General features: G+C 39.6%; 1 long non-coding RNA gene across 2 annotated transcripts; it reads left to right on the plus strand.

The window, feature by feature from the left end:
- Window positions 1-32,592: 32,592 nt before the first annotated feature.
- On the plus strand, window positions 32,593-48,391 carry LOC140895527 (uncharacterized). 2 transcript variants are annotated; one of them, XR_012154233.1, is made up of 5 exons: window positions 32,593-32,990; window positions 37,298-37,353; window positions 45,091-45,239; window positions 47,564-47,671; window positions 47,849-48,391. It is a non-coding gene; the product is annotated as an uncharacterized lncRNA (long non-coding RNA). The 2 variants fall into 2 exon arrangements; XR_012154234.1 differs by lacking the exon at window positions 32,593-32,990 and adding an exon at window positions 35,309-36,697 and having other exon boundaries at window positions 44,990-45,239.
- The last annotated feature ends 23,698 nt before the right edge of the window (window positions 48,392-72,089 follow it).

Genomic DNA, 72,089 nt, shown 5'->3' on the forward strand with positions numbered 1-72,089 from the left:
CAGTTAAGAACTAAAGTTATTGATGTGGGTACAACCCTGATTTTAACAAACTAATATTGCATCACTTAAAAACTGCTGTATGCAGCTTCGACACTATTTTCAAACATTAGCACCTTTTTTACCTTTATCAACTATCCCACTTCAAATCATTGACAAGAATGTCAAAACTGCTTTGTCAGAACAACTGCTCTTCTTTTCTTGCACTCTTACAAGCACCCTTCAACTAGAAACCCTCTACAATGAGAATTTTTATCATTGTAAAAAACAAAAATAATTCCATTGATGTCTCATTTGTTGTATTCCTCATTCTGTGTTCTGACCAGGTGGGAAATGTGAGTGAGAACAGGGTAAAAGAACATGTAATGTGTGCTGCACCTCCAGGAGGCTAAGCACAAAGGGAAAGGAGCATAGGTAGCTTTACCTTCCTATTACCAGGCTGGTCGGGGCCAAATAGCCCCCAGTATAATTTGGGGAGCTCAGGGAGCTGCTTTATGGCAATTCTGGCTGAGCTGTCTATGGGCAGCTCCAGAACCTGGAACTACTTAGTATTTCAATAGCACTATGATCCCACCTCAAACATATCCCCTGCAACCTCAAGCCCCATCTCTGGCACATTCCCAATGCTTGGGGATTGTGTCAGGCCATTTATGGCTGACCTACACAGTGTCTGCACCAGGAGAATTCGCTCCTGATTGGCTAAAGAATTTTTACATCCTATGTTTGCTGTTGGGGAGGAAGAGTGCCATTGTTTGTTTCTTTTAATTGCCTTTTCATTGTACAAGAGAGTGAGTGTATTAGATGTCCCCTGGAGCCACTGGAGCTGGGGAACCAGCCTGCCACTTTTCCCTGAACATGCTCAGATATTACGGGACAAGGAAGTGAGGAGACTGCAGGCTACTGTACCCTCATCTCCTCAGAGATTACAATAGTCTGGGAAGATTGAGTGTGTGCGATGGGGCCTCTATGGTTCTAGCTGCTTATATGAATTTCCAAACTTTTGGGAGCTGGAGAACTGGGAGGTTCATATTAAAATGCGTTGTCCACCCCCACTTTCTGTAGGCCTGGCATCTTCTCAGAATTAACTCATTTTGTTTAAACGTTGGCAATTATGCCACAGAATTGGTCCATCCAGGTGAGCTATCAAGCATGTTTGTCATGTGGCCTAGGGAAACTTCGTTGTCAGGTTCAAATACTGCAAACCTGAAGCATTCAAAAATTGTGAGATTGGTTTAAAAATCACCAAATGAAATAATTGGGTTCTTATTATTTGTTTTTCAGTGTTTGAGTCTTTGGGATGCACTTAGATCATGTTTTCTAGCTTTTCCCCCCAAAACTCTGAGGACTAGAAACATGCTATTTAAAAAAAATGAAAGATGAGAGTCTCATGTAATCCCATGACTCCAGGAGCTGGGGCTTTAAGGAGAACATCAAGGATTACAAGATATAATAGCTGCACTCCTGATGCCATTTTTGGAAGGTCACCAGTGGACAATGAGAGGTTGATCACTGCTGCGATTTATGGGATAGCACTTAGGAGATAAAAAACAAGATCAGAGAGAATATGCTTGAGGAATGAGGTGTTGTCATCCTCTGAAAGGATGGTATCTCAGAGAGTGTCAAAGAGATTGGTGGGAATGTGCCTAGAATTGGGGAGGAGGGTGTGGCAAGTGAGGTGGTACAGGTGAGAGAGGTGTGTTGGTGAAGACAGTATCTGTTTGGACTCAGGGATCCCTTGCACTTGGAGGTGAAGAGGGAGGTATGTAAAGTAGATATTGAAAACACCACAAATGTATTCTAATTGTCAGATGTTTCTATAAAATCAGTTGTTACTGAATCACCATTGAAGTTACTGAGCATTTAAATAGGCAGAGAGTGAGAAAAGCTAAGTCTAATTATATGTTTCATGCTATTTACAGTGGTTTCCAGGGGATTTTCTTTATTAAAAGTGCAATGCATCAAAAAGAATAAATCATACAATTTTGTTATTTACACATCAGTTTCTTCTCCTACAGCTGACTGACTTATTCTTCATTTTACTTCCTCTTTCCCACCCACCCAGAACTTTGATACTTCTGATAATTATATTCAACTATCTATAGAGTATTTTATTCTCCTTAGCTGATAAACAACTATATCAGAAGAAAAACTTAACACCGACAGAAAAAAATGTCAACCCCCCCCCAATATATTGGGAGCTGCTTAACATAGTTGTTTAATAAGAGTAGAAAGAATACTTTGTAATTCTTTTCCACCCCTCTTTGAAATGTTCAGATTAGTAATAAAAAATATGACAGCATATATTTTCTTCATTTTTTTTTGCCTGCTGAAAGTATAATGTAAGCAGATGGAGTTCCGACACTGCTTAGAACAGAGTCTACATACACTGTATAATTCTATAATTCCCCACTTCTTGAGGCTTAGCTATATTTGTAATTTACACAGTAATACACAAAAAACCTTCTGCCTAAACATTCTCCCCAAGCTTCACTGTGCCTAAGGTTTCCTCTGCAGGACATCTCTGTTCCCGTTCTCTCTGCCAAAAAGGGACTCCAACCTCTTTTATATTCTGTTTGGAGCCAGTAGAATCCATCTGCAGTACCCGCTGCACCTTCATGCAGATTTCAAGCACACAACAGGGTGATTCATAAGAGGAGTCTACATCCCACTGCAGGACCTAGACTCATCCTGTTGTATGTACCTCTGGCTCAGCCCTATCTCTTCATGTTGTGCTCTTTAAAAATGGTCAACAGCTTGTTTATCTTAAAAATATAAAATCTTCTTTCTGATTTGTTTTTATCCTCTTCACATTCTTGGGTGCATTTAGAATCAATTTGCCCCTTCCTCACTCCAGATTATTTAGCACTTGATTTTCACATTTACAGTGCTCTGTGTCAATACAAAATAACCAGATAACTAATATTTACTCCATTATGCCACGACAAGAGTTGGAACCTAGCCCTATCTATATTACTCATATGAGCAAGTGTTGCTGGATGCGGCCCATTATTTATTAATTTTGATTTCAAGGCCATGCTTCAATTTGGAGGTTGAGGAAGAAGGAACAACTTGGGCCAAATTAATCCTTGCCTAACTGTTGCAGTCAATGGAATTAGACAACAGATAAATTGGAACCCACTATTTTCTGTGACAATTAAAATATTACATGTGAGAGGTGTAGGAAGAAAAAGGAATGAGAATGAGAGGATTTCTCCCAATAATGGTTAGGTATGATCTTCCTGATCAATACAGGCACAGTGTGGACATGTGCTCAGCAAGCTTTACCAGTGTCTTTAGCTTTGACTTGCAACAACCCTGCCATTCCAGCATGGGCCTCTTTCCTGAGCAGACGCTGTCAGTCGTGCCAAATTGTATGATTGCTTTGTGATATGGATAAATGTGTACTAGGGACTACATTAAGGACACTAAACTCAATTTCCTTAAGACTTGAGCCAGCTTTTAATATCGCAGCTGTCCAGAGGTGAGAGGTTAATGAGGACATAAGGAATTCCTGGATGGGAAAGGGACACTTGGCCCAACAAGCCTGTCCCCCTTCAAGTTTATTACAACACACCTCCCTGGATTGTCAATATATCCTCCAACCCTGTCTGCCTATGTAAACATGTCTAGCTGTCTCTTAAATTCATTAAATACTTTGTTTCACTCAGTGGTTTTATTTGACATAATGCCTACTATGCTGTGAATCAGATAACTCTGCATGAATTCACTGTTTATTCTTAGATTCCTCATTTTTAATTTTTATAGCCTGATTTTTTAAAACTAATTGGTGTTAGTATTTTTGTCTACAGTGTCCTTGATGCTGTGGCTTCAGCCTTCATCCTAATTATGACATGTTAATATTGAAGAGATTAAGCTCAACCTTCACTTATATCAAATAGCTGTAAAATTTGGAAACATGGTGATTGTCTGAGATCTTGCCTCTCCCTGGGGCAAGAAAATTCTTCCCATGAAAATGTAATCAACATTTAAGAGTACTGGAGGAGTTCTGTCATATTACTTGTGCAGTGACAATATCCGTTCTTTTGATTTGCATGGGGCTCCTCTGAAATGGTCATATGACACTGTATTTATACTGCAGTGATATCGACTCAAAATGGTGATGTTTGGCAGAGGAAACAACATATTTTGAAGGTGAAATAAAACATTTAGAATCCAGATTGTCATATTGTAAAGGCCTCCTAAAATCTAGAAATGCCTTTGAAAGCTGATTGAAGGGGGTGGGGGGAGAATAAGTCTTTCTCCTCTGATTTATACCAGTGTAAATCAGGAGTAACTCCAATAGAGTTGTACTGATTACAACTGGTATTAGAAACAGGCCTATAGTTTATGAAAATGGACTATATCCCTTTAAATTTTCTGCTAGGAAACTGGAGAAGTAATTAGCATACAGATGCCTCCCTCAAACTTTTTTTTTAAAAACTTTTCTGCCTCACAACCCAAAGAGCAAAGTTAGGGGGTCGAACAGATACTATGGTGATGAGCACAGTGTAGAAACACCATGGGGGGTGGAGGGGCACACACAAAAAACCCCACAAGCCACAAATAAACATGGAACGTTAAGATTCTTTAAAACCAACAATAGAAGCAACAGGGAGAAGTGAGCCTGAACTTAAGAAGGCAAAAGAAATAGATTGAAACAGAGTGAGATGGAGGAAAGGTGTCAAGTTCCTAGTGGCCAAACTTGTGTGGAAATCCCAGGAAAACAATATGCTTATAATTGCTCCTGAAGCCTGGCTGTACCCACTTGTATAGGAGAAAAGCTCATTCCTGTAGTGAGTAAGAGAGATTTTAATTTTAGAAAAAGAGAGAGTCACTGTTAATGTGAATTGCTTACAGGAAGATATTCTGCATCCAAATAGGAAACAGGGAGGCCTTATTCAGTAATTAAGGCAAGGTTTACACCCAAAAGTTAAGTTGACTCAGCTATGAAAAATCCAAACCCTTGCCTGACATAGTTAAGCCAACCTAACCCCCAGGGTAGACAGCGCTAGGTTGATAGAAGAATTCTTCCATCAACTAGCTACTGCATCTAGGGAAAGTGAATCAACTATGGCAATGGGAGAATCCTTCCCATCACTGTAGTGAGTGGCTACACTGAAGGGATGCAATGGTGGAGGTGTGCTGCTGTAATGTTTCAAGTGTAGACTAGCTCTAAAGTGATGGAGTAGGATGTGAGAGAATTTGTCATACACCCAAGAAAAGAAAAAAATCAGTTAGCTAGTACCAGACAGGAGGGAAAACACAATTTGGTCAGAGTGGGGAAGTCATGTGTGTGCATTGAGCTGGTGCGACCCAGTTTGTAGTGTCTATCTACTAAAAGGCATAGGAAATTTCCACCTCAAATCAAGGATTTGCAGCTAGTAAGAGGAAAAACCAGCAAAAGACACCAAAAGAAGTGATTTAAATTTTGTTTTTTCAATCCACCTTTGCTAGAGAACTTGTGATCCAAAGATGAATTGGAAATGCCCCTTCTGGATTGGGCAGGATTGTTCTAACACTGGGTTCATGGGAGTGGGAGATGTAAAAGACATTATTTGTGGCATATGTTGAATTGTAAACACCTATAGTTTAAATCCTTGGATTTTAGTGAGACTTTGCATTCCTAGTCTAAAGGCAATATTTTTGTGAACTGGGAAAAATGAAATAAAGTTAAGTAGGTGTAGTGATTACCACAGTATCAGAACACTTGACTTTGTGAGATTTTTTGTGTTAATATTCTGGAATCATTGATGAAAGGTGCATAATAGCAAGGGATTTTTTTGGTCTAGGTCCAAAAAAATGCTTATGGGGCTAAATTCTTCTAGTGTTGCTCATGGAAGATGACCCATTGAAATCAGTTAGCTACATTTTTTAGATATGTAATTTGAAGCACTTGGGAGGCAACCTGGACCTGAAAATGGGGAAAAAAATTGTCAGTAAGGCCAACACTTAAGTGACGCTAAATGTAATTTAAAATTAATTTAAATACCAAGAAAAAAGCACTCACTTCACCCTTGATGAAACCAAGGGAAACTTCATTGCAATTACCCTGAAGGACAAATCAATCATTAAAGAATTCTTAGTTAAAGAAGATAGCCAACAGTCCAGATACTCATCTCAGTTAGGTTGGTGGAACGCTGGAGTGACTCCATTCAGATCAATGGAGTTACTTCAGATTTGACCAAGTGAAGCTGTGATCAGGATCTGGCCCACATTTCTATAATAAGCTGAAACAAATGTCTACATCCAAACATGGAGATTGAAATTCATATTTGAACCTTCCCAGCTTTCAGGTTACTGAAGCTGAGACCACTAGATAGATGAGGTGTCAAATTTTGAAAAGTGCCTGTGTGACTCAGGGCTAGATTTTTAAAGGTATTCAAGCCTCTTAAGATGCAGATAGGCACCTTGTGGAATTTTCAAATGCTGCAATGGGAGTTAGATGCCTAAACTGATTAGGCACATTTGAAAATCCCACTAGGTTGCCCATCTGCACCTTTAGGAACCTAAATACCTTTGAAAATCCAAGGCGTCTAAGTCCCATTTTCTAAAGAGAATTAGGCACTTAGGGCTAGATACACAGGGAGGACTTAGGCATTGCAGCATTTAGTGTTGCAATGCCTAACTTTCAGGTGCCCAGCTGCCTAAGTAGAACTCACAATCCTGAGGTGGGCACCCAGGCTCCCTATACAGTTCATGGGGACAGTTAGGTGCCTAAAAAAGGGATTCATAGAAACCAGCAGGCTGAGCTGGGGCTGCCGAGGCCAGCCAATAGGAACTGCTGAGGAGGGTTCATCTCCCCATCTTTTGTGTGGTGTGAGGCATGCTCTGATTACACCTACCAGCTGTGGCCCTGCTGGGGGGATAGGCAGGGCAGTTAGGTTCTGGGCAGCTAAATGCAGTTTGGACTTAGGTGGTTCTTTGCAGGCCCAGTACCAGAATTGTAGGGGACTCTAGGTGCTTATAGTGGTGCCTAAATGTTGGATTTAGGCATCTAAAGTGGTAGTTAGGCACCTAAATCCCCTCATGAATCTAGCTTTAGGAAGCTAAGTTTCACTGAAAGTTAATGGGACTTCGGCTCTTAAGTTATGGTGGCCCAGATTTTTAAAGGTAGCTAGGCACTTCTGTGCTCAGTAGTGCAACACCTGACTGATTTAGGAGCTTAAATTTCATTTTCAAAGTGATTTGGGCACTTAGGAGCCTACATCTCATCAACAGGCAATGGGATTTTGGTTCCTAAGTGCCTAAATCCCTAAAAAAAGAAATAGGCTCCTAAATCAGTTAGGCATTGCAACAGTAAGCACAGCAATGCCTAAACACCTTTAACAATCTGGGCCTTTTCTGAAAATTTTACATGTGAGCTAACAAGCTCTGTACTGATAGAGCTGAGCTGTAGAATCTGATTCCAAACTTGAATCTAGATCTGAGACTTTTAAGATTTCTGTTTGTATTAAGCTATTTTGGACAGATTGGTATGTATCATGGCAGAAAGTGATTGGTAGAGGTTCAAAACTACATGGTACTTGGATTAAAAGGGAAAATGATTAGCATGTTTCTCTGACCACTAGAGCAGTTACAGCAGCATATAGTAACTATCTCTGGGATAAAATATACTGGGGAGTTCACTTGGCCTACAATATGCCTACTTGGACATAAGAAAAATGAAGGATCTTTTAAGGTCAGGAAAAGCTATGCAGCTCAATGTGCTGGATCTTGCTTACTTATCTGAATCACACCTTCTCAGGCTTTCACTATAACCCTAAATTCTTGATACAGCTCTTGTTTCACATGTCTGACTTGGTCCATAACTTTTTCAAATGGGGGGATTGCAGAATTTTAGAATTTTTTAAGTTCTTTCAATCTTCTGTACGAGTTCAGTTAAAGGAAAGATTTCCCCTCTCTTTTTTTCCACCCCACCCCACCCCCTCAGGTTCGTTTCTCATACCTCCCTTGCCCCTCCCTCTTGCTCCTGTTGGTGTCTGTGTCTTGGTCTCTGCCCTTTTTACAACAGTGCCCCTCTTTTGCCCCTTATTTCAGCATTGCTCCCTCTTTGTTTCAGTCTCCCTTACTGCCAGCTGCTGAGGAAAATATTGACTTTCCTTGCTCAGGTCAAGTCTGCAGCATAGCAGCATGTTCCTGGCGATACTGGTGGTACATTTTGACAGTGATTTGGATCTTTAATGGTGTTAAACAGCTGTTGCTAGCACCCTTGCAATTTTGATGTCCTCAGCAAATTTTGATACCTTACCTTTGATATTCCAGTGTTACTCCTTTACATAGATTAGAAACAAGTCCCTATCCTGACCAAAGCAATATCCTGCATCTACTGGTTATCTCTGAGTCATTCAAGGATTGCTGTTTTGAGTTCATTAAACTTTGTTATCCTTTATGCAATGAGTCTGTACCTTGCTGGTAATCTCCAATGTAGGATCTTATCAAATGCTCTTTTGAAAGTCTAAGCATATTGTATATCATCTATAACATTTTCCTTGTCTACCTTGGCAGGGATCTCTTTGAAGAATTCCAACAAATTATTTGAGTAAGACTTCCTGCTCAGAAATCCACACTGGCTGATTCTACTCAAATTAGGCTTTTCAGTGTGTTTCCTCATTAAATCCTGTAAAACTGTTCCCAGCATTTTCTTCATGCCTGTGAATTATGCTATAATCATTTGTTTATATTCTACTCTCTTTAAAATGTATCTATTATATATATCGCCAGGCTTTTTAAGTATATTCCAACTTCCACACTGGATACATTAGAAATAGACAATGCAATAGAAGATGCAAGGACCCTTCTAAAGACAGATCCTTAGCTGGAGTAAATTGGTGTAGCTTTCTGATTTCAATGGAATTATGGAATCATAGAATATCAGGATTGGAAGGGACCTCAGGAGGTCATCTAGTCCAACCCTCTGCTCAAAGCAGGACCGATCCCTGACTAAATCATCCCAGTCAGGGCTTTGTCAAGCCTGACCTTAAAAACTTCTAGGGAAGGAGATTCCACCACCTCCCTAGGTAACGCATTCCAGTATTTCACCACCCTCCTAGTGAAAAAGTTTTTCCTAACATCCAACCTAAATCTCCCCCACTGCAACTTGAGACCATTACTCCTTGTTCTGTCATCTGCTACCACTGAGAAGAGTCTAGAGCCATCCTCTTTGGAACCCCCTTTCAGGTAGTTGAAAGCAGCTATCAAATCCCCCCTCATTCTTCTCTTCTGAAGACTAAACATCCCCATTCCCTCAGCGTCTCCTCATAAGTCATGTGTTCCAGTTCCCAATCATTTTTGTTGCCCTCCGCTGGACTCTTTCCAATTTTTCCATATCCTTCTTGTAGTGTGGGGCCCAAAACTGGACACAGTACTCCAGATGAGTCCTCACCAATGTCAAATAGAGGGGAAAGATCACATCCCTCGATCTGCTGGAAATGCCCCTACTTATACATCCCAAAATGCCATTGGCCTTCTTGGCAACAAGGGCACACTGTTGAGTCTTCATATCCAACTTCTCATCCACTGTCACCCCTAGGTCCTTTTCCGCAGAACTGCTGTCGAGCCATTCGGTCCCTAGTCTGTAGCGGTGCATTGGATTCTTCCGTCCTAAGTGCAGGACTCTGCACTTGTCCTTGTTGAACCTCATCAGATTTCTTTTGGCCCAATCCTCCAATTTGTCTAGGTCCCTCTGTATCCTATCCCTACCCTCCAGCATATCTACCACTCCTCCCAGTTTAGTGTCATCTGCAAACTTGCTAAGGGTGCAATCCACACCATCCTCCAGTTCATTTATGAAGATATTGAACAAAACCGGCCCCAGGACTGACCCCTGGGGCACTCCACTTGATACCGGCTGCCAACTAGACATGGAGCCATTGATCACTACCCGTTGAGCCCAACAATCTAGCCAGCTTTCTATCCACCTTATAGTCCATTCATCCAGCCCATACTTCTTTAACTTGCTGGCAGGAATACTGTGGGAGACCGTGTCAAAAGCTTTGCTAAGTCAAGGAGCAACATGTCCATTGCTTTCCCTTCATCCACAGAGCCAGTTATCTTGTCATAGAAGGCAATTAGATTAGTCAGGCATGACTTGCCCTGGGTGAATCCATGCTGACTGTTCCTGGTCACTTTCCTCTGCTCTAAGTGCTTCAGAATTGATTCCTTGAGGACTTGCTCCATGATTTTTCCAGGGACTGAGGTGAGGCTGACTGGCCTGTAGTTCCCAGGATCCTCCTTCTTCCCTTTTTTAAAGATGGGCACTACATTAGCCTTTTTCCAGTCATCTGGGACCTCCCCCGATCGCCATGAGTTTTCAAAGATAATGGCCAATGGCTCTGCAATCACATCCGCCAACTCCTTTAGCACTCTCAAATGCAACGCATCCGGCCCCATGGACTTGTGCTTGTCCAGCTTTTCTACATAGTCCCGAACCACTTCTTTCTCCACAGAGGGCTGGTCACCTTCTCCCCATGCTGTGCTGCCCAGTGCAATAGTCTGGGAGCTGACCTTGTTCGTGAAGACAGAGGCAAAAAAAGCATTGAGTACATTAGCTTTTTCCACATCCTCTGTCACGAGGTTGCCTCCCTCATTCAGTAAGGGGCCCACGCTTTCCTTGATTTTCTTCTTGTTGCTAACATACCTGAAGAAACCCTTCTTGTTACTCTTAACATCTCGTGCTAGCTGCAACTCCAGGTGTGATTTGGCCTTCCTGATTTCACTCCTGCAAGCCCGAGCAATATCTTTATACTCATCCCTAGTTATTTGTCCAATCTCCCACTTCTTGTAAGCTTCTTTTTTGTATTTAAGAGCAGCAAGGATTTCACTGTTAAGCCAAGCTGGTCACCTGCCATATTTACTATTCTTTCTACACATCGGGATCGTTTGTCCTTGTAACCTCAATAAGGATTCTTTAAAATACAGCCAGCTCTCCTGGATTCCTTTCCCCCTCATGTTATTCTCCCAGGGGATCTTGCCATCAGTTCCTGAGGGAGTCAAAGTCTGCTTTTCTGAAGTCCACGGTCCGTATTCTGCTGCTCTCCTTTCTTCCTTGTGTTAGGATCCTGACCTCGACCATTTCATGGTCACTGCCTCCCAGGTTCCCATCCACTTTTGCTTCCCCTCTGCCCCTAGTTGGTTCCTCCAGCACTTGCACCAGGAAATTGTCCCCTACATTTTCCAAAAACTTCCTGGATTGTCTGTGCACCGCTGTATTGCTCTCCCAGCAGATATCAGGGTGATTGAAGTCTCCCATGAGAACCAGGGCCTGCGATCTAGTAACTTCTGCGAGTTGCCGGAAGAAAGCCTCGTCCACCTCATCCCCCTGGTCTGGTGGTCTATAGTAGACTCCCACCACGACATCACCCTTGTTTTTCACACTTCTAAACTTAATCCAGAGACTCTCAGGTTTTTCTGCAGTTTCATACTTGAGCTCTGAGCAGTCATACTGCTCCCTTACATAAAGTGCAACTCCCCCACCTTTTCTGCCCTTCCTGTCCTTCCTGAACAGCTTATATCCATCCATGACAGTACTCCAGTCATGTGAGTTATCCCACCAAGTCTCTGTTATTCCAATCACAGTGGAGCTACATTAATTTACATATGTTGAGGATCTGACCCCTCTGGTGTTGTGTTTGCCATATTCTAGTCCCAAGTAATCAGACCTGTCATCAGAGACATTCTAAAACATTTGTGAAGATATTACTAATGTCTGTCCTCATTTCCTATCAGAAATTTCAAACTTGTATTTTTACTCACTGTTCTCAGAATGACCCTTGGTAGCTTTGAATCTGAAGTTATTTCCTTTCCAACCAGCACAATGGTTTGTAGGGAGATTGTTGTGCCATACGGACAGACCAGGCAACTGCCTAGTGTAACAAATGTTCAGTGGATGTTCACTTTATGCCTAAGTTTAAGGCTGGACAGAGAGGATGGAAGATATTTTCTGGTTTGATAAGGAAGTAATGACAATTATGATTTGAGCTGGCTGGAAAAGGGGTACCTGCCCCATTGTAAATGTTGACTTTTTCGCAAAACATCTCCCCCGCAGCAGCCCCCCCCCCAAAAAATATAGATTTGGAAATGCTGGAGTGCCTCATAGGAATTGAAGTTTGGGTGTCTCATGACCTCCCTCCCCATTCTCCTCTATGGGCTGGGCTCCCAAAATCTCCCATTATGTACCACAGTCTTCCTTTTTGCTGAGCCACCTTGATGCATCATGGGCAATATAGTCTAGCTTGAGAACCTGGCCTGTAAAGAAGAACTAGGGCATGAAGCATCTGAACTAAAATTTCCATGAGGCGCTATCGTGAAAATTCCAAATCAAACATTTCAGCAGAAAACTGAAAACTTTTAGTTTTTCATGTTTTCAATAAAAGGACAGAATTTTCCATGGGAAGCAGAAGTCAAAGACTCACTTTGTCCAAAAAACAAGTTTTGATGGAAAATGTTCAACCAAGCCCAGCAATGATACTTTTCCAAGATCCGCTCACTCATGATACCATGATGAGATACCATTCACAATAGATAGTGCATGTCTGGATACAGGATTCAGGGTTGAATGAGATCATCCCACTTTTTAATTTTGTTGACATTTAAAATGTCATAATTGGGCTCAGAGCTGGCACCCCTTTAAATGAGGTTTGTTTCACACATCTTACAGAGTTATTATTTCAGGTTGACGGAAGACTCACATAGAGTGAGTGCTGCTGTTTAACCTTCAAAATGTGATCTGAGAGTATCTTCACAACCATAATAGCTAGAGAAAAACAGTCTGCAACAGCAGATGTTAGCCTCCAGAAAAAAGTATCCGTTCAGTAAGCCACTGTGAGCCACCTCATTCAACTCTCACCTGTGTCTAGTGCACCCAATCTAGTGCAGATTTCCCTCATATAACTTCATATGTTTCAATCTTGATCTTCAACATCCCTGCTATCCCAGGGCAGGCCTTCTCCTGGCCAGAGATTCTAAAATATTTCCAGTTGTGAAAGGTTTTGTGATATGCATAAGTAAAGACTAGGTTGAAATGACCATATTTAGTTCTCGCCCATATGTTAAACAGAGGTTTGGATTTCGGGTGTTCAGCTGTGAAAGGCTAATCCACCAAAGCACTGAGTCACTTACAGTAACCACAGATGTGTCTGATGATGGTAATAATGCTTGGAGTCTGTAGCATCCAAACATCGCAAAGCACTTTATCAGCATTAATTAATTCAGACTGACAACATCCCTGTCAGGTGGGTATTATTATCTCAGCTTTACAAAAGAGGAAAAGTGAAGCTCAGTGAGGTTTAGTGAATTGCTCCAGGACACCTAGCACATCAGTGTCCAGGATGAGAACAGAACCCCAAGCTCATCACTCCCAGTTATAGCGGTTAGCTATCAGGCTCTACTTGTCTCCTTTTGTAGACTGATTTACCTATCCTTTGCCATATCAGGAACCATAATGAGAAATCATGCCTGTGAAAGATAAGGGCCTGGTTTTTCATTCTTTTTGCATGTGTAACTTCTGATGAAATCAATTGCATGGGAAAAAGCTGCAGGAGCAGAATAGCCATTAAACAATTCTGTTCTCCCCTAATTCACTTTCATCGGATCCTCACTATCATTTGTTAGTGGGCCATTTTTTTGTCTGCCATGAAAATTCCATTGATGAGTCTCTTAGACTCAATATTCAGAATTTCTTTGTGTTTTTATAATGACCTTTTTGACTTGAATCTGTTTACTTTGTAGGTGTCCCTTTCCTTTTCTTTACTAGAATATTTTCTAATTGATTTATCTCTTAATCATATGCAGATTCATATCACTCAATAGTAGTTGCTCCCCAATACCATCTTTAAAAAATAAAACTATTACACATAGCTTATTTCCAAGTACTAGGTCCTGTGTAATCCTATTGGCTCCTCAGTAAACTAAGAGCACTTCTCTGGAAACATGTCCTTTTAGCTTCTATGTAGTTATTGTCCCAACCAATAGCTGTGTAATTCAATTAATCCATTTTCAAATTCTGGCCTTACTTATCAGCAATTTTGTTGTTCTACTCTACCCTAATTTCTCTGCAAGTCTAAAGGAACATCAAAAATCACAAAATCACTTTTACTTTTCTTAAATCCTATCCAAGCAGTATTTGCCATCTTACCCAAAATACTTGGTGCCAGATTTTGTGGCCTTTAGTTGAACAAAACTCTCATTGAAGGTAGTTGGAGTTTGATCTCGCTATTCTTTGTTTTTGAAGATGACTGTCCCTCCTACTTTGTTCATCGTTTGAATAATCACTTTACACATAGGTATTTCAAATTGCCATTCCCTTTCTTGATTTTTCCCTCTATCTCCATCTAATGAATATTAGAGATGGGGCAGGAGCCAGCCCTCTGGTCCAAACACGTGAACTTTGGAGAAGTTTGATTAGTTTCTGAACTTCAGGACTCAGGGCAGGTCTACATTACTGGCTAAGTCAATCTAACTTATATCTAACTTATGTGTGAAAAAGCCCCCCTTACCCCAGTGCGACACAAGTTTCATGCTGTTCACACCGGCGCTATATCGACAGGAGATGCTCTCCCCCTGACATAGCTTACACTTCTCGACGAGGTGGAGTAATGATGCTGGTGGGAGAGTGCTCTCCGATCGGCATAGTGAATCCTCACGAGACATGCTACAGCAGCGCAGCTGTGCCGATGTACTGCTGTAGTGTAGAATTGCCCTAAGGCCCATACTTAACTAACAAATGCAAGCCATGTAGTTTCCCATATTAGTGTCTAATCTTTTTGCTTCATTTAATTCAATTATCATGTAACTATCCCTACTACATTTTGGAAAAAGCTGTTCACATCCTATGTGCCAACAGTGAGCTAGGCTGTGTCTCTGTGACCCAGCCCATTGTAAGGGGAGTCATGTAGCTGGGTCTTTTGGGGGAAAGAGTTGTTTATCAGGGACCCACAATACCCTCTTTCTTCTCCCTTCTAGTTCCCTGGGGGAAGTATACCAGAAGCAAAATACTGTTCCCCTGTGTTCGCTGAGGTGGAACTAATGGGGGATGGCTCACTCCCTGACCACATACTTTATAGCAGGAGTAGATGGGTGCTGCTTATACTTGGACCCAGTGCTGTGTAGACTATGTAGAAGTAAAGTGGGAGAGGTTCTTATTCCTTTGCACACGTGTATAGGCCAAGTCACGATCTATCTTTGTAGCTTGCATCAGTTATTTACTTTTTAAAAGTTTATCATTTTCAAAAGAAAATGCATTGTTGAAATAAAGGAGAAGGTAGGATACAAAGCCAGGGTTGGATAATAATGAATTGAACTGATCATCTGAGTTATTTTCAGTACTTCACAAACATTCATTAATTAAGCTTCACAACAACATCCCGGTGAGGTTGGTATCACAGGTGCATCTCCTCTGGCTGTTATGTGCCATTTCTATTTCTCAAAATCATTTTGTTCATATGTATTCTTGATGAGTGCACTGAAATGGTGCCTGGCTAGTAGAGATGATTCTGCATATATTTAAGGTGTGAATATTCTGTATAATGAGCACTCTCATGGAAAAAGTGTTGTGTTTTTTTATGCAGCCTAGTTCCTGCATAAAAAAGTATATATAGTGAAACAAAGGGGCTGCTATAGATATGTAGTTATATATAGTGAATACCTTATATTCTGTTACTGAATCAGACCTAAAATCTACTCTCCCTTTTATTACTAAAAAATGACAGTGCACTTTACGGGAGATGCATTTTCCTCATTTTGAAATATAATTGTTACAAAGAACTAACTTTATAATTGTAATTGCAGCTGTCGTACTTTTGAAGTGCAAATTAGTTTCTGATTTTTATTAACAACAAATTGTGAAAGTTTTTTTCTTTGAGTTTTCATCATTAAGGGAAATACACTTTACTTTTAGTATATATGTAGAGTTTTGACACTTAAAGAGTGCTTGCCTCCTTTTATTTCCACCATGCCACTCTAAACAAGATGTTGTTTATTACTAGAAACATTATATGTAAGTCCCAAGAATATGTTAAATATGATTGAAGTTTTGGCAGACTTTGAGCAACTGAAGTTTCCAGAAATTTTGCTATGTTTAAAAACCAAAACCATGCTTTAAGGAAAGATTTCTACTTCCAAATGTGTGGTTGCCCAAACCTTTTACATTTTCAAGTCAGATTCTCCTGCCAAATAACACACACTGTACCTTAACTACAATATAAAAGCATAGACTCTGTGTTTAAAAAAACGTTGCAGGAGCAACTACGATCATATTTCTTAAATTTATTCTATTCATATGCACAAATGTGCATTTTATAGTAAGCTTTCGATTGCACTGGTCACTTACACTAGTAGAAAATGACATGTACAGACACAAGGTTGGCACAGTGTAACAAACCAAACTGGTAAAGTACAGGAATCCTGAGCCAGACCAAAATATGAGGTCAAGGAAGTTGCTCTTATAATAATAGTGGTTATCTGTTTAATGTGTGATCTGGCAGTGACATGTTGTTGACCATAAGCAATTATGCATGTTTCTAAACTGGCTGTATAAAAGCCCAAAGTAACTGTAGGCAAGACAAGCTGTGAGGAATGGGCACTCAGTACATTTTTATTGTTCTTTGTACTTGAGTTCATCAATTAAAATGTACAATTTAATAGTGGCTACACATTCGACTGAATTTTTTAAAAATCCCTATTTCATTCATTATATCATTATCATACACATTACAAACTCTAGCCGAGACCACCCTGATGAAGCAAACTTCTGTCTGACCTGACAAATACGGAGTGCCATTCTGATCCACCTGTGTTAAGCGCCTGATTTTAGTAGCTGTCTTGAGTGTTTTTAAAAGGTATCTTTCACTGTATTAAAGATGTTAATTTCAATGGCCAGGAATGATGCCCATGTTCTATAAACTGTAGTATGTTTATCTTGAAGAGAGTGTGCAAAATTCTGGGCTGTCTGTATGTGTGCCTGCATGTATGCACATGCTTAGTGTTCAGGAAAGATCTGTCAATGCATCAGAGAACAGAATTTGACCTGGTTTAGGCAGAAGGGGAAATCCTTGCAATGCAGAGAGAAATGTAATCTGACTACAGAGTTGGGATCCAGGAACTCCTATATTCTAATCTCAGCCCTGACACCGATTTCTTCTATGACCTTAGTCAACTCACTGAGCTGGGAATCTTTCCATTGAGCTTCAATGGTCTTAGATCAGGCCCTTAAAATCTCTGCCTCAATTTTCTCATCTATCAAATGGAGATATAATAAAGTTTCTTCACAGTGCTGGACATTTTTAAAATGATGTCTGTAGAACCAGAAGTGCAGAAAAGCTAAGAGAAGGCTCCCCTTTTCTACTCACAGGAGGCAGTCACAGTTTGGCTATCTGAGCATACGAAGGCCCTGTGAACACTGCTGGCAGAATTCAGTGGCTTGGGCCATTTGTATTTGTACAGATGAGGTGTAGTCATTGCCCTTTCCACACACCAGACATCACTAGAGAGCTTTGCTGGGAAAAGTGCATGCTACCGCCTTTAAAAAAAGTAATACAAAGGCTTTTGGGGAATATGTTTTCCCCAGCCATGCTGCAGATAATCTGGGTGCTCCTGGCCTTTGCAGGTAAAATGTCTTGTGTAAACAGGTAATCATTTTCCGAGTTACCTTGCATTTTTTCTTGGCACATGGAACTATTGTGGTTGAGCAGGCAGGTGAAAACATCTTTGTGTTTTAAAGGAATTTCAGTGACCAAAATAGCCCCATAGAATTTACTCATTTTTGTACCCTTCCTAATAAAGTGTCTAAGGATAACCAACATAGAAGAATGATGGGTCTGATTCTGTGTTATTGAAGTGAATGGGAACTTTGCTATGGATTTCAATAGGGACAAGATCAGGACTTCACTATTTAGGGAATATAATGTTCTTTATATAATAGTGCTGCAGCTATAGTTGTGGTAATATAGGCTGTGGTAATATTAACTACAGCTGGTTGAAACATCTTTGATGGAACAATTTTCTGTTGGAAAATCCAAATCGAAACTTTTCTTGGAAATATGTCAATTTTGGTGAAAGTTTTGATGGGCAAAAAGTCTAAACATTTCATTTTGATCATGTCAAAATGTTTCATTTTGAAAATGTAAAAACACTTCATTTGGACTTTTTTATTGTAATATTTTGACATGATGAAAACAAAAGGTTTCTATGTTTCCAAATTGAGATTTTTTTGGATTTTCTTCCCACAAAATTATTTTGACTGTTTGTCCAATTCGGAATGAATACAGATTTCAAGATGTCAGAATTTCTTGCTGGAAGGAAATTCCATTTTCTGACCAACTCTAGTATTAACTTAAATTTATAATATTATTGTAAAAACTCTGTATTTAAGAAGTCCTTAAGCTTAGCCAAATGCATTATTAAAATTAGTACTGTGTCCCGAGATTGAACAAGATGGGCTTTGTTGCAAGGATAGGTTCTTTGTTGGGCTTCTCCTGTAGTAGGTAACTTCTGGGTACTCTTCTGGCTCTGTCAATCTGTTTCTTCACTTCAGCAGGTGGGTATTGTAGTTGTAAGAATGCTTGATAGAGATCTTGTAGGTGTTTGTCTCTGTCTGAGGGGATGGAGCAACTGCGGTTGTATCGTAGAGCTTGGCTGTAGACAATGGACTGTGTCGTTTGATCTGGAGGAAAGCTGGAGGCATGTAGGTAAGCACAGTGGTCAGTAGGTTTCTGGTATATGGTGGTGTTTTATGTGACCATCGCTTGCAACAAAGCCCGTTGCCAACTGTGTCCACATATCTATTCAGGGGACACCATCGTAGGGCCTAAACACATCAGCCACACTATCAGAGGCTCGTTCACCAGCACATCTACCAATGTGATATATACCATCATGTGCCAGCAGTGCCCCTCTGCCATGTACATTGGTCAAACTGGACAGTCTCTACGTAAAAGAATCAATGGACACAAATCAGACGTCAAGAATTATAACATTCAAAAACCAGTCGGAGAACACTTCAATCTCTTTGGTCACTCGATTACAGACCTAGACCTAAAAGTGGCAATTCTTCAACAAAAAAACGTCAAAAACAGATTCCAACGAGAGACTGCTGAATTGGAATTAATTTGCAAACTGGACACAATTAACTTAGGCTTGAATAAAGACTGGGAGTGGATGGGTCATTACACAAAGTAAAACTATTTCCCCATGTTTATTCCCCCCCCCTCCATTCCTCACATGTTCTTGTCAACTGCTGGAAACGGCCCACCTTGATTATCATTACAAAAGGTTTTTTTTCTCTCCTGCTGGTAATAGCTCACCTTACCTGATCACTCTTGTTACAGTGTGTATGGTAACACCCATTGTTTCATGTTCCGTGTGTATATAAATCTCCCCACTGTATTTTCCACTGCATGCATCCGATGAAGTGAGCTGTAGCTCACAAAAGCTTTGTTCAAATAAATGTGTTAGTCTCTAAGGTGCCACAAGTCCTCCTTTTCTTTTTGTGAATACAGACTAACACGGCTGCTACTCTGAAACCTTGGGTTATATTGCAACTCTGTGAGGAAAACCTTGCAGGACGGAGATGGAGGATCTGGGAAACTTGATGCGCTTCATCTCATAGAGCTTCCTTCTAAGGAAGTGAGGTTATGGGGGAGCCAGAGGGGATCTATATGTCCCAAACTGCAGAGCCTAGGTAACCACATGGAGCTCTGTTTCCAACACTGGGTCTTGGAGCATCTTGCCGGCCTTCTGTGGTGTTCTGTTGACCTTCCTCCTACTCTAGCACAAATTCTTCAGGAGCTGTGCTAAGCCTCCCATTGTGGTGGTGTTTTAGAAGCTTCTTAAGGGACATCAATGGAATTAAAATGCCACATTAGCAGATAGTCATGTGGCTATCTGCAAGGTCCTGAGGTAATCACTCAAAGTGGTTGCTCCCTGTTCCCATGTCCATCTGCCAAAACACATGGGGTCCTAAACCCCACAGAGCTTGCATGAGGGCTTTCTTGGTGAGGTATTGGGAAGGAAGGAGCATGTCATAGCAGATTAAAGAACTAGTACAAAACTTTGTTCAAATCATATACTGTTGTCATGATTGTTAGTTGGCCTTTTATACAGTAAAGGCAGGTCTTCCTACAGAACTACAGCAAAATGATCTTTTCCAGGACAGCGTTTGGAAACTTGTATTTCTTTGAAGTAATTCTGGGATTTGATGTTTTCTTACATGTTGATATTTCTTTTAAATGGCCTTTAGAGGTCTGATCCAAGCCTATCAGAGTTAGTGGAAAGACTCCCATTGTATTTATAGACTTTGCATTAGGCACTATGCTATATTGCATTGCCAAAATATAGCGTAAGTACCCTGATTCTTATGCAACTTGCAGCAGTTTCACATCAGTGGAACTCACCATGACCAGTGACGTTAGTGGAGTTACTCCTGATATACAATGGCTTAGATGGGATCAGAATCAGGCCTCTAGTCTTATCTTGAACGATAAAAATTGATATTGTTTTGAGAGAAATAAAGTACAGTAGTTGTTTTTTTAAATGATTTCTGTCATGTTACTTTTCAAAGTAGAGGGGAAAGTTGGGGAGGATGAGGAGGAATTGGTAAAAATGCATAGCGTGTTCGTTTTGGTAAGGAAACGTATATTATAACAATTTTCAGATCCTATTTATTCTCAGGGATGTTTATGTATTCATGCTGAATATGCGATAACAGACAGTATAAGGATATATAATATTAGAGAAGGAGAAAATGACTATTATAGTACTTCCTACTCTCAGTTTCTTCTACAGTAATGCCCTTACACCTTTTCTTTTTCAGGCTTTTTGTAGCATCCTAAACAGAAGGATATTGAAGGGAGCTGATTCTGCTTTGATCCTTATGCTTGTTGTCAAAGCGCTTGGGATTGAAGAGACTGTTGGCTACAATTGACTGTGACAATTAGGAGATGATCAGAGCCCTAGAGTGGAGCACTTAAAGGGTAATTTACATGTCAGTTTGTCAAATAAAAAAAAGATATTCAGCTAAGATTTTTTTCCCCCCTCAGAGCCTTGTAAACTGCAATTTGTGCTCTGGTAAGAAAAACCTGGCAGAGGAGTTAGGATAGCCATTTCCATTTGAAAAGAGGCAATCATAAGGCCACTGCTGAGCCTATTGTCCACTAAAAATGCTGATTTGCAGTCAGTGAGTGAAAGAGTGGAACCATCACTAAATAGAACCTTGTGCAAGGTAACTCCCCCTTGGTGGCTTTTTAATGTTGGGTAAAGGTTTTATATACCTTAAATCCCACATTTACTGTCATTATAACATTGTTATGAATGTCCTTTATCATAACAAAAAAATGAATGTATTGAGGGGGAGGTAGGTGGAATGCTAGCTAACAGCAAGTTGATAGACTAACACTGGGTGTCTGTTGTTATCAGATCTTTCTTATTCTCTTGCCTTTTGTATGCCATCACAATTTTCTTCTTGTAGCCCTTTGCACCTTGCCATTCAAGCCCTTCCATAACAGTTTTCTCATAGGTTTTCCATACTTGTTTACACTCTATTTTACCCATGCTCCCAGCAGATTATTAACATTTCCCACATTTAACCTAGTGGGATAAGTAAAGTGGGAGGGAGGTGACATGAGCAGGTTTAATCCAGAATTTTCTGTTCTCTAACTATTCCATGATTACTGATTGTGTATGTACCAGAGTGAGATCAGCACAGTTAAAATAGTTGATTAAATATACTTGTCAGTAATTAATTTGTTTTCTCATATTTGATAGGGGTCTGATATATCTAGTCACTTTGACTGCAGTGTCGTACGTTCTTTGTCATGTAAAATCGCAGTTACTCTAGTGGGTCTGGGCTATAGCATATGTTATATTATTAACAACAGTTTAGGGAAAGGATATAAGGGGATTTGCATAACCCTCAAATGTTCGTATGTGCAAATGTGTGTATAATAAGCTTTTCTCCCAGAGATAGCACCAACTCTGGTTTTATGGTGGATCTCCCCAAAGAAGATCTAGTAATATGAAAAATGCCCATTTTGTGTTAAGAGTTAAAATCTTTACTTTGTCATAATTTTGACTTCCCCTGCCATTTGCTGTCAAGAGCTAAAAGGCTTTGCCATTAACACCCAGAGGCTATACATTCAACAAATCCCAAGCATGGACACAATATGTTTGATTCTGACCTCCTGGACACTGAAGTAACTCCATTGACTTGACTAGACTCCTGATTTCTGCTGCAGTGAGATACGAATCAGGCCATGTATCTCCATAGGGTCATCCAAATGCCCTTTCATTAGTTGTATTCTCTACATCCTTAGGCACTGAATACGTTAAATACCAAACAATGGAGCTTTTATTTCCAAATTTGTACTTGCAACATCTTTTAAAGTGACTTTTGTATTTTGTAAAGAAATCTTCTGAAATTCATTCCAAGTTGAATGGAGCAATGTATGTCATCCCCCCCCCCCCCCGTTTGCATTTAGAAATGTATTATTTCTCTCTCTCTCTCCTTTTTTAAGCACAAGTTTTCTTGTTTGGGAGAATTGTTCAGTTTCATCAAGGAAAAATAACGTATAATGCAAGCTGGAGATGTTGGCTTGTGCTCTTACTGCTCCCCGCCCCCCCCCCCCCCCCGTGTTTTAAACTTCCTGAATGCCCAAGTTTTCATGTGTGCGTGTCTTTCTAACAAAGAGAGATACATAAAGAACAAATGAATAAAAGAAGATATGAAGGGCAAACAGTGTAATGACAGAGGGAGTCTGGGATGTCTTTGGCTTAGCATGTATCTGCAAAATCGAGGCAGTCATAAATCTGTATCAAAAATAAGGCACAGCAGGAGGTGTTCGTCTCCCAGGTAATGGCTAAATGACGAGCAGATGAGCCATCGTCATATTGATTTAAGCATTTTGTTCCAGCCAGTCACAATTAACTTTGATTTGTTTTTACTTTCCTCTTACAGGTTTGCATTTAAAGCACCCTCAGAGCACTAATTGTATAAAATTCTAGTAACTGCACATTCTCTTGCTGGAGAGGTAATGAATGAATGAATAGGCAGGAATTATTTGAGATTCTAAGCAGGGTTTTTCAGTACACTTCTAGCTCTGACTGAAATTGTTTCTGAAGATGAGCAGCAAGGAAGAAGAAAGTTATATCCAATTGGAAATGGTTGTTAAAAATTTCTTATTTTAGGGATGTGGGCCTTGGCTAAAGAATTCAATAGGAGTGTGTTGGGATGCGAGATTAAATAGGACTTTACTAAACACTTGTTAAAAAAAAAAAAGTTAATGTTGACAATGTGTACCAAATGAGTCTAACCCCCAGAAAATGCATTTTACAGTGTCCATAGAATAATTCTTCTACCTCAAAAGCATCTCAAAAGTGTGAGAAGCTCAAAACGCAGTTACGGGATGCATCTACCAAGATATATATTTTTCTTCATCTAGATCTGGTCTATATGTAGCTTTTGTACCAATTTAACTGTTTTAAAAATCAAAATAGTTATACCAGTATAATGGTGCCTTATAATGATGTAGTTCCAAAAATTTATGGGAATAAGCACCATTTTACTAGTATAACTGTCTCCGCTTTATGGAATTGTACCACTTTACCTATAGTGGTTTCAAACCAACTTAATTAGTAAACTGTGTGTTGACAAGTCCTTACTATCATCCCATACAATGTACACTGTCCCACTCAACCGGAACTATGATCCTTTGCTGCATTCTGAATTAATATCACGTTGGATATAAACAAATGACATAATATGCTATTTATTTTAATTAGAACTAAAGATTTCAAATCTGATTCAGTCCCAGGGTACACTAGCATGTCAGGTTTCAGAGTAGCAGCCGTGTTAGTCTGTGTCTGCAAAAAGAAAAGGAGAACTTGTGGCACCTTAGAGACTAACAAATTTATTTGAGCATAAGTTTTCGTGAGTTACAGCTCACTTCATCGGATGCATCGCCATGCATGTTCTACTAGTGCAATATGTTGATGGAGTAGCCAAATGTTTTTGTGAATAAGAGAGGAAAACATATTGTAACATTTTTCAAACCTAGATGCCTAAAGAAAGTCACCCAAATCCAAGAGGCATTTAAATGAGTGGCCTGATTTTTCGGAAGTTTTGAGTTCCTGCAACTCCCGCTGAAGCCAATAGAAGTTGTGGGTGCTCTGATCACTTATTTATGTATCTAACTTTAAGCAATCTCCCTCCACTTTTGTTTTCTTAAATGAACAACAAAGTTTAAATCAAATTAGTGTATAAGGTCTGCAGGAGTGGGGCATCCCTCCGACAGCTCATGCGGGGACCGAAGCAGGACGAAACTTTCCCTACGGTTATCAAGTCAATGTATTATGTGTGATGCTGGGAGTTGTACCTGAGTAGGATGTGAGCATAGCGAATGGTATAGTAATGGAGTGGAGGAGGTGGAAAGGCTTTTACCGTTATGAAAAACTTTAGGCACTCTGACTTTCCCTGTCCCATTCCCTATTGGCCCAATTCACTGTTGTCCTATGGCTCCTTTGCACCCATGCACCTCTCACAAAACGTCAGAAAAGCAGCTGCAGTAGTTTTCTGGAGGATTGTTCCAACTCTCCTCCTCTGACACTGTGCTCTTTGCTGCTGGGGCCATTCTGGGGAAGGCTGGGGGTGGGCTGGGAGTATACTGTGGGGTGAGGAGGAATGGTTGGGACATTTTTATGTCCAATGTTTCTGTTCTGTTGCAATAACCCATAGGGCTTCCTTAACCTGCACAAAGGTCCAAACAGGTCCCTGCAATTTGGAGGCAAATCCTAGTTTAACCTAAATTCTGAATCTTTTGAGATGTACTCATCCCTAGATAAAACTTCCTTTACAGTAATTTGTTATAGTAGGATAGGTGATGTATTTGTAACTGTTCTTAGGAATAGGCATCTAAATTTTACAGCATCTTATTGCGTATGTTAGGGCCATGTCCGGCACATGGATGTCTTGGCTCAGTACAATGTATGGAGCTGTCCAGCTTGGGGGTTCTCAAATGTCATTGCACATGACCCCCTTCTGACAACAAAAATTGCCACCACTCGGGGTTGGGGGGTCAAAGCCTGAGCCTCAGTGCCCTGAGCCGGGGGGCCAAAGCCGAAACCCAAGGGCTTCAGCCCCAGGCAGGGGGCCTATAACGTGAGCCCCACCATCTGGGGTCAAAGCCATTAGGCTTCAGCTTCAACCCCAGGTGGTGGGGCTCAGGCTTCGGCTTCAGCTCCGGGTGGTGGGGCTTAGGCTTCGGGCCCCAGGTCTAGCCTATGGAAGTTATTTAAAAAGAGAATTTGGACTTCAGACTCACACTGAAGCTGCCAATATTCTGTCACCCTCAGGATGTGATGGGAGTGATCTGGTTTATGAGTGTCTCCTATGTATCAAAAGAGAGGGTCAGATCTTTAGCTGGTCTAAATTGGCACAGATCCCTTAACAGTACTGGAGCTGAGGATCTGGTCTAAATTATTTTTGCTGGGCCTTATTCTGATCTCACTTATGCTGGAGTAACTCCATTGACTAAAGTGGAGTTACTTCTTGTTTACATCTGTAAGTGACAACAGAATCAGGCCAAATAGGTAAAATACATTTATAACTAGAATGTTTAAGCTTTTTTAAATTTTTATTTAAACAAGTCATTCTTTATGTGTGGAACATACTTAACAAATGAGAGATCCTCACATGCATATAAATTCACTATTTAGATTGGCCAGCTTTTAATAAATGGTGAACAGTGGTGATGGTGATGGCATGAATAATAAAGCAGAGTCAGCTGAAGCACCATGAAAGACAACACGCTCATTTCTAGCAAAACAGAGGTAGCAGGTCACAATTTTATCACTCTTGCCCAGATACATAATCCAACAAGCCAAGCATGCCAAATGGCATGACATCACCACCACTGGCTTATCCAGGGCCTGAACACTCACATGTCATACTCTAATGATAGGTCTATTTTCTGATCTGGTAGAGTTGCCGTTGGCACAGATCTGGTGGTGGGGAGACAGAGAGATGGTGTTATGCCACTGCAGCTCCCTGCCCTTTGGTTGACTGGGGGTTGGCACAAGTTAGAGCAGTCCAAAGGGCTGCTCTAAGTTGCCACCAGTTGCATATGGCCCCAAAGGATCATTCTAGCAGCTGAGGATCACTGGAGTCACATCACATACCAGGAAAGGATGACATAAATCTAATATAGTAGCTCTATGCCATCCGGAGATTCTTGCCATGCTGACTTCATTGGCACTATGCTGATTTACACCAGCTGAAGATCTAGCCTTTCGTAACTCTTTTGTTGTAAATAATCCCTCCATTAAATATCTAAACAAAAAGAAAAGTTCTTAATTGAAGAGCCTGGGAAACTGAGCATGTTTTATTTGTCATTAGCTGACAGACAAAAAACATGGAAAGATTATATACTAAGGTTGAAATTCATGCGGCTCAAAGCTACTGCAGAGTGCCATCCAATGTATCAGAGCCACCACTGTGTATAAGAACATACGTTGATAGTGTGCACCCCATGCACATGGAGAATTCGGATTGTATACTGGCTCCGCTTAGCTCAGTACAGAAGAGAGGAAGGATTGAAGGGTGAGCTGAAGAAAGGGAAGGCATATAGTGAAAGGATCTGCAGTTATGTGGCTCTAGTGTTCACAGACCACTGTATAGCGTGCGTGTAGGAGTCACAATCCAGGGGTTCTTGCAGAGGCTTGTGGGGTTGCCCCTACTCTGCATGTTGGTGGGGAGGATAGATTTTGTGTACCCTGTTCCCATACACAAAATCTGTTCCCCCAGACTTTATGCAGGGACTGCGTGTGTGAATTTTACTTTTAATGTGTACTAAATAAAAACTGAGTTCATAATGCATGCACATTTCCTAAAATGAATACAGCCTCTAACACGGCTATGAAGAAATACTAATTGGTCTTTATCAGGAAACTGATTTTGTTATATGTCGAATTAGATGATTAGAGTTTTCTTTTGGAATAAATAGAGCAAAAGGCGGAGTTTCATTAATTGGCTGAACCAAATTCTGTTCTCATTTGCATTATTGTAAATCTGGAGTAATTCCATCGAAGTGAAGGGTGTTACTCTAAATTTACAAAGGTGTATTTGACAGCAGAATTTCTCCCTCACACTTTTGGGTCCTGATCCTTATTTCCATGAGGCCTCTTTGTACCATTCTGACAGCATAAAGGGGCCTTAAAGTGGAGCACGGTGGTGCAAAGTGGCCTTAACATCTATGAGAATTAGGTTCTCTGTCTTCAACAGATGCATGCTCAAACTTGTTAAAAAGATTTTTTATATATATCTTACTTACTGTATACATACATCTCATAAAATCCAGCAGTGGAAGTCCAGTAGATTTATTTCATTTAGATAACTCAATGTAGGCTTTTGTTATGTTCCATAATGATAACAAGGTGTTAGAATCACAGAAAGTACAACTGCAGATTTCTACTTGGTATGGTGCCAGGAACTGCAGGGTCAAAAGAACTTGCAGATTTATGTACTTTTAGTTGGATTTTTACTATTAGATCTCTGGCACTCCAATAATTCAGAACCAGATTCAGATCTCATTTATTCTGGTGTAAATCTGACAATGGAGTTACACTGCTGTCAAACCAGGCTGTGTGAGAAGAGGCTCAAGTCCTGTGTATCCAATTGTGTTTGCAATTCTTTAGATAATGTTTAAGTTGACGAGAAAATTAGCTTTGACATTCTGTATTCATGCTGAAAGTATAAGGGAAAATCGGATTATTATTAATAATCAGTAGTGGAAGTCAAGTGTCTATAAAGTTAGATTTGAATATAGTTAAATTACTTTCATACAAGACCCTAAAATTCATATTAATTCATGTGGTTTTCTTTAATCTCTGATTTGTAAAAAGTGTGGATTTAAAAAAAAAAAAAATAGTTAACTTTTGGCTCCTCCCTTGAAATGCAAAGTATGTATCAGAATTTGGAAAATGTTCACGAAAGATTACTACTACCTGTAAAGTGAAGTTGCCTTTCAGACCAATACATTATATTTGGCCATTTGTGATTGTCAGCAACCGCTATTGTATTTTTTAAAAAATTGCTACCATCTCTCTAAATTTTCATCGGTATCTCCAGCATAATTTGATATGTATTATCACTGAACTGTAAATTACACATTTCTGGGAATTTAGGGCCAAATTCTTAGCTGGTATAAATCATCAAAGCTTTGTGGATGTCCATGGAACTATGCCAATTTACACCAGCTGAGCACTGGGCTCAGCCATTCACCCTGCCATTCCAACTGTACATATTTATTCTGAGAAAAATATTTTCACAATAAAAGGACATATTTATGATGATTGAAATTCTTTTTTCTTTGGTATTTTTTCTCTTTTGCCCTTTACCTAGTAAGGAAATAAGCTGCTATTTTCAAACCACAATGTGTCTTTTCACATCCTTTATAGAATCCCTCTCTCCCAAAACAATTAAAAATAAAACCAAGTGACATTCTGAGTGTGTCAGGATCATGAACAAGGTAGGGAGCATGTGGAAGAAAGAGAGAGATGTGTGCATTCTGTCTATGCCACCATTTTGTTGCAGCTCTAGAAAGCAGCAAATGGTGGATATTGTTTCATTGCAGAGTATGGTTTTGTACTGGATCCATCTGCAAAGAATAAACATGTCATCAGTCCTCATTTGCTATATCAAAAAAAACATTCCCCATGTCCACATTTGATTTTCAAGCGCATCTGTGCACTGGTTGAAACCCTCCCAACATGCTGCTACACAAATGCAAAACCCACACATTTCTGATTTTGAATCAAGCACTGTTATGCTCCTGCACTCCTGTATCAAAGTTTGCTTGAGAGTTGCAGTGCGTGCCCTTTTAACACATTTTTTCTTACTGAGAGATCCCTGTGTTCATCTTAAGAGCATGGTGCAGTCTTTCCATTTTGTTCTTATTTTTGCCTTTGGAGCCAGCTTTCATTTTCACTGTTTATGTATCCTTTATTTACAGCCCACATGTGCTTTTAAGCAACAAGACCAATATTTAAACAAAGGAAGTAGAAGCCTGAGTTTTAATTTAGGAATTTCTGGTAATCAATAAGTTGAACTACACGTAGCGCTGACTTTACTATCAGCGTAGAATTTAAAAGAAAGAGAAAAACCACCACCACATTGAGCCACAAACTTCCTAAAAAAAGGATGAATCTGATATAAAATATCATGGAATATTTTTTTTGAACATTGATTAAATTGTTAGATAAAAAAAAACAAGATCAGTGCAAAGCTGAAATTTTAGAGAGAATTTTGTTGTATCTAATTATTTTGTGCAAGCCCAAAGTCCAAGAGTTACCTTAACTGTGAAGCTCTGTAGTAGCCTTTGCCTGTCATTTTTAATCAGGTTGTTTTAGGTAATTTTTGTTATGCCCCTCATTACTGAATTGTTTATCAATAGGTGCACCAAGTGTCACTAGCTTTTCTCATCAAGCCAGGTCTGACAAAGAGCTGCAGTGCATGGGAAAGAGGCAGCTAGGTGAAACTAATGCCATAGATGTTTGATTCATTAGGAGCTTATTGTTAACGGGGATGTCTGATTGTAAAGGCTCAGTCAAGCAAAAGAGTGCAGAGTAATCAGTCGGATTTATAGTTTGCAGGGCTCAAAAAAAAAAAATCAACATAAACCTTTGGATATAGCAGAAACACAAAAATCCCCTTTGGGCAGCCCTAACCTGAGACCAGCCAAATAAGGTCATGCTACATGAAGGTTGCCTGTTAGGTGATGGAAGATATAGGAGGATTAAAGCCATATGGCACGGCCTATCATACCTTCTGACTTAAGATAACAAAGCCAAGCTTTGTGCTTAGCTGTTTTTGACTGACATCATCAATTTTATTTTATGTTGGTCACCTCCGGTAACAGGAAAAAATGGCCTAGGGTTGATAACACATGCCTGTTTTTTTAGTATTAAGATGCCTTACAGCTAGTTTTGTGTTGTAAAAAATTTCAAAGAATTAGTAGCTTGTTCTTCTATCAGCCATCCTCCAGCAACTGTCAGCCTCCCCCTCTTCCCTTGTTTTCAGTTTGTACCTTGCAAATGAGAGACAGCCGTATTCAGAACCAGATGTAAGGCTCCTAGAGAATGAGCGTAAGCTGTTGTACTTTAAGCCTAATGGGAAGTTTTATATGCAAGGGCCTTGAACTGATTAGTATAATTCCCTCTTTAATACAGCTGTCCCTCCAGATTAAGGTAAACCAAATGTTGCAATCAGAGATTAGTGTACCTTGCCAGTTATTAACATCCCCGGTTGCTCAGCAAGCACGTCAGACACTAATGCTGTGTATTTATTTGCTACTTCCCCACTGTAACTTGAACTTCTGCACCTGTCAATGCATTCCAGGGAAGAGAGGGGTATTATTGGAAAGCAAAAGTTTTATACCTGTTACACCTGGTTTGGTTTGTCACAGCCTAAGATTTTCTTCTTTTCTTGCCAGGATTGCCAGGTGGTTTAATCCGTTACTCTGCTGGTTTTATGAAAAAAGTCTTTGTATGCGAAATTGCATTTGTTACTCTCATCTGCTCTCTGTTATCGAAGCTGAGCTACTCACCTAAACTGGGCCTTTTCTTTTCTTTCCCTTCTGTAAGGGAGGTTTTTTTTAACGCCTTCTTCTTTTTGTGTATGTAGAGGATGCAGCACAAGGTTAGAAGAATCAGCACCCTCTCCTGCTGTGCTCTAATCAGTTAGTGGTGCCTCTCTCACAAGGTGGGTCACACAGTTGTCTTATTACATTTGGCAGGATATCCTGTCCACCAGCAACACAGATGTCAAGAAGGACAATGTCCTGGCTATCGCAGAAAGATTTTTGCTCTCCCCCCCCCCAACCCAGTCTGATTTTACAGATAATGTATACCGTAAACATACTTAAAAAGCTAAGAGGGGTGAGTGTCTCTTGTGCTGTGTGTAGGAAACCAGTAAAGTCAGGACATTCCAAATAACTACCTCTCTAAAGCATTTACCGGTAATTAATTTGGCAGATGTGTTAAAATAAGTGTAAATAACACAAAGTTTGGGAGAGAGAAAGACTTCACATATAGAAGAAAAGGCTACCATAGAGCTATCAGCTTGTTTTACTATGAAAACTATTTATCTGAGGATAGCAGGCAAAAAGCTAAAATGAATAGCAGAAGACAAGTACATATCTTTGCTAAGGAAAAAAAATACTTTTTAAGCATTCCATTGTTTATATATTGAATTCAGGATTGAATATCAACTATAGTTTCTGAGATGTTACTGTTTCCTAACCAAGATTATGCTAAAATTTTTATTACTGAATAGGTAATCTTTCTTAAATAGATAATTGACATAAGGTAAAAGGACCATTTTTAGCACACTCCCCTTACAGAACTTGGTTTTTAAAGTTCATTGCCTGTTGTACGCTGTCTGCACATTATAGCTTAATTGCAGATTTTTGAAAAGACAAAATATGTTCATATCTTAGGAATTATGTCTTGCAGCCTACTAAATATGCTAATGCAGTACTAAGCAGGGATAAAGTTCTTGCCATACCACCCAACAGTTGCGTGGGACACGCTGCCAAGTTATTGTTAATTGTAAAGCACAAGCAGGCTTTGCAATCCATCTTAATTGTCATACTTACTTCAGGTTTTGTGATAAGGCTAGATGTTCTGTTTAAAGTGACAGTGTTGACAAGGGGAAAGGGTGTGGGCCTGAGCTTGTGGTTCTAGAGGGGTTATATGTTCTGACCTGCCGTAGGTTGATATGGACAGTCTGCAAGGGGATTTCAGTTGTCATGGGGTCCCCAGGCAGTTGAATAGAGTGACTGTCTGTCCTGCTTTTTCCTGTTAGGATCCTGACACGTGGAGCATTGATGAACTCAGCATAACGTTGAATAGGAGCTTTTTGGCAGCTGAGACACAAGGGCTAAGCTGCAGGTCAGAGATAACACTAGTGCAGATCTCCTCATGCACACAGTTAGTAGCATGCTTTCTTCCCTCCTGAGTGCAGGAAATAGCTCATGTTAAATACGTTCACTTTTCAGTTTTCCTTTCTTCTAAAATGGAGCTTGACAGATTGGGCTTTTCAGCTCCCCCTTTTTTTCACCACCTCTGCTTTCTACCTCAGAAATACTCTTCAGGAAGCAGGAGTTAATCTTGGTGAGGAAACGATAAGGTGATACTTGATTTTTCAGGGGAAAGCAGAAGGATATGACTGCTTAGTAACTGCACAGAAACGTACAGGCCTCTCTTTTTAAGGCTTCCCTTTGCTTTTCCTTTCACATCCCTTAAAGTTGAGAACTGCAGCAGACTGAAGGCCTGGTTGGTGGGATGCAAGAATAGTTTAAATAGCATCTAGAATAGGAAGGAAGTGTTAGGAAGGTACAATGATAAAACAGCTTCCCTGTACTTTTCTATCAGCTAGTAGGATCAGGTGAATTGGGTCGTTAGTTTCCCTACTTTGATGCATCCTGGCTGGCACAGAAATGTGTCTTTTGAAGTTGTTTCATACTCAGCCAAGTTTTTCACATGATTCCAAATACTGGATAACAAAGAGAGAGAGCATGAACATTGTCTTTATTAAATGATGTCAAGCCAGCATCCTGTATATGGAGACAATGTAAAAGTTTTTGTCTGTTTTTGGCATTAGGATTAAAACTGCTCTAAAATGCTTACATTAAAAGGCCTTGAATAGGACAGAATTTGGGAGCTTATTCTTTAATAAGTGTATGTGTTGCTCATGAAGGATAACAATTGAGGCCCTCACCAGTGTGCTATAATCATGCCATGGAGAGATCACCTCTAGTGGTGAGGGGGGTTCACTTATTCTCAGTGCCCATTTAGTCCTTGGTCTTTTTGCTAAGACTGACAGCAAGAATGTTAGTTAGGAGCAATTATGATAGGATTTTCTATTGACCCCTGTCCAGTGGGAGCTGGACTGAGACCACCAAATTTATTTAACTGAGCATGGTGTTGGACTACTAAGAAAAGTGAAACTATTGGTAAGTTCTCCCTACTATATACCCAAATGTATTCTTTTCTTCCCTACAGGCTCAACTCTGCCTCCTGTACCTGCGTGCAGCAGTGCCTTTCTCTGTGAATAGTCCCATTAATTTCAATGGGGCTACTCACAGAAGAGAGCACAGATCAGCATGAGTAAGAGTGGAAGAACTGGGTCCTGACCCTGCAGGCTTTTCCACATGGGTGGATTCCTGCACCCATGTTTAGAGCTCTGTTGACTTCATTGGGTCACTGTGCTGAACAGCTTGCAGGCCTAATACTGTGTATGTATGTGCGTGTATTGTTCCCATTGATATCAATAGGAGTGATGTGGGAACAGGGAGAGGAGAATGAACATAATACTGTATGAGCTACAGTTCTGATCATCTTTTGATACTTGGATTTATTTTACTATTTGCCAATGAATGGCCTGGATAGTTTTTTTCTGCCCTCAGCCCAAAGAGGGTCTTTGCTCTCACTTTCTTTGATTTTTAAGAAAAAGAAAATGGGTGGGAAAAAAATGACTCAGGAACTATTAACTCTTACTTTTATGTCTAGTATATGTAAAGTGAATAGGTTGAAGTGTATGATCCATAGATGAAGTGCTTCTATTCTTTTCTTACAGTAACTTTTATTCCTGTGGTTGGTTTACTCTGAGGGGAGGAAGAGGCATAGAGTACAACAGTTTATGCTGTTTTATATACAAGGACTAATTTCCAACTGCTTTAGGGTGGCTTCAGTTTTTCCTTGGAAAGCAGCATTGGGAGCTCTATGTACTTTCCTGGTTAACATGTGAATCATTCTCAAGTTTATATTAAAAGAGCTATGATAGTGCTAATATTACCACAGAGCTGAGCTTGGCCCTTTCATTCCAGAGGTTAAGTCACTGGACAGGGAATTAGAGGATCTGGCTTTTGTTTCCAGCTCTGTTGCAACTTCCTATATGACCTTGGGCAAGTCTCTTAATTTCACTCTATCTCAATGCTTTCATCTGTATCATGGGGAAAACAATACTTGCCAACATCTCAAGGAGGGTTGGGAGGATATATTAAAGAATGTCTGTGAGGTGCTCAGATATTAAAGTGGTGCACACCAGAGAAAACCCCATAAAATAAATAAATTCATAGATCTCATGACACAGTACCTCTCCTTGACTGAGTTTGTAAATATGGGTCTCAAATGGTTAATGATAGAAGAAAGCCCAACTTACATGAATCAGTGTCTGGTGAGTGTAAGCCTGAATTGAGCAAGGAATTTTCTAGTGAAGTAATAAAGAAGGGGAAAAAATGCAATGAGTTTTGTAAACAGATGTTGATGAGTGCAAGCAGAAAGAGAAATCCTAAAACCTGACATTAGGTTAGGGCAAAACAACATTAAAGACTTAGATGCCACATGGTGGAATTATACTAGATTTTGAATCTGTGTGTAAGACAGACTTTGTTAGTTTTATAGATGTTGATGAAAGAAGTATATTTAATAAACCTGCTGAGAAAGAGGAACTTGTATTGAGATGAGCTTTTCAATTAAACAACTCACTCTAATTCACGGAACATAGCAGATGACTGTCAGTTCAAGAAAGCAGATGACCAAATTGCTTAGAAATGCTGGAATGTGCACAAGCGTACACACACACACACAAATATATATGTGTGTGAGAGAGAGCTCACTTCGCTTTCATTAGGGAGATGGAGCAATCTATTTTCTTAAGAGAACTGTGCTAAGAAATATCAATGTTTGGCATCCTTTTGCTGCACTAAATCTACTAATAAATACAGGAAAATCTAAGACCTTTATTGTAAGTAAAATGGGCTGTCCATATCTAGGAAACAGAATGTAAGCTCTTTGGGGCACATGCTGTAGTTAGTTACTGTTTGGGGAAGAAAGAAAGTTGTACACTATGAAATGCAATATCAGGAAGCCCCAAGTAAATGAAAACTATCTAAGGCTCTTTGTTACTGATATTTACCAATTTTCATGCAATTTTCCCAGTTTTTGAAAGAGTCAGTATTCAGATTTTACCCATTTTTCACCCGAATGTTGGCTTTTCTGGGACCTGAGAATTTTTTTGCAGGGGAAGTGGGTGGGCCGCGTTGAAGGCCTGGGGTCAGGAGGAGGCTCTGCCAGCAGGGGGACAGTACTCAAGAGTTGCAGCTTTTGCTCCCCTCCTGACCCTGGCCCTTCAGTTGGGCCCTGTTCACTTCCTCTGTGTAGTGGGGGAGTGAGCTGGGCCAGGAGTAAGGTCCCAGCAGCTGAGACCACCAGACTGCTGCAGGGAGTGGAAGGCTTCCTCAACTGCTACATGGTGAGTAGCACCCTTTCCTCCCTTGTATGGGTACTGGGCCCCCTCCCTCCAATGCCCTTCATTTTTGGTTTTACTGATTTCCCCCACAACCCTGGGTTTTTGGAATTTTTAAATAAAACCTGATACATTCCTGGGAGATTAAAACAAACAAACAAAAAACCCTGAAAAAGAAGGGCCTTAAAAATGTCTAAAGAGCAGTTAAAAGAGCATCCTAAATTATTACTGCTTCAATCAATATTAAGTTGTGGGGCACAGGTCTGGGAAAACGGTGGTAGATGCTCAATGGTTATGGAAGAGTTAGGAACCTGTAAATGCATCCATTTCTTCACCCAGTTCTTTTATCAAAAATCTTTTACCCACTCTTATCCGACACCAACGTTTTGTTTAACCTATGAGAATATTTCGGGGGAGAAAATGCCCCAAGCAACCAAATCACTTATTATTTTTTATGAAAAGAGTGCTTAAGCTTTACAGACAGAAATATAAGGACCCTGCCCACAAAGAGCTTACAATCTGAATTTTAGATATGGCCTAATGAGAGAGGGTAACGAACAGTAGAGAGGGACTGATGGACGGTAATGGAATCATATGGTTACTCAGTTTAGGCATGCTTGTATCTTGACGGTTCAGTTATGGTTTATGTATGTATCTTTATAATGTGAAGAGAATGACGGTTTCTCTCTGTCAGGTTGATGTGCAGAGCATCTGTTCCCCAGAAGTGGGTGGTCGAACTGGCTCGGTTGACTATATACACTCTTTAGTAATCCTGATACTATTACTTTTCTTTCTTCAAAGCCTGCCTCCTTATCTTCCCTGCAGGTGTACCAAATGCACATGGTGGACCAAGTTTTGCCCTCAGCTATACTGGATTCCAGTGTCATCATTGCAGTTACTCCAGATTTACATGATGTAGCTGAGAACAGAATTTGTCCCATTTTGTTGATAGAAAAAGGGGATATGTTCGATGGGACATATTCTGATCTTGTTAAGTTTGTCTGGAGTAATTGCATTTCTTCTAAAGAACTTTTTGGATTTGCAAAGGTGTAAACAAGATCAGAATATATCTCTAAGTCTCTGTATCCCAAAATAAGAAAAAATGAATTCTGAAGACACATGCGGCTGGGATCCTGATGAGAGATCAGAATTTATTAATGGATGATCTATAACTTTTGTAGCTCAGAAGCAGATCCATACTATTGAACATTGCTTTGGAACAAGATCATTTACTGTTTCATTCCTTTGAAGTAATGCATGAGGGTCAGTGGTTCTTATGGAAAAGTGCAGAGTGCATTCCTGCAGTCTCCCAAATCCTACAATGTCTAGTGGTCCCCATTAGGCACACAATACATTATAATGGACAATCCTTCTGGACCTGCTGGAATGGACCTGTCATGAGGGCAGATATGGGTAAGCTCAAACATAAATAGCATGCAGCATTTCCTCTGCATTGTCTGAAGTTAGTGTATTTGTTCAAGAAAAATTATAATACGCTAATAATCCAGATAGATGAATCCCAGTTTTCCATATCTAAAAAGTGGACCTTTGACCCAACACTGTTATGTCTAAATTACAATTCTTAATATTCAGATAGACAGAGTGTCAATATAGTCAGAATAGGGCCCTGCAGGCTAAAATATGTTAAGGGTTCAGATCTCTTTAAATAAGTCTATGCTGATTTGTTTGTTCTTTCAGCTGAAACAGCTGGATGGAATGTGTGTGTGTGGGGGGGGGGGGGGAAGGGTATCAGAAATGTCGGATTCTAAAGGGAAAGACAGAGTGGAGAGTGCCTCTCTTGGAAATACTTTCATCTGCTGACAATTAAATAGCAGTACCAACACCTCTCAGGGCTATGAGGTATGACAAAATAACTCTCAGCAGCAGTAGCATTGCTGTACTTCATTCACTGGTGCTCTTAAACCTGGTGAGTTTTATGAGGGGCATAATCTACATTTGTTTCACACATGGAATATACTTTTCTCATTCCTCGTTTGTTTACTATTTTGTTAGCTTTAAAGAAGGACAAAAGAAGGAGAAATATCCCTCAAATGATGGAGAGGAAATGGGTGAGTGTGAGAGACCTTCACAATTAAATCAATCTAAGCTTAAAAAAAGCCCCAATGAATTTGTTTTTGTGTGCAATGCTAGTTGCCTTGCCAGTCTGAAGCTGGCACTGTGGGTTTGCTGTAATCACTGAGCTGAGAAAAAGAGACAGTCCTTTTTTTTTTTTTGTCATCACAAAGTCAAGCAAGACATAAGAAGTCGTATGCATAACACTTTTCTTGCTGCTTTCACTGCCAATCTTTGTTTCTGGCTTCCAAATGCTTGTCCCCTCACCACTCCCAATTTTATTTTTGACCTTCTGTTACGACTATAATTTAAATATCAGTATTCATTTGGAAAATACTTCCTTTAAAAAAGGGGCTTTGGTTAGAGTCAATTAAATGTGTAAGTATGCATGTGGATTCTTTTCCTGAGGCTGTCCCTGTCTTTTTTTTTTTTTTTTTGTTTGTCCCATGTATTATTTCTCATTCTGAGCCAGTTGTCAAGTAGATGGGTGGTACAGATTCAGAATGGCATCTTAAGTTCAGTACAGCATGACACATTGGCAAATTTCCAGAATCAGATTTTTTAGACATTGCGCAATATACTGTGGAGTGACGAGTTCAGCGTGGGGTCGCTACATAAAGTAGCTCAAAGAAAAATAGAAAGAAAAGTAGATGAGGGAAGAAACAACAAGATGACAGACAGCAATACAGGGGGAAAATTACCTTCAGCCAACCAATCAAGATTAGAATAGTTTCATCCTTGGTACCAATACTCCTATAGCACTGAAACAACAGCTTCAGAAGGCCTGTGGCATCAACTATTTTATGTCTGGTTGTGTGTAGACCAGATAATGAGATCACCAAAACTGTGACAGTTGCCAGTCAGCCAGCACATCTGAGCTGCTAATTTGTTCCCAACTTGAGTCTTATAGCCCCATGCTATAATCTGGCCCTGACGGCGGAAAATTTATCCACAACCTCTCTGAGGTGCGATGATGTAGTTAAAGCATTGGACTGTGAGTTATTAGAGCTGGGTTCTATTCCCAGCTCTGCCATTGATTTCCTATGTGACTGAGTCCATCTCTCGATGACTTAAGTTTCTTGGGGACGATAGTGCTTGCACACCTTTGTATGGTGCTTTGAGATCTTTAGATGGAAGGTGCAATAAAAGTGCAATGTGTTATTAAAGTCAGACTTGAGGGAGTAGGAGACTAATCTGCAAAAGGATTCACCTACCTAATTTGAGCCTGGGGCCCACGATTTTTACATTACTTACGGTGACAGCATTGTGCACATGCCCAACTCTGAAAAAAGTATTAAGGAATGTGAAATCATCATTGTTGCTAAGCTGAGGTTAATGAGTTTGGCACAAGCAGAGAATATGTGCATGAAGTCAGTTAAAAGGGAATACGGGCATACAATGAAAATGGCAACATGCTGGGAGTATGTGTCTGCATGTGCCTGAATTAAGAGAGATGAATGGGGAGAAGGCATGTCAATAAACTGAGAAGCTTCTGGAAGATGCATGAGGTTATAATAAAAGACAAGCACATTGCTCCAGGGAGAGTTAGAGATAATGGCAACTTCCTGAATTCTATGTAGGAAGGAAAGAGGTGGCTTCATAGCTGTATGTGAATGATACAGAAAAGCCACTAGTCTAGAAGATACTTCAGGAGGTTTAAGAGGAAGACACTGAGAGCAAGGGTGTCTATGAGAGATGGAGCCCTAAAACCTATCTCAGACTAGCCAGGAGACTTTGGGGACCAAATCCATGATGCAATCCAGAGCGAATGTTCAGTCAAGTGGAAGAGATGCTCTTGCACTCTTGCATTTTTGCTATCTTGATTTTGTATTGTGAAGGTAAAAGGTAGGCCACAGCTGGGATTTAATAGGACCTGTTAGTTCCTAGTGGACAGTGAACCAGGAGTGACAGTGAGGAGTGCCAAGGGAACCAACTGAGCTTCCATTTCTGAGAGATTTGACAGTGAGGGGAAGTAGAGAGAAGGCTGAGACTGGTAGACTTCATCACCCCCATTCAGCTTTTCTGAATCTGGGGATGAGTATTTTTGAGAGCATCCAGTTTTCCCCTCTTGTTGGACTCATTCTTCCACAGCTCCTCCAGAATGATTTGTTCTTTTGGTCCCAAACAAGGCTTCCTTTGTGGCATGGGCCCTTCGGTGCTTGTTTTGAGCCAGCCAGATGGGGTTGCACAAGGCATTCTTCTTCTGTGAGGGGCTGATCATGTTGCCCTCTTACCCATACTTTGTGAGGGTAAAAGGAGGGGATCTCTACAGTACTGCCACTTCCTGCCAACCCAAGAGCTTGGGCCCAAAATAAATTTTATCACTGAAATAAGACCAGATGAAGTTTTAACTTTCTTCACAGTTAGAGAAATCATTCCTACAGAATATCTTACATGGGGTTGATATCTGACATCGGTGTCAGTGCTATGAGCCTGAAGTGCAATATGTTAGGTCCCAGTCCAGCAGATCAGTTAAGCACATACTTAACTTTAAGCACGTGAGTAGATCCATTGAAGCCAATGTGCCTGCTCAGATGCGTCATGTGAAACATGTGCTTAAATGCTTTGCTGGACTGGAGCTTCACAACACATTGTTTTTAAAAATGGAGACTATAGGTATGTAACCAAAAGTAATTTAGAGGCCTCTAAGCAATCCTTGCTAATGGGTTTTGAGTCGTATCTGTAGTTTACTACCAATATTGGTTTTCTGTTTTATTTTGTTGGAGGAGGGGTATTGGTATGTACGGGCTCTTTTTCCCCTCTCTTTTTAAGGTGTTCTGTAGTATTTTAAATAATGTTTTGACATCGAGAAAAAATTATTATTAAAACAAACAAAGAATGTGTCAAATAGTCCTCCAGTCCAGGGGTGGGCAACTAGTGGCACCTGGACTGCCATATCATTTTATTTGGTTTGCCCACAGTCTTTCAGTAAAGCTGCTGCTCCCTCAGACTGCTCTGCTAGCCTCTGCTTCCCCATCAACACAGGCTCTGACTCCACCCCACCCCACACGCTCCATTTACTGCCTCCCTATTGGCTGATTGTTTGGGAACTGAGAGCTTCTGGCTAGGCCCACCCAGCAGTGGGCAGGTTGGGGAGCATCTCCGCCAATGAGGAGGAAGTAACCAGAGCTGGGTGGTGTAATGGTGGAGTCCCTTTCCTATTGGCATAATGGAGGGGTGGCCAAACCAAATCTGAGTGGCATTGCGATCCAGTGCATGGGGTCCTGGACTCCACCCCACATGGCAGAGCCTATGTCCATGGGGAAATAGAGTGGAGGCAGAGACTGGGAGCAGCAGAGGAAAAATGTTAAGAAAGATGTTCTGTTGTTTTGTTTTCATGTATTAATTCTCTGCATATCAGCAGAGAATTAAACCGTTTTGTTTAAAACCTTTTTAAGGTTGTGCAATAAGGGGTTTTATATTTAAGAACTTCAGTTTTCCACTGTTAATTCATGGTTAAGTGTTTGTTAACATGCCATACTGTAGCAAACGTTTTTGAGTTATGTAATATGTAGTCACTTTGGAAAAAAAAAAAAAAAAGTACGGCCTGTCAAAGGGTTTAGTGGATTTTGTGGCCCTGTGCTGCCTTAAAGTTGCCCATTCTTGCCCTAATCAATCTTAGGGCAATCAGAGTGAGGCACTGTATTCTGCAGAAGATGGGGATTGATAAAGTCACTGCTGGCCCATGTGTATATATATATGAGTTTTAGCAGTACTATGCTTCCACTTCTCCGGCCCTCTCTAGTCGCCCGTGGAGATAAAGTTTCAGTGAGGATCAATGCCTGATGCACTCACAATTGTGGAAACACATGTAATTTTAAAAACTATCTTCAAATATCAATATTCATTTTAATGGTTAACACTTTCTGAGTTTCTCTCTCTCTCTCTCTCACACAGTCATGTGAAGGCCAGCCCTACCGGAAAGCCCTGCTTTAAAAGAAGAAATTATTCAGACTAAAGGAGTAGTTTTCCTAAGCAACCAGATCAAAGTGAAAACTCTCAGAATAGCTCACTCACAGGTTTCCTTTTGCACACAGGTTCATCCAGAGTGTCAGACACTTGGTGGGCAGTTCATATTCCTCTGACAAACTAAAATTTGGTGGGAAACTTCATAGGAACCCACGGTATCAGTAAGCCCTGCAAATATCTTGGGATCTCTCTTCTTTTTAAAAAAGACTTTAAAAATAATTTGGTGGATCTCTAATCTAGTTATCTGCTGTAACTACAATATACTGTGTATGTCTGACTCCCACAGACGAAGGCCTCTGTTTCCTTTCTGCCAGTACCTTAGTATCTGCCTTGCCCAGGAGTCTGCTGATGAAGACTTCCTGTTTGTTTTGAGTCACTGCTGGAGTGATAAATATACTTCAGCTTTCTCCTCAGAGAGGAAAGAAACCAGCTGCCCTGAACTAAAGAGAAAATATGTAGAAATTCCACCAAAGGGCCCTGTTATCATGGAGCCTCTATGGAAGCATAAAAACAAGAAATATAAGCTACGACAAAGGAAACAATTTACATACTAAAACATCCTTCCACATGAATCGACATATTTGTTTTCCTTTAATCATTTATTTTCACTCTATAACTCTAATTTAAAATGGATTACAAATAAATAAATAAATGCAGGGGGTGGGGGAAGGGGGGAAAGAACCAACCCCATAAACATACACTACACAATAATGTTTGGCTGGATAAACAAACAATTATACTTGTGGTTTCTTGATCTGACCACAAGCTTTAAATGACATTTTTTTGCATGAACCTACAATGCTTCTGGATAAACAATTGTGTTTATATTGTCAGGAGCACACAGTGCAGTGTTGTATAATTTCTGTGTGTGATTACCAGGATATAGAATAAATTCCAAAATAAAAGAAAGGAAAGGAAAATGAGATTATTAGGTCATTTTTAATAAAAACAGCATAGTTTGGAATCACTTATAGCTTAATTTGTAATTTTAAAAGAATGCAGCAGTGGCTTTTAAGTTTCTGCAATTATCTTTTCATCTCTTTTTATCCTTTTTTTTCTTTTTTTCTTTTTTAATTAGAGATGGGACCCAAACCAAAAACCTGGATCCAAACCCAAGATCCAGGCTCATATGAGAGTTCACAGCTCTAACCTAGTTCCTGAAGAAGTCAGCTCTAAGCACTAGGAACTTCAGTTTTGAATTTTAAACTTCCAAGTTCAGAAGTATTTGAATCCAGGTGTTTTGGTTCTGCCGGATATAGGGGTAGAAAGTTTATATCTTCATCAGTTTCAGAGTAGCAGCAGTGTTGTTCTGTATTCGCAAAAAGAAAAGGAGTACTTGTGGCACCTTAGCTCACCTTCGCTGTAGCTCACGAAAGCTTATGCTCAAATAAATTGGTTAGTCTCTAAGGTGCCACAAGTACTCCTTATCTTCATCAGTGTTTGTGGTCTGGGCCTGTGCCACCCTCTGAAAAATTTAGATGTGTATGGTGTGGGAATGGGGATGGTGAGCCAATGTGGTATTACTGATGATGCTGGGGAGCCCGAAGAACAGCACTGAGAAATAGCGTGGGCTAGTGGTTATCGGCACTGGAGTAGGGGTCAGGAGACTTGTGTTCTACTCCTGGCTCTGCTACAGACCTGCTGTTGAACCTTGGGCAAGTCATTCACCTCTCCGTGCCTCTACACTGCAATTAAACAGCTGCAGCTGGCCCATGTCAACTGACTTAGGTTTGCGAGGCTCAGGCTACAGGGCTGTTGAATTACGAGGAGGGAGGGTCCCAGAGCCTGGGCTCCAGCCCGACCCCAAGTGTCTGTACAACAACTAAGCAGCCCTGTAGCCTCAACCCCACAAGCCGAGTTAGCTGAAATGCATTTATTTGCAGTATAGATGCACCCTCTGTTTCCCCTCCCACCCTTTCTCTGCCTTGTCTATTTAGATTCTAAGCAATTTGCAGCAGGGACTCTGTGTTTCTACAGTGGCTAGCATAATAGGTCCCTGATCTTGGTTGAGGCCTCCAGGCACTACTGTAGTACAAATAATGAATAATAACAAATGAGAAGACATTCCAGGGTCAGTGGGTTTGTCCAGTCAGAATCTGCAAGGTGTACACTTTACATTCCAGAATCCCACAAAGTGTCCTTCTCATGGAAGAATCAGAAAGAAACTTTGACCTTCAGATGGTGGCATTTTCTGCTCTCTGATCTTTTTTTTTTTTTTTTTAAGACATGTGACCCTGGATTGTTTGTAAGTGGGGACGGGCTTGTGTGTGCAATGTCCACATTATTTGGGGGAATCAGTTTTTATTAAAAAAAGGCACACACAAAAGCTCTGCTTTGGCTAAATAATATTTGAATTACCATTACACGAAAGGAGAACCTTCTTTTTCTTACATTTTTCGTACATTTTCCCTTAATTATCACACGCCCTAAGTATTGGGAAACAATGTACACGCTCTTGTAAAGAACTGCACATATACATTCCTATAAGGTAAAAGGGTTATGTCCTCTATATCACTCACTGAAGTTATGTGGAACAAAAATAATCATTTATAAGTGGTTTCAGTTTTACCTTTTTTATGGTTTACCTCTACTAACTCCTAGTAAAATATAATTTCTTCTGTTACAGCTGATGAAAAAAATCATTATGGCTTTAAAGCATGAGACTATAAAAAGCTGCAACTAGTTTAGATATCGGTTAGAAGTTAATTCTGAGTCACTGCAATTGAAAACATCAGTTTACAACATTTACTGGGTTGCTATAAAAATGTATTCCCCTGTGTTACGTTAAACGTGAGAAACTACACCTCAGTGTTTCCATTATTTATATATTCATATCTTGCTGCTTCTGATTCAGCTGTGTAACTGTATGCAAAACAAATAACTACTGGGGAACAGAATAATTTGTATTTTGAGGGGAATAAATATCCTGAAGAATATATTTTTGTGGGTGTGGTGGCACCTATAAAGAATCACATGGATTTTGCAGACAAAATATGAGAGAGAAAAAGCAGATGAGACATTTTGGGCCCAGCAACCTTGACATTGGTCTGTTATGGAAAGGAAATTTTTTGTTTGTTTGTTTGTTTTTTTAAATCCTCAAACAAATCCACATCTTAAAACACAGTGTGAGCACCCTAGCATATTTTACAAAGGCCCTGAAAAAGATTTACTATCAGTCCCATACAAATAGAAGGACAATGGGACAGATCCTGGGGACTGCTCATGCTGCACCCATTACCGCTCTAGGGTAGGAGAATTCAGGATGGGGTATAAAGGTAGCTATAAGCCACCTATACATTGCCCTGATCAGTTCCAGGATTGTTAGGTATTGGTCTGGTCTTCACTGCACGACAGAACAGCGAGACCTGCACTGCCCTACACCTGGGTGCCTACAGCCTCCAAGGACTGTTCCAGCAGCTAAGGATTGACTCAAAGTTGTGGCCCCCTGTTCTGGGAGTTAAGGAATGGCATAGAAAGTGGCCAGTGAAAGATATTTATTTTTTAAAAGTCTATTCATTGTCCATCAATCTTTCTATTGAAGACTGGAGTTCATGGCAACAAAATAACACATTTTATTTAAGAAACATACACAGCAAAGTCATACATGTGTCTTTTGTGACCAGCCATTTCTGGGAAACTGACATTTTATTCCTCCCCTTCCAGCATCTGTAAATTCCTGGAGTGCCCTGCATTTGACTTCTCTTCTACTGTCTTTCATGTCCTCTACACAAAAGATTCTCATTTAATGAAAACCATGTTGCTAGTTCCTTTAGTGCGATCCAGAGTTGCTCCTGAGTCACCTAGAACTGTAGCTTCTGCTGTTGTGAAGACTTTCTGCCCCCACGGATAACACGGCATGAATCCCTATGTGCCCCAGAGCCTGATTGGCGTGGATCTCCCAGCACACAGAAAGGTGACATGAGAGACTGCTTTCCTTGGGGATGAGTGACCTTCTTTCCTCTCTTCCCCACCCTTGCATTTATTAACTCTAGAATCCAGAACAGCAATGGGCAAATACTGAAAAGTGGGAAGGTGTGTTTGAATTGTCACACACTCATGGGGCTGTTTGAGACCGGTTTGATTTATTTTCCGTGAGTGTTCATGTGATGTTTTGTGGGTTTGCAAAGATGTTTGTGGAAAGTCTCCCAAATATTGATGCCAGAAATGTTTGCAGAGCCATCCTGAAAATGACCAATGCAGCCCTTAAGTGGTGCAAAGATAGTACAGCAGGGCAGTGAATTTGCCCCAGGGAGCCTCTGAAAAGTCCAGGATGCAGGCTCCTGAAGCTGGCTCTGAGTAACACAAAGCACTTCCACCCCCAGGGCCTGAGTGTGCTGTTTCAGCACTCTGTATCTGCCTATCAAATTAAATCTTGCATGAGTGTGGTAATTATCCATTGCAGTTTGCTATCTCTCTATCTTGGGTATTTATATAGCCTTTTTTACTGTAGTATCTGAATGCCTCACAATCTTTAATGTATTTATCCTCACAGTGCCACTGCAAGGTAGGGAAGTGCTATTATCCCCACATTTTACAGATGGGGAAGGGAGGTGTAGAGAGGATAAGTGATTTGCCCAAGGTCACACAGGAAATCTGTGACAGAACAGGGACCAGATCCCATGCCTTAATAATGCTTCCTCCCCTACTAGTCTGCCATACTGGCCCAATCCTTCCCACATTTAGGATGAATCCTTAAATTATTCTTATTTTGAAGGCACTGCACAGCCAAAGACAGTAATAGCACACACACACAAACAAAAGAAACATAAATAGTTGATCTAATATATTAAAAGTAAAAATAATACTAAAAATTAAGAAGCCTTCTATCCCTTATGATCACAGTGTTTGCCTTAGTGAGTGGGAGTCATTTTCATCGGGACTAGTCATATGTTTTTGTTTTTCTTTTCTTTCTTTGGTAGAGAAGTTTTCTAAGGTATTTTTCAAACTTTCCAGTTTAGCAAAGTGTTGGCTCAGATTGAAAAAGAGAACTGGGCACTAGGTCACAGGCAGAATTAGGTTTGCACTAGTGGAGGAGGCAGGTTGCTGACACAGCTACAATCAGACAAAAACATTTCAAACTTCTGGCTTTGTACTTCTCAAATGCCTCTCTTAGAAAATCGCTTAAGTTGTTATTAACATCCACCACCCACCTTCCCTTTCTGGTCCTGACATTGTGTAATAATAGATAATGTTGACATATGTTCCCTGCTGGTCAGAAATACTATACTTCTGTGAAAGGTAAAATTTTCAAGCAATGACAAAATGTATTTTACTTGGATAGAACATTAGTTATTGGCCTAATCTCACAATGTGGGATGTGGGGTAAAAGTTTTAATGTTTTAGTTGTGGGAGAGAGTTTGTTGGGACAGTGAAAGCATCAGTATGGGGTGTATTTAGTTTTTGCCATTTCTAGAGGTACTGGCTTTGTATCAAACTCTTGTGTCCTTAGGAATTTAAAAGAAACATTCCCAGTATGTATGAGGAACAGCTGTCTATGTACTCAGTGCAACTTTTCAAAATGACTATTTGAACATTTTCTCTAGCAGGGATTACAGAGCAAAGTTACATATGTGTCCGTTCCCCACCCTCCACCTACCCACTGGATTCTTTTTTACAGATCAGTTTTTAAAGCCTTAGTAACTGTAAAAAGATCTAAATTTGTATATCCATTTCCCATTAGACAAAGCTGTCTGAAAATAGAAAAAGAGGAAGAGACTGCAAAATCTACCAAACAAATATGAAGAAACTGTTTTTGAAAGTAATTTAGGGTGCAATTCGATAAAAGTGTGTCTAGTTTGCACACTTCTGACGTCTGCACAAGACTGTGCAAGCCTGGAAAAACAGAGTTTTATTTTAAATTGTGCACGGGTTTCCCTGCTGGGGAAGCTGGAAAGAAATGTTTTATTTAATCTCATCTTTTGTATTTTATGAGTCTGAGCTGGTGTTAAAAATCCAGAAATTATCATGTTGGTTTTGTAACGTTCGGAACTAAGCATCTCTTCTCTGATTTTGTTCTGAATGTATTGTCTTTCATCATCTTAAAAGTTGTGGTGGGGTTAGCAGTTACAGAGCCAGGCATTAGGCCCTGGTTCCGTTTCTATTGCAGGGTGTAGGCTGGCATGCTAATACAGTTTTAGAGGCACCAATTCGGCACCCAGTCCATTTAGCTGGACTGGGTAGTGAGGAAATGCACTACAGTGAAGAAAAGCTTTAACCCCCCTCCCCCCCTCCCCACAGGCAAGAATTAAGAGAAAGACAGGAGGGTCCTCAGGCCCACCTGAGCTCGGCCTCCTGCATGCTGTCTTACAGATATCCACCACGGAGTTGAGCTTCCACCATGTAAGAGTGAGTACCCTCTGCCTTACTTCCAAATCCTCCCCGCTCCCCATACAGTGAAATCACATCTGTCAGGGGGTCACCTATGGTTCTTGAGGTGGGGACAACATTTACCCCTTGGTCCTTCCACATACGTATATTCCCACTGATGATCTAGCTAATAAATGCTCTCTCTCCTTCCCTCAGGAGACGAAGAGCACACTTAGAAAACATGGCACACGTACAGCAGTATGTGGAGGCAATAGAATTGCATGACACACATACAGCAGTAAACTCAGATCCACCTGAATGGGCTTTGAGCTGGAGTTTGGCATTCTCAATCTGGGATTCAGATGTTGGCCCGAGATTGGTGGCACATTACCCTACACCTCTGACAAGGTTAGCAGGATGTTCCAGGTATGTTTATGCTGCACAGCATTGCCATGATCCTTGCCTGAGGGGGAAGACATACATGAAATAAGGAGCCCTGAAAAGAAGAGGACATAGAAGCTGTGAAGCTTAGGAGGACATAAGCATGCTGGACCAGGAAGATAATGGGGGAGCTAGTGTTCCCTGAGCCCCCTGATTCTCAGAGACAGTCTGATAGCCAACGTGAGTAGGGATAGGTTGATTATTGTGCATATGTATTTGATTAATGGAGGGGTGGGCTAAGCAAATATAGTCTGTGTGATAGACAAATGGGTGTAGGATAGGTTCTTTAACTCCAGTTAGTGCAGAGCAGTAAGGTGGCTCCCCATCTGCTGATGATGGATAGGCATCCTGCCATTCTGTGTTGGTGGTGCACAGAGGGCTCTGGCTATGCAAAAGGTGGAATCATTTGTGGAATGACTGCAATATTTCAGGGTTCAGCATGGGTTTCTGCCTTACTCCTTTGAAGAGGTAATGAACTGCTGTTGCTGAGGGAAGGGCGTGCCTTAATCAGTCTGCATACCGGTGACTACTAGCACAGAGTTGGGGTTGAGTAATGTAAAACAGAGGGTGTTGCTGTGTCTGGCTTAGCAACTGCCTGGCACTGTCCAGAAAGGATGCTGTAGAATCTGCAAGCATGCTTTCAGCCCCTGCCTTGGACAAAACACTCTGATGTCTGTTCTCACAATGTGAGGGGAGACTGGTAACTTCTATTAATGCTAATGGGACTTGTATGCCAAATATCCCATAGATCAAAAGGAGAATAGACTGCATGAAGATAACAAATGGATGTGCCAGCAACTTCTTGTGTGATGGGGCTTTAAGGACTGCATTTGTCATCATCGTTCCTTTTATAAAACTGAATATATGCAGTTTTTTGTCTTTTGGAGAGAGGTCGCTTTCTTAAAGCCTAAGGGACAACTTGTCCAACAGCTCCCCCAGTAGCTCTCCATTCATTCCATCTTCCAGATCAGAATCACCCTATTTGTTTTCCACCGCTTTCTGGGCTTATTCCAGGCTATATGGCTCGGCTCCATTCTCAGTTACACCCACTGATGTCAGTGGATTTGCACTGGTGTAACCATGAGAAGAATTTGGCTCCTCGTCTTTTTTACTCCCTTCCTCATTTGGTCCATTTAACACCAGCCGTTTCCCTGTCTCTTTTCAGAATTTTGCCTTTGTTGGTGTGAGAGTCTTCCACTCTGTAACTCCTGCCTCATGGTACAGCCTTACTGTTTCATTTTCAATCTCAGCTGATACCGGATCTGTTCTCCTGTGCCTCTGCCTCTTCTTCCCTCCCTCCCGCTGCTCTCTGTATAATGTTTTGTGATCCAGTTTGTATGAAAACACTGGATAATAAAAAAGTCCTATAGTATTAATTTGGTGCAGCAAATCCAATAGTGTATGTTACTTCATCCTCTAATCTTCCCTTATCTATGATAATGCATAAGTTTAATTTTCATTAACTGTGGGGGGGGGGGGTAGGGGTGGAGAGTGCTTCTTAAGCAGTTACTTCCTGGAGCTAAACTATTATCTTCCTTAAATACAGCTGTTTATATTATGCATAACATAATTCCTGTCATACAAATATATTATAACTCTTTGAAATACTTTGTGCTCTCAATTAGCATAAGTTTCAGTTTAGCTTTTATTTAAAAAAAAATAGTGAAAAAGGCCCAGGGAACAGCACTTTCTATCTCCCCTTAGTAGAACTGGCTCTGAAGTGACCTCTGGCTTCTTGGGATGGAGCCAGCAGTGCTGCAGAGCTGGTACTTTCAAATTTAGGAGAAGAAAGTAAGTGTTAAGGGTAATGGGTGGAGGCAATAGGATTTCACACATCAGTGTCATTACAGATTTAGGGTTTAACTGTTCACATTACAGTAGAGCCTCATCTGAGATCAGGGCCCCGTTGTGACAGTCCCTGCCCCAAAGAGCTTACACTCTAAATAGACAAGAGAGAGAAAAGGTGGGAGGAGAAACAGAGACACAAAGAGGTGAAGTGACTTGCCCAAAGTCACACAGCAAGTCAGAGCCCAGATCTATGATTCGGTACATTTGCAATTTATACCTAAGAGTTAAGTGCATGTCTTTACAAAACAGGGTGCCATTTCGAGGTGAGATCTAAGGTGGCATAAATTGCACATTGTGAATGGGTATACAGAATAGAGCCCAGGTCTGCTGTGTCCTCTTTCTAGTGTCCTATTCACTGGACCACGCTGCCTCTTTACCAGTCCTGAAGTAATCCTTACTCATATAAGTAGTGCTAATGAAGTCAGTGGGACCAGTTTCTGGAATAAGAATTACTGTATGTGTAAGGTTTCGCAGTGTGAAGCCCTTAGAAGCGGCTTGCTGTCATTTCAGTGACTGTTACTTTTTCTCTAAGGGAGGGCACATGGAATGAATGATGAGGTGACTGAAAGGCACAATGGGGCTCCTTGGGATCACTGAGGGAAGACCCACATTTCGTTATAAGAATTCCTCTTCCATGCACCTCAGCTTTCCTGATAACTTATTTAACATGTATATCATGGTAACGTCCAGCGGCTACAGGATCTGGATCAGGGCCCACTGTGCTAAGCTCTTTACTAACATATGCAAAGAAACAGGGTTAAATCCTGGCCCCAGTGAAGTCAATTTCAAAAACCCTCTTGACTTCAATGGGGACAGGATTTCACCCATGTCCCTATCTTGAGTTTACAAACTAAGAAGACAAGTGACATATTAAAGGTGCAGAGGAGAGGGATGCAGTCAAATATATACATTTGCTGTACAAGGACTATATAAGAGTTAGGTATTAATATTGTTTATTATTGCTATTTTCAAGGAGTACTTGGTCCTGCCTCAGTGCAGGGGGCTGGATTAGATGATCTCTTGAGGTCCCTCCCAGGCCTATGTTTCTATGATTCTATTATTCTACATGATTTACAATTCTTACAATTCTATTGAAGTTAAGCACACGTCTTTACAAAACGGGTGCCCTTCAGAGGTGATAGGCAAGGTGATGTGAATTGCATGTCATAAGGTTTGGTTTATATCAATTTAGACTCCCTGGGCCAAAGTCATCCCTTGTTTGTCTTAAGTCACTCTGTTGAAGTCAGTTGAATCAAACTAGGGATGACTTTGGCCCAGGGAATCTAATCTGCTGTAAACCACCTGCTGAGGGGGCCAGATGAAAAAGGTGCAGTAGGAAAAGTAACTGAGAGGTGTAAGGAGGTGTAAATTAAAAGCTGGTCTTCCGCTGCCTACTTTAACTTGTACCTTTTTTAGGCCCCTCAGTATGTAAGCAACACAAATTCTCTTGCACTCACATACGCTTACAGGTGCTTTTGCAGTACCATCAAATCACCTCTGAATTTGACCTCCCCTGCCTGATGTTGTATATAAACCCATTTATGTGACTCTCTGCGGATGACACAAAGTCACTTTGATTAGTTTACATTGTAGTTGTATAGGGTAGGTCATAGTTAGCTTACTTTGTTTCATGTTTAATTTTAAAATCTACCTTTAACAACTCAAAAGTGTAACACACAGCACTTACAAAGTGCTTCACATCTTAAAAATGCTGCATCAGTATTAACAACTAACGACTTAGCAATGAATTAGCTCAATTGTTTTCATGTATATGGTTTCATAAATAACTTTCTAAAAGGGTTGTGACATACTTGTACCATTATTTTCTATGATAGCTGGAAAAAAAAATTCCTGGAAACATATGTTTATTTTTTTCCCTGCTTCTGACCACTCTGTTTGGAAAAACTGCCAAGTTTGACTCTAAACTTGCAAATACAGTAACTTTCTTCTTTGAAAATTTGAGTCTATAACCTCCGGAGCAGCTTTTGGTAGAAAGGATTGTTATATTACTGACTCTTATGATCAATTTCATTTTCTTAAATTGATTTCATACACAAGGTTAACAGAGAAGGTCCAAACAAATGAATACATGTGCATTTATCTGACAGTATTTCATATACAAATAATGAAAGCAGTACATTATCAATTCTCCTTAGTAAGAAGTATTCTTCATGTTTTTATAAAAAGTACTTAAGAGCTGACTTTGAAGAAAGACTTTGAAAACTTGCCAAACCTTCTTTGTATTTTGAAAGTCCACATCAAGAAAGTAGTAAATAGTAATTGAGTGTAGGAAAAAGGAAACTATTAGTATTGTTTTCTTTTAAAGATAAAAAGAAAAATGCAGTGCAAAACTTCATAATCTCTGAAATGTGTATTTGTTATTTGAATCAATTTAAAACAATTGTCACTATTAACTTCATGTTAGCTTGCCTACTGAACTGTACAAAATAGCTCTGTATCTGCTGGTTTCATGTATGTGAGGTTTCCCCCCCCCCCACTCTTTGGAGTTTTACAGTTTTAAATTATTTCCATTTAATTGCAGAGTTAGAGCTATGCTAAGACTGTGCTTAAAAAAGTCCAGGATTGTTCAAACCTATATTCATTTTTCTAATTTAAGGACATCTATGCTTGATTTCCATAAACCAACAGTTCTTCTATACTCCTTTCTTGACACCCCATTTTTATTTAACTAAACTAAAATATCCCTACTTTTTGCTCAATTTGTAGACAGATCCTGGGCCAAATTCTTTGCTGGAGTAAATTAGTGCAGCACCTATTCAAGTCACCACTCGATACCAGCAGAAAATGTGGTCATGTGACTTCCCTAGAAGTTATTTTTAATAAACATTTTGATATTTGTTTAGTGTGAAAATGATCAAATGGAAATCAACTGTGTGCTTGGAAGGAACTACAGTGAACCCTCCCTATATGCTGCAAAGGTTACAAGCTATCTCTCATGCTTGCATTGGTTACAGGAATTTATATTGTGTAATTATATGTAATCAAGTGGTTAACTTGTCTTTTATCACTGATAATGCAGGTTGTACTTATGCATATATTAATTGCAATGCCATTAAGCTGTCCCATGTGTGAGGTAGTATTATGAGGAACTGCCTGTTCACTTTAACTTTAAGTTCAATACATGTTCAGCTGAAAAGGAATCTACAGTGTATTTAAACTGTGAGAAACCGACGAGTTCACTGGAATTCTGGGTTTGATGTAATGTATAGCTGCCTTTTAAAAATGGAACATTTGCCAACAATTTCCACACTGGTGTTCAGAGATTATTATGATGGACATGATATAAGAACCAAGAGAGGGAGATGGATGGGTAGGCACAGAGGTGCATACAAAACTGATGATAAATGTTGATTTTTTTAATGGGGACCACTGTATTATTCTATATAGAGAAAATATATATTTGTGTATAGAATGAAGGTGGGATTGCATCACAGGTGTTACTGGCATGAGTTTGAGTGACCACATTTCTTAGGAGTTGAAGAAAGATGCTGGATTTTCAGAGTTTGCAAAGACCCTTTCAGGCTTACCAGTGCATCATCTCTTGTCTCCATCTTATTTTCACGCATGTTGGCTCTGGACATCTCCGGCTTTTACTGTTTTCAAAAAGTTTGTATTTAATTTTATTATACTCAACAAAACATGACACAGATAAAACTGTGATATACAATACATGAATAGAAATATAATGCAAACATATATGAAAATGCTATCATACTGTCTGTACCTCCATTTGTCCATTGGTAAAATGGATTTAATGATGCATACCTAAAAGGTGAGTTACAAGGCTTAAGTCAGATCATACCTTCCTGCCAAAATATTTGTGGGATGTTAACAAGATGACCAGCAAACTCTGGGGATTATGGGGAGAGGGTTTAACCAAATCTTCCACTCAGTGGAGAGGCTTAGTTGTCCTATGGGTAGGGCAAGAGAATATAGTTTCACAACTCCGTACATCTGTGCGGAAGTGAATGCCTAGTTGTGCAAAGGGGCATTCATTTTACTTTGCTACTCTGGCTTCAACTTTGTTGGCAGAGCAATTCTTTTGGTTGTGGCATTGTCATAGGCAATAGGGAGGGATGCAAAGGGAATTAAGGATGCATCCAGTGAGAGCTGTTCTTCCCCATCACCTACTCCCATACCCCAAATCCTGCGCTGGAAGACTCTGAAGTAGAGTAACTTCCTTAGGATCATAGAGCATTTGGGGGATGGTGCCACAGAGCTGGAACTCTTCACACCCCTATACTTCAGTAGTGACAGCCTTTTTGGACTATGCTCCTCTATGCTTACAGAAGCAGAGGAGACAATCAAGGCCTTATTTACTTAATGTTTGTAAAGTGCCATGAGACCCTCAGATGCATGTTACCAGCATCTCATTATTATTACTCACTAAAGAAAAAAAATCTTGTTAATATGAATGTTTCAGTAAAAATACACTCTGATTTTTCAGATTTTCCTTCTCAGTTTGACAACAAAATTTTTACATTTACAGAAGAAGTGAGATTTTAGAAGGGCCTTCTTCTGATACCCAACACCATGCAGCATGCAGGTGATGCAGAATTTCACATTTCTCTTTATGGTGAGGATGTACCCAAATAACTCTGCAAAATCACTAGCATAGAAGCAATGAGTGTCCACCAAAGGGAAAATACATCCTCATATAGGGTGAAATCCTGGTCCTACCCAAGTCAATGAGAGTTTTGCCATGGCTTTCAATGGGGCCAGGATTTCACCCATGATATTTCAGAATTGATGTAGCTCCATGGAGTTGGGTAGGAACAGTTTTATAAAGTGGTGCTCTTTAAAATTTGATTTTTAAATTTTAAAAATGTAAAAGACAATGGTCTGTGGTCATCCCTGGTGAAGCTCCATCAAAAACAGTCGCATTCCATCAGGGATGAATTTGGACCTGTTTGTTAATTTAGAGGTTGTTTAAATGTACTTTACCCTTCTCAACTACAGAAGTATACTGCTTTATTCCTGACAGTGTTGTAGTTCCTATAGGGAAGCAGAATTTCATCAAGTTAAACTTTTCTGTTTGCAAGGTTAAAAGAGGAGGCAGAAGGCCAGATTCACCTCTGTTATGCCAGTGACATAAAAAAAGTTAGTTTGGCTTTACACTGGTGTAATCAAAGGCAGAATTTGTCTTACAGATTTTCCATACATAAAGTTCACTTTGCTAACTTTCAATATGTAAAGCCGCATTTAGAACTGAGCCACACTTTACCTAGCCATAATGGATTGGAGTGGTGCCTTGTGGATTATCCATATTATCTATGATATCTCCATTCTAAGTGACTACTACTGATTAGTACATAAAATAAATTGCTTTTATTATTTCTTCTACTGCATATCTGACTGTTGTTGTACCACATTCCTAAGCAGACATCCAAATTTACCTTATTAAGCAATGATGCAAATAATACAATCCTAAGTGTGTTTTCGTTTTGTTTTTTTGTCATAATGATGACCTCAACTGTGCATTCCTTGTTCACAGAATGAATTAATTTTCAGTGTGCAAGGAATGCTGGTTTGGGCCCTATATCTTTGGGAAATACTATTCTGGAAAGATGCAGTTATCCTATGTGTTGTTATGATAGCGAGTCTGAGTGGAACTCCCTGTCTCTCTGCATTATTCTGTTTTACCTTAGGTCACTCTAACTGAGTGGTTGATGAAATATGATTTGAAACTGTTCCTTAAAGCCTGCTGCAAGGGAGCCCCACCCCATCCTTCCCTTATTTAAAACATTCCTAAAGCCATTTTCCAATGAAATCCCACTCAAGTGGACTGACTCACATCAGAAGACATTCCAGAAAGAAGAATAATTACACCATTGCTGGAATTGATGTAATGGTGTTTTTCAGGATACTTTAATAGACATGAGTGATGTTTTGGCAGGCAGTTGAAATAACCCTAGATATCTGATTGCATTACTGACTACAACCAAAGGGCATCTCTGGGGAAAGAGCATTACTTGAGGTACTTTCTTCATATTTGTAACTTGCTGTAGTTATCTTTTAACACAACACAGGATTTTATTTTTTAAAAGACAGACCTATTGGAGAGTTTAATGGAGAAGTAGAACAAAATGTATTTACGAACTGAATTCTAAACATACACAGATTCCAAGAGACAGGCTTATGTAAACATCAACATAATTCTCTGGGTTATGTGCTGTTTAAAATAACATTAAGTTATGGATTTAGCCCAAAAGGTTGTCACTTAACAGCAGCATTTCTTTTGTAATCTGTATGGTTTGGATTTATTATAATTTTAATTGATCTTTAAAAGGTAATGGAAATGGTTCTTCCCCCTTCTGTGGAATATTCTGAACATTGCATTCATTGCTCTCAGCTATTTAATTGAACTTTGGTACAATTTAACACTTGTACTTCTCATATATGTAGTTTTGGGGCTGGATGTTGATTAGCTGTAATGTAGACGAGTGGAGGGTTGGCAGGCAGTAAGGCCCACGATGCCTGTGAAGCTGCACTAGAATGACATGTACTGTGACTCTGCAAGAGAGTAGCACCAGGGCAAGTGAAGAGGCAGGGAATGTGGGGAGCCAGGATAAGCTGGCCAGAAGAGATGACTGCACACAAGTGAGTTAGGGAAGCTAACGGCCTTATTTTCAAGGCTGTAATAAGTTATTTCCCTTCTCCCACTCCTGGAGCAAGAAGGGAGGAACTGTGAGTCAATTCTTTCCCAGGGCTATTTCTGAGGTAGCCAGCTGAGTGCCACCCGATACTCCAGGCTGTCCCTGAAAGGCCTAATGTTATCCTAATTTATTAAGAATCTCTCTCTCTCTCATAGAAATATGTTTATTCTTTCTCTCTCTCTCTCTGTATGTGTTTTAATACTATACTTATCACTATGGTATTCTTATTATTAAAGGTAGTAAACACACTGGACCAAAGTGTGCCCTTGTTTAACATCCACACAGTCCCACTGAGGGCTCAATCATTGCCTTCACATCTAAGCTATATTTAAAAAAAAAAAAAATCTGAGCATTGATGTTCCTGTTTTTATTTCTCAAAGCCTAGTCATTTAGCTACTCTCCTCAGGTAAACAGGTCTTTTTCTTGGTCTGGCATGCTGATAAGCCTTCACACTTGGCTGGGCCTGAGGTGCGTTTGTGCAAAGCCAGATTGTTTTAGTTAACATAATCAGTGAACTCACTGTTCTACCTGGATGTCTGGGAGAATTGCCAAGAGATTTCCCAACATTTCAATCAGAGACATAGGCTATAAAGCTGTCAGTTTTCTTGTAGGCCAATTTGCCTTTGCCATGGTTCTAACATTCTATTCATTTATAAAGGAATCAGCCCAGGTCTTTTGGGGTAATATTTTATGCTGGTTTCAATTTGAAGAATGATTCTTTCTTTCTTAAAGATACATTTTAAAAGAGCATTTCCTGACACAGGAAAAAAATTTCACACTATGATTTTGACACAATAGAAAAAAAGAGAGCTTCCATTATTATTATTATTATTTATTATTATTTGCAGTGCTTGAACCTGGCTCTCTTCATATATTGCCCCAATCTCAAGTGGTTCTCTTCTTAAACAAAGAAATTGAGCTATTCAGGTCAAATATTCAAGGATAATATTGGTCTGAGAAGTAATTACAATCAGAGATATGTTAAACTACCTGAAAATAATTCACTTTCACAGCCAAAAATATACCTACAAGTTTATGGGTTGTGGGTCATTGTCATCCACCCTTTTCCCATTTGCTATAATAAATTTTGGTGAAATAGCTACTACTGAGTACTGAATTTAAAAGATTTGTTTTCCCAAGCATTCCATATTCACCACGTTGTGCCAGATTACATCATGTAACCTCCAACTATGTCATGTCACTTTTTTCAGATGACTTGATGCAGTGGGACGTAGTATCACATCCACTTGACATTTCTTTAATAGTCTCCATGGGAAGTTTTCAATATTTGGTTCCTTGGATATTTTTCAAATGTATCAGCTTGGTATTTTTATGACTTGACCGGGCAATGAAAAGTGTAGATGATTCATATTGTTCAACAATACTTCAAATTGCATTGAACAGATGAAATACGTGACGGAAGTGGAGAAAGAATGTAGAGTACGGAAGCATAGCACTCAGTAAGCCTGCAGAAGAGGTAAGCAGAACCATCAAATATAGTTTGTAGGAGTTCTCCTGCTATTTAATGATTTTGAAGTTTTTTAGGCCTGCAGGTCAACATCCCAAGAAGATGTCGGTGCAACTAAGAAGGAAGATCAAGAACCTGGAAGATAGGGAGAGACAGGTTCTCTGGAAGGGAAAGCTGGAAATGAAGCAGGTTAAGAGCTTCACCTGTCACAGAAAAATTACACTTGCAATAAGGCAGATGTCAAAAGGACAGTATTAGCTTGGAAGACTTCAAAACAGGTGTTTGGAAGAAGGAGGGAATCTCATTCATAACCTAAACTGAAAATATTAAACATAAACAGCAACTTACTTGCATCAAGACTATATCAAGGCTTGACAAGTTCACCTGTCTGGTGCCTCATGCAGCTGATTTATCTGCCTGGACAGGTGGAAAACTGCCTAGACTTATCCGTGAGTAAAGTGGAGTTGTTAGTGCAGTGCCATTGAGCAAGTGCTTTTTCTCACTGCAACAATTGGAGTAAGCATGTTACAGTGCTACAAATTAGCAGACCGCTTTAAAACAGTTCCCAAGCATTGAAATTAGAAGTGCTTAATGCAGAATTCATATTTTCTAGCTCAGGCACAACGGGACTCTGGTGAATTTAATTTTTATTGCTTTCATGTTTTAAGTCATTTGTCTTTTGGAGGCAATCATGGGAGCTGCATTACAGCAGGACATATGAAGATTCTTGTTTGCATCGTGTAATCCTGATTATATTAATTCTTTACTACAAGCAAATGCCACCTGGAAAATAAAATTCTGTTCTTCCATTCGTACTCATGTTGCACAATACTCCCACTGAAGTAAATGGATCTCTCTATAGAGTAACAGTCTATTCAATAAAAAGAAAAGGAGTACTTGTGGCACCTTAGAGACTAACCAATTTAAGAATTGCATATGCATCCGATGAAGTGAGCTGTAGCTCACGAAAGCTTATGCTCAAATAAATTGGTTAGTCTCTAAGGTGCCACAAGTACTCCTTTTCTTTTTGCGAATACAGACTAACACGGCTGTTACTCTGAAACCAGTCTATTCAATGTGATAAGAGTAGCAGAATCTGCTTCACAGCCATTTGGATTCTGGAGAAAATAGTTTCTATCACAGAATTAAGTGGATACAGAAATATCCAAGGTCATATCCTTAGGTATTAACTGGTGTAGCTCTATTGACTACAATTAAACTATGTTGATTTATACCAGCTAAGGATCTGGCCCATAAACATTTAAACGAGTGTTGTAATTTTTGGAAAATATCATCAGTCTCAGTAAAGAGTTACGTGATGTTATACTATTTAAAATCGTGTACTAAAACCAATGTTTTTTATAGTTATGTCAATCTTCCTCCATCTAAAATGTGCCAGAATCTACCGTTACCAAAATTTACCATGGTGCCATGTACTGTATGTAAGAAATCAGAGACCATGACTGCCATGCTCATTACTGTTTCATTGCCTGATGATTGGGAAATCTTTTTTCTGTCATTTTCTGATTTTTATATTGTCCGCAACAAGGCAAGGTCTTTGATGTTTTGTAACATTCTTCAGCATCACTAGAAAACAACTTGTTTTCTTAATTTTCAGTGGTTTAAAACTGACTATAGAAGATCTTTTGGATTTAACCTCTAGTCACATATAAAATATTAAATATGGCCATTCTGAACCAGTATGGGTTTTAGCCCTGATGTCCCAGACAAATTCTAATTTGGGTAATTAAATCCTGCCTACATAAATTCCCAATGCAATTTTAATTGGATACAGGATTTTCCATTTCTAGTGCTAAATAATTGTATGCTGTATTGATGTATGCTGTTAAACAGCTGATATGTTCTTTTCCAGAGGTTGCTGAATTTAATTGGTAAGTGAAACCACCCCTGTATGTATAAAGACACAAATCTTGAGAAATGCTGGATGTTCTTAGGATCAGGCACAAAGTTTGCCAAATATTTTTGGCATTGAGATGAATGGTACTGTAGAAGTGTAAAATATCATTTGTTATTTCTAATCAAGTTATTCCAAATCTTCAAAGCTGTAGCCACACTAATGAATCACAAAAAAACAAAATAGATCTCTATACCATAACTTATTAGGTGACTACAGGGGTTGGACTGAGTGATCTGAGAGAGAAAGTTACGCAAACATGGTTGTCCAGATATTGGTAAGGAACTATTATGTCATCCGAACAACCCCCCACCACCGTGGATGGTATTGACTTGGGAAAACACAACCAAAGTGATAAGGGATTTATACTATTTGTGGAAGCAATACACTTACTTATTTTAAGAGATATAAAACATTGTCTCTTTTGCCCCCTTTGGCTGATGGAAGTGGGGCAGACCTGATATCAGATAAAATGTATTGCATTATTTGTGGTATCTTGCAGAGATTTTTTCATGATTTTCTGTGGGACCGCAGAGACAACTTGGAGGGAAAATCACTACACTTTTGATACATTTGCCAGATTTTTCAGCCGAGGGTGTAGTCCTAGCTGAATGACTTTGTACATAATGGTCACTCACCCATCATCCTATTTAACAGATTCACTCAACAACATTTAAATGCTGAAGGCATTTAACCAGCCATAGTGAAATCTGTTGTGGATATGTAGCTTTTTATGGGCAACCTTAGTGATCGTGCTAGCCCCAGGTCCTGTGATGGATTCTGTACTCTGACAGTTTTGATGGAAAATATTTTACAGGGAAAGATGTTTGGCATGGAGTGGCTGCAGTATTAAATGAAGCTCATTGAGTCACCCCTTGCTTGTGTGACGTATCAGATTGTATTAACCTGGCTCCACAAAGGGAAAAAAATCAATATGTATGCAAATTTGACAAAGTTTTAAAAGCTATGTTTAGTCTTTACTGTTACCATGACAAAAGATGTCTCCCCAGCTGTGAGAGGCCTATTTACTAGAAGTTGACCTTGCTCATGTCTGTGGGGTAAATGGATCAGTTGGCTTGCCAGAAGATCAGCAGAAGTAAAACTAGTGTTAATCATTTACTAATGATCATCTTCTATTTTGAGAGCCGTCACATTTTCTTTTTTCATAAAAAATGATGCTAAATTAATAGGCTACCCAAAACATTTGAAATCTCACAGATTATTTAAACATTTACAATGGACTACATACCATGAGTGACATTCATACCTGTACATAGAGACTGCACACCACTTAAGTCTTCAGAGTATACAGTCAATATTTTCATGAGAATCAATATTTACCTAACATACCAGATTTCAGTCAAGTGGGTTTTTCAAGTTTCTGGATTCCACAATCCTAGAATTTAGAACTATACTGAAGGAGCAACTATAAAATAATATTAAAAGGTTGCATGGCAGACCCCATCAATATGTTTCTTCAGGGATAATGTGCCCTAGTTGATATCAAACCCAAAATTTAGTTCATGAGGGTCATTGCTGGCACTAAGAAATATTTAGGAAAGTGATTTTGAAATGTTAGCATCCTCAGAAGTCATTTGAGTTTGGTTGTCCCTTAGCAAGGTTCTCTCAGTCTAGATTTTTTTTCAGATTCTTTTCTGAAGATATAAACAGCGGATTCAATATGATTACAGGGGCCTCAAAATGTATCTGGAAAAAAAAGGATATATAATGTATTTTCACTGAATCAGCCTCAATATTGTCCACATTCGTATTCATCACTCATCAAAGAATTAGTATTATCCTTGAATCCCTATTTTGTAAAGTATGTCTGTAAAGTACTTACTCTGTTTTCACTGAAAAAGAGTGGTATCAAAACTGAAAAGAGAACAGGCATAATGTTGGAACTAGAGAGAATAATGATTCTATTAGGTTTGGGATTTCAATTTGACCTTTACAAGGCTAGAGAAGTTTGGCTTAACACAGCAACAGGGTTAGATGCATGATATATTTAGGACACAGCTTCAAAATAGAGGTCTCTCCAGTTGCTTAATTAGACAATGGGTGCGTGTGTAGATATGGGAGTGGAGAGGGGTGTGTCTGTGGGTGGCTGTCTGTGTGAGCTGGTTTTCAGCAGAGTAAAACTAAAAGATGTTAACTGTTAATGGAAATGGTATCTCTGCCATACAAATCTGCTAACTCTGGCATAGGGATATGGAAACCTGGCACACACTAAAAGTATGAGAGGAATTTTGGATTGGTTTGAAAACAAATGCCTGAGGGGGATCATGAAGATCATATGGATTGACAGTAAGGATTTAAACCATTTAGGAGATGAGCAGGTAGAGATAGTAGGCAGAGGTGGTGCAGAATATGAAACTCCACAAGTCAGGGTAGCAGACTCTCAAGATAAGTAAAGAAGTAGCCCTTCAAGTATGGAAGGGACCATGTCTGTTGGAGAGATTTAGGGCCTGATAAAGCAAAGAACTTACACATACTTAACTTTAAGCATGTACAGAACTTAAGTCCTATTAAAATCTACATAAATATCTGCTTAAAGTTAAGTAGGTGCTTTAATACTTTTCAGATGCAGAATTCGGGCCTCAATGAATCATGACCCATGTATAAAGCAAACAAAGAAAACCCACAATAAGAACTGGTGTCACATATAAAGAAGTGGAGAGAGAGCATTCTGAATTTTGAAGGCATCAATAGGAGCTCATGATGATTTAAGGATTATGATGATGATGATGATGTGCACCATATATGTGGTTATAGTCACTCTCCGAATTAAAAAAATACTTTAGTCAATGATACTTGTTAATCAGTATCTTATTTACATAAAGAGGTAGAATAAATGGAGAGCCTCCAGAACATTTGAGGAAAATCTGTGGATTTTCTTCTGGAGTTTTAGTTTTCATTCTCCTCCTGTATTTTAGACTAAGCATCATTACATAAGAATGGCCATAGTGGGTCAGACTAAAGGTCCATCTAGCCCAGTATCCTGTCTTCCAAGAGCGGCCAATGCCAAGTGCTTTAGAGGGAATGAGCAGATCAGGTAATCATCAAGTGATCATTGTATTACAGAAGGTACTGCAGGTGGTTCAAAATATTTATTAATTTTATTAAATTGAACTACCTTCCCTGCCACCGCATCACATTTTATGGGAAAAGCACACAAAACTTCACTAGCTGCACTGCAAAAGTCTGGCCCTTTTTGTCGAAAGTAATATAAACACTACTTCTAGCTCCATTGTTAGGAAGGCAGTAAGCACCTTATGTATCTGTTATATCTCTGATTGCACATTGAGACATGCAGTCTTATTCCTATCAAATCAGTGGAACTCCAGGGTGTGACAAATATACCCACCCTGATTAGCATTCACAGGATGATTCTGGGATGGAGATGAGCAGTGCACAGTTTTATAATGTTGGCGCTTCAATATAAGGCTTCAAGTTTAACACCCCATTAAGATAAATGGGCAGATTCACATTTCTCTTAGTAGTATCATGTGTCAGTCTGTCAACAGACCCATAAAGGCAACAGTGAATTGGTGTACTCTCAGAGTTAACATCACCATATAAAAAGGCTGGAAACAGAAATCGTTTAAAATGCTCATGAAACAATAAAAACTGGGGGGAAACCTAAGTCCGTGGAGTGTGTTAAACTCGCACACCTGCAGATGGCTGCCTTCACAGATGGTCACTTGCCAGAAAGGCAGCAAACCAGACAATGATTTGCATGGCTTGTGCGAGCACAGTCGGTCAGGCACTGTGTGTCTGCAGACCTCCACCCCTCTGAGGGTGGAGCAGAGCCCAAGTGAAGGCTGCTTCTGGCAACATTCCCTTGTGGATATTGGTTGGCATATCTTCTACCAATAGAGAGGAGAATGCTCTGCACAGTAGCTTCTCACTAGCCCTCCATGAACTCCACGAACCCTGGAGCCCCAATCCCAGAGAGGTTCCACAGAGGGGCTCTTCTGGAATGACGGAAGGGGGAATGATGCTGGGGACTCAGCACTACATGCCCCATCCATCTTCTGTGGAAAAAGCTACCTGAGCATGTGAAAATTTAATAAGCATGAATGATTTTGAGCCTGGGTGACATTGGTAAATCTTATTTCCCCCATTTACATATGGGGTAAAGGCAGCACCGAAAGAGTAAGTGACTTGCTGAAGGACATACTGCTGATTTCCAGTTCAATGTTTTTACCATTACCATATCTTCCCTTCTTCCTCCACACAGTATAGCACTTTCTGACACATTCTGATGCCATTGCCGAGCTATACAATGTGCAGCTTCACTGGAACAATAAATCCACACTTTTGATTTAGCATAACAATCCACTGAAATTAGCATTAATTTTTCTCACCAACCCCTACCTACTGTACCACACCTGCAAGGTTACAAGTCTGTAATATTTCATCTATTACATGATTCTGTTATAACTATAGCCAATGATTAATGTAGGGTTAATAATTTTGTCTGATGGAAGTTGGTATAAGAGAGCAATTGTCGCTGACTGAAACCTTATTAGGCTCCCTTTTGCTTGGTTTAGAGAACAGATTACTGTGTGCTTGATCTACTCAGCAACAAGCTTTTCCATGAAAAGACAAGAGTAAGAATATACCTGGAGGAACAAACTGTTTTCAGCTTGAAATTAACATACACACAATAGTTTGACACATCTTCAATTTGGTGTAGCGCAAACTAGCTCATTATGTTCAGCATATATTTGTAGCATACAGTAATAACTCCTTTGGAACCATTAAGGGGTAATGCCACCAAACCACTATGCATTTGACTAGCTTTGCCCAAACTATGCCAGGTTTATGTGACAAGCTGGTGAGTAAAAATTGTATCCTTGATGCACATCTCTCCACTGTAAATCCTGTTCCTGTTTTAAAAGCACATTGCTGTTCTAGTGTCAGATAGAGAAGTCTTGCAGCAAAGGATCACAGTCCTATGAAACCAGTGCCTCTGTGCTGTGCATCTTCCCACATTTGGGATTTAAGAAAGTCTGTATATAACTGAGGATCTCCAGTTATGCACTCATCCTACTCACTGAAACAATCGGCTCCTCAGATTTTTTTGCATTTGAGTCTGAAATGTACAAAAGAGGGCTTGGTTTGACCAAAGCAGAGTGAAATCAGCCCCAAATGCCCTCAAGCTATATTACACCTGCAGACAAAAGGTGAATTTATAGGAAAAAATTGACCATAACTTAATGTCGACATTAGCGGAAGTAACTTGCACTCTTCAGCATGCACAGCTGTGCTATCACTAGGGAATTTTTTGGCTACATGTGAATTTACACATCTGTCAAATAACTTGGAGATCCATAGGCAAACTTTAGCACTCAGGAACATTGTGTGGATTTGTGACACTTCCTGTAGGATTTTGAGTTCACAAAACAGTGAATGGATTGCAATTTTACAAGACTTTTTGCCGATATAGTTATAGGACCAAATTCTTGTCCCAGTTACACCAGTGTCATCTAATTGAAATCAAAACCTTGACTTCAGAATGCTGAAGCCCACCTTTCTACATAGTCCAAGAAACAGAACAAAATTGCTCTTGTGCTTAGGTGCCTCCACGTACTTCCTACTCATTTTAGCATCTATTTCAAAATTGTATGTGGGTTTCCTCGCATGGAGCTTGTCTCTATTGTTATTTGTATTACAATAGCAACTATAAGCCCCAACCAAGACTGGGATCTCATTGTGCTAGGTACAGAGCCAGGAACTGAACCCAGAGTTCTACTATCTTAGGTTAGTGCTTTAAGTACAAGACCATACTTCCTTTCCTCTGCTTTATTCCTGCCACATTCTTCTATTCCTTCTATCTTGTCTCACCCCTCTTTGTGTGCACTGCAGTTTCCTTCTCATTGACTCTTCAGCTCTTTTAAAAAGCTCACATTGAAGGTTCTTTCCTACATTTCTCATGGTTTTTATTTGCTGTCTTTCTCATAAGCTTTCATATTGAGGCAACATACTCTAGTGGACTAAGCACAGGACTGGGGAACCTTGAATTACTGAGTCCTAAATCTGATACTGCTATTAGCTCATTAGGTGGTCTTAGGAAAGGCACTTAACCCCTTTGTGTCTCAATTTCTCCATCTGTAAAATGGTGGATAATGCTAATGACCTAGATCAGTGTTTCCCAAACTTGGGACGCCGCTTGTTCAGGGAAAGCCCCTGGTGGGCCAGGTTTGTTTACCTGCAGGTTTGGCTGATTGCGGCTCCCACTGGCCGTGGTTCGCTGCTGCAGGCCAATGGGGGCTGTGGGAAGTGGCGCGGGCTGAGGGATGTACCGGCCGTCACTTCCTGCAGCCCCCATTGGCCTGGATTGGCGAACCATGGCCAGTGGGAGCCGTGATTGGCCAAACCTGAGGACACGGCAGGTAAACAAACTGGCCCAGCCCGCTAGGGGCTTTCCCTGAAAAAGCGGTGTTCCAAGTTGGGAAACACTGACCTAGATCATAGGGATGTTGTGATGTTTAATTAGCTAACATCTATAAAGTCCTATATTAAATGCTAAGTATTTGTATAATTTTTAGGATAGAATGCTTTCATTCATTCAAAACTCATTGTCTTTATACCACTGTTTTCTGTAATTTACACTGTAGACTGCTATCATGTATTTAAATATGTAAAGCATTTTGGGATACAGTTGATATGCTCCATTATGTAAAATATGGTTGTATTGTGCATATGGCAAATCATTTGGCATCATTTTTTAAAACTTCATAATTGTAGGACAAACACAATGAGTAAAGTTTTCCTTTAATTGTTGCATAACATAGTGTGATAAGCCATTTCCATTCTTTTGTGCTTATCAGAATTGTGAAGCTGAGTTGTAGAATATTGAGATATGTTGTGCATGTCAGTGGTATGAGTTGCAGGTGAAAAGTGGATTTTTAAAATTAATTTATCAACTAGTTTGTGCCATGGCCTAGCATGCAGGGTAATTGGGACAGACTCCAGGCTTGAGGTTAGGTTGCTGAATTTGGTTCAATTTAAAGCAGTGGACAGTTTGACTTCATACCATGTATCTGTCTGTTTGGAACCTGGCACTTAACAATTCCTTTTATACTTGGCAGGATAACTGATATATTTTCAGGTCTGAAAATTATTATGCAAACATGTAAGTGTTTGGATCTTCAGCAAGGAGTCTCGAATGAAGACACATTTTTTAAGTTTAGAAGCTCGAGATACAGGGCTAAAATATTGGAGGAACACTGACCGTATATTTCTGTATATATCTTAAGAGATGATCTGCATGCACCCCCAATAGCCTACCCATTTGCCAGATCCAGAAACACAAATCCATCAGCATCAAAGGGCAGAACTTAAGAAGTTCAGCTGTCACAACAGCACAGAGAGGTCCACCAACATTTTGGTGAGAGACCTTTTTTCCTCCCAAGAGCAACATCTGCTCCTTAGCATGCTGCTCATTTACATGGCAATACTCTAGTCACTCTTCCAGTGCACAGCTCTTGAATAGTAGTGCTGGTGTCTGAGCTCTGGAAGAAACCAAATGGTTTGGGTGTGCTTTTGTGCGCAATGAGTTATTCCTACAGTGTGCTTATTTATAATAATGGGCATTCATTATCATGAGAGAGCCTTTTTGGCTCAGGAGTCATCACAGTACATACTATGAATACATCTTGACAATAGTTTGCATTTGTGTATTATGGACCCATAATACGTATTTCTGTGTGTATACAAATCTGTAATACTGAATGAATAGTAAAAAAAAAAAAAATCCTTAGGAAATTGCATGAACAGTAACTCCTTTTAAAATACTATATCTTGGCCAATTTTTTTTATTTCCAAATATCCTAGTCCACATTGTAGACTAACAGCCTGCCAGTTTCACTTAAAAGTAGCCAATTTTTAAGTTACAGAAGCACAAAGAGCAGTGGAATATTCTTTTTTTAGGACTCACTCCTCTAACTTAAACAAAAATTATAACATTTTTATTGCTTTGCCCAAATCTCTGAAAAATGTTTTTACTGTAATTCAGGCTGGATCATTTTTTTCCTGCTCTGTTGTACACTACAAAATTTAGAGCTTGGTTTTCTTTATAAATAGAACTCATTATTCAGGATCTATATTGATCTATTTAGTTCCAAGCCCAGATATAGCAAGATCTATTAGGAAACATGAGTCACTTTGTTGTATGTTTATTAATGGTATTTAATTCTTTCTTTGTTTCTTTGTGTTTTTATTATTATTATTTTTTCTGAAGCAGAGCACACTTTCCAATTATTCTGTGAGCTACGAGAGATTTTTCTCCACATACTGCTATTCTGTATTGGTATCCTTATAGATGCTTTATCTTGCTCTTTTGAGATTGTAACATGATATGTTGTCCTGCACACAATGCCATAAGAAGAAAGTTTAAAATGATGTAAAATAAGAGATGTTGACAGAGTCTCAACCATAGCAGAGCTAGTTGGAAGCTGCTATTAAAATGACTTAAAGGGAGCAGGGAAATAATATTCAAATTGCAGGCATAACCACAAATGTTTGCATGAAAGGTTTTTTTTTATTTTAACTAAGGTTTCGTTGTCAGGAGAAAAAGAATGACCATCTTTTAAGATTTCTCATCTACATACCTAAAAACATTATCTACTGGCATCAAAGGAACAAATGCACAGATTCATTAGAATAATTATAGAGAAAAGAGAAAAGAGCAGTGAGCCTCCTTAGATTTTTAGTTTCATATAGTGACTGCCATGTTAGGGGGAAAAAACAGCTAATTAGAATCGCAAAAGACAGTACCAATGCTAAGAAAATGTGCTGTGTGATGAAGGTGGCAGAAGTTGCAAAAGATTTATATTTAATAAGAGGTAAGCAATGACTATCAATGTACAATAGTTTAAAAAGAACAGAAATTACCATTCAAATGCTTGGAATTTTGACATAAATGTTATCTAACCTTAAAAAGAATATGGTGGTAAAAATCATATATATTTATTCTGCATAGTTGAATGACTTCTTTCTTTCCTTCGCTAAAACCATGTACTCCAGTTTGTTTTATTTATTTGGAGTATAGCTTTTAGACTGTTTAGCCAATCAGATAGGCTGTAAAGGCCTAGGACCAGGCTTGGTGCTGAGCTCCAAATGCGATTCCAGTCCTGACAGGGGGATTATAGGAAACAGATGACTTACGCTTCTAATTTGTGGCCTTAAATTGCAAACAGAATTTCAGGAGTCGAGCAGAGTAATAAATGGCAATAGAGAAAGCCACACACAGCCAAATCAGTATGTGGTGGTTGTAGGTTAAACTAAATAGGAAGAGACAGGTTATGATGGTTTAGTGTATTACAGAGAAGAAAGTCTTAAATTACTTGTGCTGAGAGGTATTGCACTATGGCAGACAGTATTGCATTGTGTAGTCTACAGATATCACAAGCAGAACAATAAAAAAGCAGGTTTAGCATAAAACCTGTTGCTGGACAAATCTTTTTCCCCTCAGAAATGGAAGCTGTGTTTTATGTTTGTTTTGACCTTAACTATATGCTTGCCCCTTAACATCTGTTTTCTACTGTTACAGTTTTTCACACCAAATTAACTGTCAGGGATTCAGATAAAATAAGTGTAAAATACTTCAAAATTATTTTTGTTGACTTTCAGGACTAAAAAAGTGCTTCAATACTCTTTCTTTCCTGTATTGTAATACTTGGATCTCAAAGACATAAAATATGGTCAAACATTTTCAAAACATTAAAAATCGATGACGGTTTTTAAAAATGAAACTTACGGCAGCCCTCAGACACATGGCTTTTTGTCTAATTAGTATAATGATATCAAAATAGGTTTTGGGTTAGGTTGTTGAGCTTTCACTCTGAATCAGCTGACAAGTTTTATTATCATTTGGAGCTTTTTATTTATTTAATAAAACATTGTATCAAAAGGTTTCAGAGTAGCAGCCCTGTTAGTCTGTATTTGCAAAAAGAAAAGGAGTACTAGTGGCACCTTAGAGACTAACCAATTTATCTGAGCATAAGCTTTCGTGAGCTACAGCTCACTTCATCGGAATGAATCCGATGAAGTGAGCTGTAGCTCACGAAAGCTTATGCTCAAATAAATTGGTTAGTCTCTAAGGTGCCACTAGTACTCCTTTTCTTATTGTATCAAAAGTTTGTTTCACAGTGTTAATTGGGTCCTGCTTTTTATGAGCCTTAAATTAGAAAGATATACACTGGGAATCTACAGAGGTCTAAAGACTCACATGCAGAAACTAATGTTGAATTTGCTTTTCTTATATTGGTATAATTGAAATGCAAGAGAGATGGAGAAACAGAGAGAAGGCTGAGTTTTCAGCATGTGGAGTAGCTGGTGCCACAAAAGCGTTGTACTGTACAAAAAATGATCCATCAACTGTTAGTGCTTCTTAAGCTTCTTAATTTAAAGGGGTATTTTAAAAAAATAATATAGCTCTTTTATTTAGGAGTATGGGAGTTACAGAGTCTGTGCAAGTGCTTTGAAAAATCCATATCAAATACCAAGTATCATGGTAGGGATTTCTACTGTAGAGATAATACTGCTTTAAAATGACAATTGATAAGGCTTAGAAATAATACTAACTCAAGGTTAAAAAAATAGACAAAACAAACCTTTGACCCATTGCAGTACCTGAGCCTGCCATGCTGCATGTGACATAGTAGTAAATATACCCCATACTAGTATCCTCTTGGTCAGATAATCCATCATGCTAAAACCTTTAGTCTTTTGAACCACTGTGCTAGTGTACAACTTAGACGTTTTATTTCAGGCATTAAAGCCGGCTTGCATTAGAATGAACAAAACTGTTGTTATTGCAAAATGGTTATTGTTTTAAGCAGGTCTGTTGATAATCATTGAATATGACTTGCTAAATACATTTTGATTAATCACTTGCAAAAATTATCCTTGTTAGAGCTGCTTTATATTCTGTGTCACTGTGATCTCAGCATAGGTTATAGCTGCTACGATTTTTTTCTTTAAGTCACCTGGTGAGAAAGGAAAACAAATCTTAGTTGAAAGCTTTTGTCTACCGTACAGTCTCCTCTTTTCATCCCTAGGTTCTTTAAAAAAAAAAAAGCTCAATTATTGTCAGTGCCATAGAGAGAGGAATGGGGCCTATATGGGACCTGAACCTTTTTAGACAAGAGATAGCTTTTGTTTTTGCATCCCATCAACACTGATCACCTAATTAAATTTGATATCTCTGGCTGAAGCAAAATGATTTGTTAATTGTTCTTTGGGAATTTACTTAATGAGTTTAGATGTCTTTTGTATGGTACATGTGGGGGTATTTTGCAAAATGGAGCTGAAAAGAAAAACGGGGGCAAAGGCAGAAGAAAAAGAGCACCGAGAGAGCAAGGTGTAGTTTGAACAGAAATGTTGGTGGACTGCAGTCATTCATTAGTCAATAACAGAAAACAGAGCTGAACTGTAAAAAACCCTCCCTGTCAAATACAGCCATAGACATCTGTCGGAGATTCAGATATTGCACCTTGATCAGACCAAGATAGTGACACCATTTTCTTTAACAAACACCAGCAGCCTTTCTTTTGCCTTCATTTTAACATTTCTCAGGGGTTGGATTCCCTTTCTTCTCCTGCTCTGTAGAGAGTAAAAGGAGCTTGTTAACTTGCTTAGATATTTTGACTGCTGATGCACTTTGGCCACTTGCCTGTGGTAACAGTGTCAAAGCATTACTTGGTATAATTGCTGTATTTGCAGTCTGAAGAGTGCTCGGACTTAGTGTTCAAGCAGCTGAATAAAAAAGAAATTGTCATTTTTGAAAAATCTGGAATTATTCTCAAAGTTGAAACAATGCACAATGTTTAAAATGCCTTCTTTTTTCCCTTTATTCAAGAACAAAAATTCAAATAGGTAACGTTTTGATAAATTGTTTCAAATAGCAAGTGGCACATTAAAGGCACAGTTTTAGTACTTTTTTTTTTTTTTGGTAGGGGGATTAACCAGTATGGGTGGAGGGGCTCTATTTTTCAGTTCTTCTACATCCAAAGCTACTCATTGGTCCATTAAAAAATCATATGCTTGGAGTCTTGGGCTTTCAAGGAATACAGGGTCAGGCCCATGAAGTGTGCA

Source organism: Lepidochelys kempii, chromosome 11 (genome assembly GCF_965140265.1).
Source record: "Lepidochelys kempii isolate rLepKem1 chromosome 11, rLepKem1.hap2, whole genome shotgun sequence".
Classification (NCBI taxonomy): Eukaryota; Metazoa; Chordata; order Testudines; family Cheloniidae; genus Lepidochelys; species Lepidochelys kempii.